Source organism: Tripterygium wilfordii, chromosome 16 (assembly GCF_013401445.1).
Source record: "Tripterygium wilfordii isolate XIE 37 chromosome 16, ASM1340144v1, whole genome shotgun sequence".
Lineage (NCBI taxonomy): Eukaryota > Viridiplantae > Streptophyta > Magnoliopsida > Celastrales > Celastraceae > Tripterygium > Tripterygium wilfordii.
Genome location: NC_052247.1, coordinates 5,982,149 through 6,054,237, shown reverse-complemented (window position 1 = coordinate 6,054,237; position 72,089 = coordinate 5,982,149). Strand labels below are relative to the sequence as shown.

Genomic DNA, 72,089 nt, shown 5'->3' with positions numbered 1-72,089 from the left:
GTATTTGCAAAGCTATTGAATAACACGCTCATAGGATGTCAAATGAATATCAATGAAGAGCATCACCCAAAACCCAATGTATATCAATGAAGAATGGTTCAAAAGAATGAGAAGGGTAAAAAGGTAATTTTCAGACAAAAGAATCCAAAAAACGCAGTCATACAAATGCTTCAATGCCAAGATGTCTGCTCAACTACACAATTCTATATCAAACTAGGTCTCAATCATTCCAAGAGAAATTGATTATAGTCATCCCACTCAATCACATGCATCGACTTCACAAAAGAAATCAAGAAACCTACTCTACACTTGCATGTTCGAACAAGAATAATAAATTAATGTTGAAATTGGTAGTGAATCTCAAAAGCATCTACCCTTCCCTTCCTAAAGTCCATCTAGCATGTATGAACAACAAAGCACAACACAGTAGGATAGAGGGTAGGAAATCATACCATACTCTTCAAAAGTGATCGGAATCATGAGAAACGAAGCATATCCTGAAAAAGTTAATACCAACCACACTATCCAAGCATGACACAACAAGAATTTTTTTTTTTTTTTAAAAATTTTTGATATTCACAAAAGCACACCAAAATAAAGCAAGTTTCACAATGAATTCACAATTCCCTCACCCCCCAACTTAAATGAGATATTGTCCCCAATGTCAAGAATGGAAAACAAGGCAAGAACAAATTGTGAAATGCATTGTGAACATATAAAAACACACCAAAATTAAAGGGTAAAAAAAATCAAAACATAACACACAACCATGTCACAATTCTCACCCCCCAACTTGAATAAGTGCACAAGGAGCAAAAATTGTGAAATGGATTTTGAGCATACGAGATACACAAAAATAAAAGTGATCTCTAAACCAATCCTAAACATATATGTACAAAAGTGGATCAACCATAACACAAGAGAGGGATGGGATCCTTGAGATCCCAAGAACATCCTCAAAATCACTACTCCCACTTTGAGGAACATGACGAACCACACATGATTCGGTCCCCTTTTCTCCAAACTCACCTAAAAAGAATTTTAATCGTGGTTTGGGATGCCACACTTTTCTAATTTTGGTAAATATTTTATGTGTGACATGATGTTTAGAGGATTCTTTAAATCCACTTGCAAAAGGTAACGTTGTCAATTCTTGAGGATGCACTTGGTATGCACCGACTTTGATTGGGAAGGTCTCTAATGCTCCTAAATGAAGGGGCAAATGTTCTACACTATAAATAGTCAAGAACTTCAAAACTTTTTTCATAATATCTCCCTCAATCAAAAGTCGACTACCTTTCTTAATCAAAACTAGCACACCCTCAAATGAATTCTTTGCAAGTGTCATCTCTAATTTATCCTCAACATAAGACTGAATATAAAGCTTAGGGATGTACTCAATTGCCCTCCCAAGGTGTAACTCATTCCCTTTTGGTCTCACTTTGTTCTCCTCTTTCTCTTCATTTCTCTTCTCTTCGCTCTTTTCCTCAACCTTTTGAACTTGATAATTATCCTTGTCTCGACATGATCTATCTCCAACTACAACATTTTTCACCTCACCACCCACTTCTTCCACTAATTTCTCATCCTCACTTACCTTAGGAGTCATGGTATTGTCAATTACTATCCCACTCCCTGAGGTAATGATGGGTTGTTCTTGTTCTTGCACATCCAACCCCTCACTTGAAGTTTCGAATTGAAATTCTAATGTTTGAGTGATCTTTGTCAATTGGCTTCTTAAATCTTCCAAGGCTCTATTGGTTTGCTCACGAAATTCAAATCTCCTTTGATTAACCTCCAATTGAGCTTCCATGAATATTTGAAGCGTATCCTCAAGTGATCTCTCTTGGGGTGGGGTGCATGGTTGGTAAGATGGTGGAGCTATACATTGGTGTGAAGATTGTGCTTGCCTAAAGGGTTGGTACTCATGTGCATGAATGTAGTCAAAAGGAGGAGGTGCATGTAAATTTTGTCCCAATGGAGCATATTGTGGCACTTGTGGCATTTGATAATACATAGGTGGGTGGACATTTTGTGGGGCAAATTGCGCCGCATTGTCTTGTTGAAGTGGTTGAGGTGCATTTTGCAAAGCATGCTCAACTTGAACATTTTGCAAATTTTGGGCATTGCCAATTTGGACATCTTGCCCTTGCACCGGATTCATCAACTCATCAATATTCACATGTTGCAAAAGACGACGCAATGCATCAAGATTCATATCACCCCCACGTACACTCCCCGCATCACTCACATTTATATCACCACTTATCCCATCTCTATTAGACCCATGCCCACTAACATTATCTCTAGGTTGAGACATGATGGCAAGGAACAATAGCAAGTAACACACAAAAGTAGCAATCAACCACGTCAAGTAACACAAGATTTTTTTTTTATTTATTATTATTTTTATTTTTTTTCAATTAATGAACAACCAATAACAATATCAAGCAAGAACAAGAGCAAAGATAGGAATAGAATGACAATCAACCTTAGGAACAATAACACACCAAGATGTAGCAAGTAGTGATAAAAATAAAAATGCACAAAGCTCTCTCAAACAACGTATCACTACCAAGCAGCAAACAAGGTGGCATCCATCGCCCACAGGAATCTAAGTTAGCCCCATCCGTCAAGTTCTCCTCACAAAATTTTTTTTTTTTTTTTTTTTTTCAGCAACTACACTAAATCGACTACACTACAAAGCAAGTAAAAGGGAGGAACGAAGTTACCCTTGAAGCGTGACCGTGCTCCTTCCTTATTTGATGGTGTTTAATAGCATAAAGCTAGCATCTACAAGCCACCCAACTCCGTCTTTGACACTCGCTTCCCCGGCAACGGCGCCAAAAACTTGACCGACACCAAAGTGTGTGTGTGTACTTACCCCAAGTGTAGGGTATCGTCAAGTAATAAACCGGTGAGTCCGGTATCGATCCACGAGGAAGCAATGCAAATTTGAAGTGAATGATATGCAAATGACTAGCTAACACTAATAAACACAATGAATATCAAATTAAAGCAAGTAAAAGAAATGGGCCGAATGACTCGGTAGCATGAGCGATTTTATAATCAAAGTAAGCACAAATTGGATTTAAAACAATTAATTAAAAACCTAGTCTCTAGTCCGTCCCGGTGGCTACTCGGTTCTCATACTCAAGGTATCATTGCAAACACACACAACCATACACAATGCATTGTGTGATACTATCAATCATGCATATGCAAAGAGAATTGGGTTATAAGACTTCAATTCATACATGTAGGCCATCGGGTCTCTTAATCTACGATGAACGCAAAGGGATAAGCACCTAATATTATGAATTAATATTCCCCCTTGGGGCTTGGCTTGGCTAACACCCTAGTTTCACACTCAAAGATCAATTAACCATAACTCTCCCATGCACATTCCTAATTTAACCCAAAACCCCATCATCAATACACATAATTAATAGCTATGCAATGAAAAACTCAATTAATTAAGGAAATCATGCAATGGGTTTAACAATTCTCAATCGAACACATTAGATGCAATCCCTAGACTAGACAATCCAAGAATACAAGCAAATATGTCATTCCCATAGATCCAATCACACAACTATCACGAAATTAAAAGAGAGAAATCGAAGCTACGATTCTTTGAGCATACCTTAAGTAATCGAAACCGAGCACCCACCGTTTGGGACTAGAAACTAGAAAGAGAACTTAGCCACTCATGATTGTTGCAATAAACATCCAATCTATTGTCATCTAAATCAGAGTTTATACAAAATCAAGAGAAAGCACCAAAAAAAAACAACAAAGAAAACTTAGAGAGAGAAACTAGATCTACACTACTCCTATGGTGGCTTCATCTTGGAGAAGTCAATGAATAATAATCGGAAGCCAGCCAAATCTTAGGGTTTTCTTCTCTTTTTACAATAGAAAATACCTAACTACCCTTATAAAATTGTTTCCCATTGGTTACATACATGATTTACCCCAAATGCCCTTGAAATTTCGGTGTAGAAAATTGCAGATTCGCCGTAGGTGTTTGGACGCTTCATGCCTCCAACTTTGTCCGAACAAGGTCTGATTCCAAGCTCTTGTGATTTCCACCATTGGATCTTTTTCCATCTTCAAATCTCGACCTTCAATTACATGTGCAAATCTTGGCCATTGAATGAATAGATCATTAAATCTCAACCTTGCAATATGTAGCCGTTGCACTTGCATTATTTTCCAAGTCTAGCTTTGCAAGATTTGAGTTGTCATGTGCACTTGCAGCCATCTTTGACCATTTGATTAAACTTGCACCAAATCTTGACCTTGGTATCTCCAACAATTTTGTCATCTTTGACCATTTGATCAAACTTGCACCAAATCTTGGCATTGGTATCTCCAACAATTTCCTTTTAAATGTGTAGCAACTTGCAGCCATCTTTGACTCCAAAAATCAAGTAAGATCTTCTTTTAAGTCAAAAATTGCAAGCAAGAATGTTATCTTATGCACAACCATTGGATTCACCTTTAAATGATCATCTTAAACCTTCAAGTCTTGTTGTAATCTAATCCATTCATAATTCAAAACAATTCAATCTCGGCCATAGATTAGTGTACCGTTGGAGCTTGTAGTCTTCAAGAATATCTTCATAATCTAAGTCCCGACACCTCACAGCAAAAAGTGCCCAATTCAGTCATTTAAGCCCGATTTCCTGCAGAACCAACGGGAAACATGTATAAGGGTAAAATTACTTTATTTGAACACAAATGAATTACTATAAGCACTAGAACCTCCTAATTAGATAGTATTAGGACCTCAAAATAGAGGTCCGGTCAACCAGCATACAAACCGACTATGGTTTGGAAAGATTATTACAGTTATCCAAAATATAGAAATAAATTGTTCATGCAGGGAAATCAAGGGATTTAACGGCTATCCACTGTGCAGAAAGAGTTGTTAATTGTTGTTGTATCTGTTGCTGTTGGGCACTTCCTTTTTGGATTGCAGCATAGAAAGACCAGATTTGATCAGCTACAAGCTTCAACCTTGTTGTATCCACTAGTCTTATAGCAGTCAAATCGTCGGTCTTTTCCTTCAAGTCAAAAGATTGCTTCAATTCTTCAATCTATTACTGCAATCCTACAATTGTTTCCTATTGGTTAAGAATGGTCTGGCACCAATTGGCATCCTTAATACGAGAAGCTTCAATTCCTGCTCTCAAGTCCTTAGCTTGCTTACTGAGTTTGGAAAACTAATCCAATCCTTCAGTCAAGCTGGAATTCTCTCTAGATAAGCACTAGAAAGAGGAGATCATGCCAGGCAGTTCATTGGTAAGGCGTAGTAGCTGGTCACTGAATGGAGCCCTTAGATTAGGATCATGAAGCAATACCCTTGCAGCGTTCAAGCAGGTGTCAAAAACTTCAGCTGTCATGGTCGACAGGTCAGTGGTCAAGTTTTCCTTCAAAAACATGGTCGCAGCTTGAACCTCTTCTTCGATTGGAGGGCCAACAGGAACTATTTCAGGGGTGAAGAAGCAAAAAGACATTCAAAGTCTAGACAACTTAACAGGTCCTCAAATTCCTCAAGGTTCACTGTCTTGATAATGCGAAGAGGGACATCATTTCCGAAAGCCTACAAATACAATATGCGGATTAATATCAAGAAATTCAGCATGGGTAAGGTTAGAGAATGGCTGCATGCCTGTGAGACAAGGCTGGCTCGAGGATGCACAGAGCAAAGAGGATCAGCTTGGAAGAGTGTTGGTAGGTCAATATTTTCTTTCTTAATAGGACGATTGAGACTGAATGGAGAGACAAATTGAGTAGCAAAGGCCTCGTTACCAGAATCCAACAGTACGTCTTTGGAGACATGAGGAGAGGAATCAGGGCTGACTCGAGGATGCACAAATTGCTTGCTTTTGCCACCAGAATTGAAAGGTTTTGCCTCTTGAAGGTCTATGTGGAGGTACTGTAAAGGAGAAGAAATTTGGCATTTGGTCATTCAGGATTTGGTGTTCAATGATGATATTCTTGGAAGTGATGGATACCCGTGGGTGACCAGGGGGTTGAAGAGCTTGGGAGGTAATTCGGGAATGCCTTGAGAAAAACCAAACTGACGGGCCCAGTATTGAGGAATGTACAGTTCCAGGCTACAAGTGGGATTTCGTGGATGAGATAAGGTAACTCTAAGGTGAAGATATCTGCATAGCAGGAAACTGGTCCAGACTGGTTTGATTGCAGCATGGTTTATGTTGGAGTCAACCACAGGAAAGTCAAGCCAGTCAGGGCCAATTCTTTGAGAGAATCAATAAAACAGATGGCTTGGCCGGTCAGCAGGCATGTTGTACAGAAAAGAAAAGACGAAGTCAAAGGAACGATCACAGGTGTAAGTGGCCATGAGTTCATCATAGGAAAAGCAGCTAGCAGGGGGACGTATGTCGCAGAAGGAAGTTCTGGGAAATAATGTAAAGCCTAGAGGGGTAACAATCATAAGGTGCCACTATTTGGAGGATTGAAACCTGGCAAAGGGTGAGTCAAATTGGCCATAGCAAGGTAGAAACGGGCTTGTAACATTGAGCCTAGGGCAATGTGTGTGCCTTGGGCAAGGGCTTGTACAATTGGAAGATATTCCTTGGTGGGTTGGTTGGCTGACCCACAGAAAACAAAACGGTAGAGGAAACACCATAGGAAAGCTACGTGTTCTTCAATACCTGGGTCATCAAAAAAGTAGGTTCTTGCTTTGTAGTAAGAATTACACTTTAGGACGAAATTGGAGAGTTGGAACTCTGGGTCAATTGGAGCAGCAATCAGGTGAAGAACATCTTGTCCAATGACTGGTAGAATAGTAAGTGCAGTGACATCTCGAAGAGTGACAGACATAGGACCGTAGTGAAATGGGATGGAGTTGCAGGACCTGGACCAAAAGCAGCTTAGGGCATTCAGTAGGTTTTCCTCAAAAGGGCCCTCTATCCTTGATAAAGCAATCAGGCGGTCGATCCCTTCTGAAGGCCAAAAATCAACAAAAGTGGGAGCCAGACGATCGATCCATTCTTCCCAGTTATCAAAGGGCTTGGACCAAGCGCGAGGTTTAATAATGGAAACCATAGAAGAATGACGAAAAGGGATTTCCTTTGTGTCTTTGAAGGCCAAGGGCGTGGAAGGGTTTGCGTTGCTCAAGGTTGTAGGGAGGTAAATGTCTTGGGAGACTGGTTCACGAGAAGAGGCGGCCATGGTTGAAATGAAGAGAGAAAGAGGAAATCTTGAAGTCTTAGGGTTTCGAGTGTGATAGGTTTTTCTAGAAGGGTTTTCTAGGTGGAAGAGTCTAGGGCTCAAGAGAAATCTTTAATGCTAGAGCATCTGAGTTGATCTAAAAAGCTGCAAACGGATGAGGTTGCAGTAAATATGATCAGTTTGAAATTTGAGTTGTCTACACCAATTCAGGATGAGATCTCAACCTGATTGGCGCGGGGGGCAAATGTTTACACCATATTTGTGCAGGCTTATGGGTCGGGCTAAGGTCAGAGTATGGGCTTGACAGACGCATTGGAGGTTAGGTTGTAGTCTGGTCGCACGGGCTGGACAGAGTGAGGTCTATTTGGACTGAGTTTAGTTGCAATATTTGGGCCATCAATTAAGTTGTTTATCTGGCCCAAATTAGGTGCAAAATCATGGAGATAAGATCAATTATTGGGTTGTTCATACAAACATGGGTTTGTTCCTATCTACAAGGTGATTGGTTGCTTAGTTGCCTATTTTCTACATGAATTCAACAGCATGGAGAGAGTTTCTGGATACATGGAGCTTCCAAAAGAGATGGTTGAAGAAGATGGAGCATAATGGAGTGAATTTTGGGCCACTGCAGCCATGACAATTATGACCATTTTTCTAGCTGATATGGGCGAAGTTCTAGCTTACATGGAGGTATTGATGCAGTATAAAAGCAAGAAGAGAAGAGGACAACACACATATCAAACAAATACAAATTTCAGCCCATCGGCTTAAACTCTCAAGTATTCAAACTTTCAAGCTCTCAAATGCTCAAGCTCTCAAGCATTCTTGTTGATATTCTTATTCTCAAGCTTTGTTCTTACCCGCTCTTGATTTCCAACCTCAATGTACATCTTTGTTCATCAATCAAGCGTTACATTCTGGCATTTCATTCATTTCTGAGCCAAGTTTCGAGCCAAGGAGATCAGGCTTAATGAGGATGGTAGGGTGATCGAAGATATTTGAAATATGGGTGGGTGCCTTCATGGGTTTCAAGTCATGTTTCGTCTGCGGAGATGTAATTTTGTTGCTCATTGCATTGCTAAATTCAATTCCATGTACTTGGAGTGCATCACATGAGCCTTATTGGCTTCAGGAAGTTGTATTGGCATACTTGCTGCCGCACATTTCTTAATAGTATACAGATTTTCTTTCAAAAAAAAAAAGAAATGTTGAATGAGTTTGGTCTAAGCTTGCTAGAAAAATTGTAGTTTCAAATATGATAGAATTGTTATAAATTGTTTTGGGAAATTTTATCGACACACCATAAAAACATTATATTTACATCACTTTTTAATTTTTTTTAGTTTACATAAATATCCTTGTATAAAATTATATATTAACGCTTAAACTAACAATTTAAAATAAATAATTTTTACATATTTAATTAGAAACTACTAAGTTTACACTAAAATTTTTCAGAGAAAATAAAACAACAATAGAATATCTTTTTTCTCAAAAAACAACACAGGCTGTTGAAGAAAAACAACAAGGCCCTGTCATTTTTCTGGAAGAAAAACAACACGTGCCTGTCATTTTTTTGGAAGAAAAATAACACGACCCAAACAATTTCTGGAGAGAAAATCAAACCTGGTTTGCTGATTTTCATTTTAACAATTTTCAACATAAAATCAGCAAATCGAGTACAATTATACATACTCACTAATGCTATGTAACAATTACTTTATGGATATTGTTTGATTTGAGAGATTTTTAGAAGTAATATACATATTATAGAGATTTATAAATCAATAGTCTTTCCTCGATCTACACAATTTCCGACTGTTTGACCTTGATATTGACTGTCTTCTAGCTCTGCCTTGTTGAATTCTGGAATGTTAGAATGAAAATACACCCAAACAAAGCCTCCTATAATTCGGGCTAGTTGTTGAACAAATAAATTTCCATCTCCATGAACGAAATGGCCTCCACTTATGTGACAGTGAACTTGGAGAGACATCTTTCCCTTCACTTTCTTCCACTCTGCCACCACTTCATCTCTGTATAGTTTGTTGTACCATCCATGCAAATCAATAATAACCCAAATGTTTGCTTCAGTTGATCAATTAAAATTTTTCATCAATAGATGGTGGGCCAGTTTCCCGCTGTTTCCTCTAGCACTCATATAGAAATTGAACCTTTAAATCATCATGCTTTTTTCAATTTAAAGAAACATAGGCTTGAAAAAACAAGATCTGGCATCTGGGTGTGTATTAATAATACCTGAGAATTGTTAATAGTATGTGAGAGTGCCAGAGTGAGCTTAGCAGTAATATCACTATGTGTAAGTGTATATGTCATTTGTATACAATGTGTGTGTAAACTTAACAATAGAATTTTTAATATTTTACACATCAAGGGTAAATTGGTCTTTTCTCTACAATTTTGTGTGTAGACTTATAATTTTTTGGTATAAACTTATCATGTTCAAAAAGTTGTGTAAAAATGGTACTTTTATGGTGTGTAGATAAACTTTCCTAGTGCTAAAATGATAGTAGTAGGGAACTTCCTAGTGCTAAAAGGAGTTGTATTGAGTATGACATTGATGCATAAAATCTTATAGTAATATAGTTCATCATGGATTACGCAAACCAATCAAAACATATCATCCCAACATACGAGAAGAAATTCGAAGAAGAGATTTGCAACAAGGTCCTTGTCAACCTCGGACACATGATTTTAAGCAAACTTTGCAAGGAAAGTAGCCAAGGCACGTCTACAATTGATGCGAGATGATGGGTGAAACAATTTGCTAGATGAAGTTTCATTTTTTTTTGTAGCAAGCATGCTATAGAAATGCTTAACGTGGATGATTTTTTTGTTGCTCGGGGATGGTCACGACGTAATGTTGAAAAAGTGACAAACATGCATCGTTATTGGGTTCATTTGTTTAATATTATCATTGATTTACAACTTCAAGAGCTTAACAATCGATTCAATGAAGTGAGTACTGAGTTGCTTTTATGTCTTGCTTGCTTGAGTCCGAATGATTTATTCTCAGATTTTGACATGGAGAAAATACTTTGTTTTGCTTAGTTTTATTCAAATGAGTTCTCAGAAATACAACTCGATGCTCTTGATAATCAGTTGGAGATATATACTATTGATGTGAAGTCGAAAGTGAGTTCTTGAACTTGATAGGAATAAGCAATCTTGCTGAAAAGATGATAAAGACAAAGAGTGATATTTTGTATCAATTGGTATATAGGCTCATTACTTTAGCCTTAATTTTATGTTGAGAGATCTTTTTCTGCTAAGAAGATTGTTAAGAATCGATTGCGTAATTAGATGGGAGATTAATGGATGACAGATAGTTTGATTACATATGTTGAGAAAGACATATTTAATGGCATTGATGATGAGGTGATCATGCAACATTAACAAAACATAAGAATGCGTAGAAAGAGTCTACCACTACCAACTTTCAATGTAAATAGGCATTAACTCATCTGATATGTTTCTAATTTATCATTTTTGAGCTTATGTTTTGATAATATTTTTTATTTATTTAATTTAAAATATTAATTTTTTTTGCCCCCCTTTGTCTAAAATCTTGGCTCCACCCCTATCCCTAACCAAACTAAGATTGATTTAAATCCAGACAAATAAATCATGCGATAATCTAATTTGGCTTAGGGTCCGGACAAGTAAATCAAACAAGGTTTTTGTATTTGGACTTGGACTCGATTTTAAACCGAACAAAAAATTTTATTTGGACCCAAATTTTGGACATATTTATGTTCAAACTTCCTTCAATTCGGATCAGACAAATTCGGCCGTCCAGACCGGACAGAATTTTACGATCCCTAATTTGCTGTATGCGTCAAACTTTTGGGGCCGGTCATGTGGCTTTGACCGATTGGTTGTTTGAATGGTATTTGTTATCGGCAGCCATTCCGTTTATTTTCTTTATTTTTTATATGAATTATTTTAAATCTAATAGGATATTTAATAGGAAAATCATCTCGGAAGAAATTTTTAAATACCAGTGGATAGATACCGATTAAATCGGGTACCAGAACCCTCACCCGCATGATTCAACTTAAAATATTAAGTTGAACCATGCCGGTCAAAATCGGTTAAACCTTCCGGTATTACCAATATTGAGCTAGTATTAAATCGGTTTTACACAAAAAATAATTTAAATTTTTAAATAACCTTTTTAAAATTAAAATTAACTATTTAGTTTAAAGATAATTATAAATCAAATTTTAGCTAATACTTGAAATCTCCAAAATGAGTCCCTAAGTGGATTTTTTTTAATAATAGTTTTTACGAGAACATAAAATCTTATTTATAAGAGTCATAGTTGTAAAAAAAAATTTCAATTTTTCGATGTGGGATGTTTGTTGTATGGGTTGAAAAAATATTAAAACCAAAATGATATATGTACATAATTTTCCCATCCATAAACTTACATAATCTATGTGGCAAGCCACATAGATTAATAAAAAAACAAACAAACTTTATTAAGAACCCATAGTAGATACGTTTCTCTCTCCTCTAATAGTTTTCATCTCTCTTTCTTCTCTATCCTTCTTCCTGGTTCTCTCTCCTCTAAAATTTAATCTATCTTTTTCTTCTCTCTCCATCATTCCAGCTCTTTCTTCCTATTTCAAACTGCATAAATATGTATTTCACAAGATCTAGAGTTTTCATCGTTGCAACAACCGAATCAACTTCATTCATATAGTCAAGTTGCGCTTGCTCAAAAAGAACCTAGAGCAGAGAAGGAGCTCTCTAATGAGGATGATGGTGAGAAGAAGTAATCGAGTAAGAGCAAAGCCATGAGAGTCATGAACAGATCTACATGACTAGCGTGAGGACTTATCATATCTACATCTTCAAGGTGGGGTTCGTGGGGATCATGAGCAAATGCGGTCCTATACTCTAGCATTGAGACTTATCATATCTAAATCTTCTGGGTGAACTCGTGAAGCATGATGTTTTTGAGTAGACCAAGGCAATAATCAAATTTTCTTAGACTTGATTATTACATTGACAGTGTAATTAATTACATTAAAAGTGTAATAAGACTCTGCCAAGCTTACTAAGACACCAATACCAAGTTTAATAACAAGTGTCTTATCACATTAACAGAGTAACATTTACATATAAAGTGTAATAAGCTTCTGCCAAAATACTTAAGTCAACACTGTCAAGTTTACTCACCAGAGGCTTATTATATTGATAGTGTAACTAATTATATTGACAGCATAATAAGAACCAACCAAGTTTAAACAAGCCACTGTTATATGTTTAATAACAAGTTTAATAAGCACTTGCCAAATTTAAATAGGTCTAATTTGTTATTTACATTACATTAACAATTAGTTATGAAGCAACAAGAAATTCAGGTCACAAGTTGTTCATCAAATGAGTTGCAAAACCTAATTACATTGTCCCACACCCTAATTACATTGTCCCACACCCTAATTACATTGCGCACTAACTATTTAACTCTGTGCAAACCCATGATCTGAACTAACGTCAATCCGCTAAACCCAGGGATTGAGGTATGCCCATGATAAGGGGGCAATTGCCCCCATAGTTTTTGAGAAATACCCTTACACTATCCATTTTTTCTATTTCCCCCCCTTAATTTGTTGAAAATATCATATATACTATCCATTTTTCAATCTTCTTCCTTTAAAAAATATTTTTTTCCAAATCCGTCCCATTCTTTTATTCTAAATCCTTCAAACCCTTGAAAACTCACTTTGACCTATCAACAAAATCCTCAAAAACCAATGTAGATTCGTAATTCGATTTGAGTATATGAATTAGCCATTGTTTTCGTTGTAAAGATTGATGATTTAATTGTCTTATTATTATCTCTACACTTTGAGTGGATCACATAGCGTATTTTTAACTACAAATTATGTTAAATCAACACTTAGTCCTAAAAAAAATTTTAGGGACGCTGCCCCCGAAGCCCGACAAATTTTTTTGCCCATTTCGTTTGAGATCCTGGCTCCGCCCCTGCCTAAACCACAGAAGAAACAAGCCCAAAACCCATAGTATACCCACAATATAGCCATTGACAACGACCAAATTAGCACCAACAAGCCCCAAACCCAGATTACCAGAAACCAATCCCTAACGCACATCAACAATGATAATAACCCAATACCTACAAATCATGAAATTTGAGAGGAGTTTCTTAGGCGATGGCCATCAGTTGAGAACTTGTAACTAGAACCTAAATCATGAAATTAGAGAGACGCTTACTCTGTGAATTTGTGGGATTTTTCTGGCAAATCTGGTGGCCGATGACGGTCGAGGGCATTTGGGGTTTGATCTAGGTGGTGCGGCAGTTCTTTTGGGAGTGACAGAAAGGACTCATATATATATATCTACACATACATATATACATATATATACATACATGAATTCTCTTATGCGAATACCCGTAAGTTATATTAACTTACGCACCTCAATCTCACCATTGATTTAAAACATGTGGGATCCAAAACAGTGCGTCCCACTTGTCATTTCACTTTTGAAAATACTTAAAAATGGAGTGCGCAAGTTATTAAGTTGCGGATGTCTGGACTCGAGAATTTCTCTTTATATATATATATACATATTTTACATCATATAGTTTATATAAACAAAATTAATATTAGTGCTCTGTAATTCTGCCACACTACTTGTAGTAGTCGAGTTATGAAAACTCTTTGATGAGAATAGAGATTAATGACAAAAACACCAATGTCAAAGTAGACCCTAGAAGCATTATGGCGTCGTTGGGCATGTCTGGCAAAAGGTGAGCACAAGAGCCTTTAGGCGTTGCTGATGAGGCAAGTGTGACGAGGCAAGTGTGATGAGCAAGACGCATGTCAGTAGGATGCGTGCCAGCTAGGGGCTGGCTTTACAAATCACTAGGTCACCCTAGATGGTATAAATAGCGAACTTGTATAATATGAATTAGGTATTATCTAGAGAGAAATAGTAGCGGCGCATCTGCCAAAGGAAAATCCAATAATAGGATCGAAACTTCATAGTATTCTTGCTTTGATTTTCTTGGGTTAGGCATGAACCCCGATCAATGTTCTTATTTAGATTTCAGCTCTTTGGGGTATTCTTGCCTCGATTTGCTTGGGCTAGGGCAAGGGTAAATTCTTTGACTAGTGCCTTAGAGCTTGGATTAGAGCTTATTTCTATAAGTTCTATTCAACCAAATCTATCCTTATTTTCATTGATTGTTCTTGTTTGGAGTTATTTGATACTCTGTATTGTTTGGATTTTGCTTGTTGATGGATCTGGAAATCGGGTCCTCTTCAATTTGGTGCTTTCATTGAGAGATTTACAGTATCTTCTTTCCACACTCGATTCGAAATCAATGGAGACGGGTATTAACCAGAGTTCAAATCGAGCAAGGTTTAAGGCCTTAAAGGAGGATGGAATGAAGACATCACGGTAGTGGCGCAGCTGACATAATCCTCAACGAGATGTGGAGAGAGAATAGTGATTTGAGGCAAGAGAATAGAGAAAGTGATATGTCAAATATATACATACACTTATGCATCTTTTACACATAAGTTTATCTCATTTTGAGTTGATTAAGAGTTGATATTGCCTAAGAAAGTTATATTTGCATATTGTAGGTGTCAAGGCAAGAAAGGAAGGAAAAGAGTGCAAAATGAAGATTTTTACTCCAGCACGCGCAGTTTCACGAAAAAGTTCTGAATTCACTTGTTTTTAAGCCAAAACGACCCCAACTTGTTTTGAAAACGACATAAGAGTTTGGGGAAGTATAAAAGGGCATAAAATAGGGTTTTGGGGGAGTTCTTGGAGGGGGTTTTCATTCTACCACCATTGGAGAGCTTGGAGCCACCATTGGAGCTTGGAGAAGAAGAGGGTCTACAAGGGGGTTTTCTCTCTCCTTTTCTATCCTAGTTTCTATGGTTGATTTCCTTTGTTTAATGAAGTATTTTGCTTCCATGAGTGGCTAGATTTCTTACTAGGGACTTAATGTAACCAAACCTTGAAGATTCAATAAACTTGGTCTCCTTATTTCTTGATTTCTCTCCCTCTCTTGATTGTCTATGGGTGTGATTAATGCTTTTGAATGTTTGGCCATCATGCAATTGATTTGTTGCCTAGATTGAGACCGGAAGGAGATATCTAGGGTTTGCCTCGAGCCATAGATGACATAGGGTGCATGAACCATAGGAATATAGGTTTGTGACTTATGCAATCGCTAAATGATTTCCATAGTTCTTAATGAGTTTTTGATATATTAATCCGATTGTTAGGAATAACAGGGATTTATGTTGAAAATATGTTTGATGTATCTAGGAATAGAACATTGAATAGGTTGGGAAATCGATTGTCATTATAGAGAGAGGAATTAGGGATTAGGGGACCAAGGGAATTGAATTGGATAGGTGAGGTGACGTTAAGTACCCTAGTGCTTTCCGTCCTTGGTTTCATACTTGTGTTTGATTTGTCTTTGTTCTTTTGCTTTAGTTTAGTTTAAAAACAAAATCAATCTCGAATCCGTTTCCTCAATTTGCATAGTTGTTACTAGTTTGACATTGATCTTGATTGCCAACACATCCCTAGTGGAAACGATAATTTACTCGCCTCTTTATTACTTGTGCGATTTGTGCGCTTGCAATTAAATCCATATCAAGTTTTTGGCACCGTTGTCGGGGATTGAGGCAATTGTTTTTTGTGTCAAATTAGGTTTTCAATTGTGTTAATTGGTTTTTATTTTTCTGCAGAAATTCTTTCTCTTGTATGAGCTTGGGAAAACGTTCTATTAATCCAGAATTAATTGCTATTGATTTGGAGATTGAAAGGACTCTTCACAATCTTAGACGGGAGCTTATTAATAATCAAATGGAAGGCATGGGAGACAATCAAGGAAGGGGGAATGTTGGTGATCTTGGTGGAGCTTTAATTGTGAATGATGGAGGTGCTAATGGAAGAAATGGTGATGAAGCGGTTGAAAACCCTCCTAGGCAATTTGATCCTCGCTCTCTTGAGGATTGTGCTAAGCCTACTTGGGACACAAATCCTTCAAGCATCCGCTATCCTCCTATCAATGCTACTAATTTTGAGATCAAGCCGGCTATCATCAACATTATCTCTAATTCGGTGGTTTTCTATGGTCTTCCTAATGAAGAGCCCACCGTCCATCTTCGCTTTTTCTTGCATGTGTGCACTATTTTTAGGATTAACGGAGCTTCTAAAGATGCTATCTTGTTGAGGTTATTCCCATTTTCTTTGAGGGACAAGGCTAAGGGGTGGTTGATGTCCTTGCCTCCAAATTCTATCACCACTTGGGATGAGATGGTGGAGCAATTCTTGGCAAAATTCTTTCCTCCGGGCAAGGCGGTGCAAATTAGGGCGGATATCATGTCCTTTGCCCAAAAGGATATTGAATCATTTTATGAGGCTTGGGAGCGCTTTAAAGGAATTATTCGAAGTTGCCCAAATCATGCTCTTCCGGAATGGGTGGTGTACCAAGCTTTCTATAATGGGTTGTGCGTGCATGCATACTAAAGAGACTATTGATGCGGTTGCGGGAGGTTCTTTTATGACCAAAAATCAAGAGGAGGCTCGGGAATTACTTGATAAAGTGGCCAAGACCACTAACTCTTGGTCCTCGGTGAGGGGGAATCCAAAGCAAGGGGGAAGTTGTAGAGATGGTGAAGTTATGTCTACCTTGGCTATTATGGCAAAGAAGATTGAGGCATTGATGCTAAATCAAGCTCAAGGGGTATATGCTATGCAAAACACACATTCTCATATGTCTTGTGCTTATTGTTGTGGACATCATCCTAAGGGAGAGTGCCTTATTGCTTCTTCCTCTAACTCTAGTGAGCAAGTGAATGCCATTGGTGGAGGCAACTTCAATCAACCCCGCAATAATCCTTATTCCAACTTCTACAATCCGGGATTTAGGAATCACCCCAACTTCTCTTGGAGCAATACTCAAAATGTGCAAAATCCTCAACATCTAGTGCAGCCCCAAGAGAAGAAGAGGGATATTGATGAGATGTTTTCAAAGCTAGCCGGAGGCCTAGATACACTTACAACTCATACCTCCCAATTTATGACAAGGACGGAGCAATACATGAGCAAAACCGATGCCACTCTACAAGCTCAAGCAAATTTGATGCAAAATTATGGAGCTTCAATTCAGAATCTTGAGGTACAAATGGGGCAAATAGCTAACACTTTGTCATATAGAGAAAGAGGTACATTGCCAAGCCAATCGGAGGAGAATCCAAAAGGGAAGGAGAAAGAGCAATGCATGGCAATCACTCTCCGGACTGGTAAGGTGGTTAAAAATGCTTCTGATCTAGATGCCGAAAAGGCGAAAATTTTTCAGGAGGAGGAGAAGTGCAGGAAAACAGGGGAGAACGAAGCTGAAAAATGTCCAGAGACAATTTTCGATCGATCGGAGGGGGTTCCCGATCGATCGAGCCTCTTTGATGAAACTTCACCCAAGGCTAATTCCTATCGATCGGAGCCCCAACCGATCGATCGGCCTGTTCCAGCTCCTGTGAAAGTGAAAGATGTGCAGCCACGATATGCAATTGAGCGCGATTGGCCCGATAGTTCTCTCCCTGCACCTCCAGTCAAACCTTATGTGCCTCCAATTCCATTTCCTCAAAGATTGAAGAGCACTAAGAAGAATGATAATCAATTCTCTAAATTTTTGGAGGTATTTAAGAAGCTTCAAGTGAACATCCCCTTTGCCGAAGCTTTAGAGCAAATTCCTTGCTATGCCAAATTCATGAAGGAGATCTTACCCAAGAAGCGGAGATTGAAGGAGCATGAAAAAATACAATTAACCGAAGAGTGTAGTGCCATTGTGCAAAGGAAGCTCCCAATTAAACAAGAAGATCCGGGAAGTTTCACAATCCCGTGCACTATAGGTAACACCTTGATTGAGAGATCCTTGTGTGATCTTGGAGCTAGTATCAATTTGATGCCATTATCGGTTGCGAAGCAAATTGGAGTGAAAGAGATTAGTCCAACCACGGTGTCCTTGCAAATGGTGGATAGATCTATAAAGTACCCTCTTGGCATAGTGGAGGATGTGTTAGTAAAGGTGGGTGAGCTCATGTTCCCGGTTGATTTTCTTATTTTGGATATGGAGGCTAACCCTACTACTCCCATAATCTTGGGAAGGCCATTCTTGAGCACCGAGAGAGCTTTGATAGATGTTGAAAAAGGGAGGCTTACTTTGAGAGGTGCGGGAGGTGATCAAATCACTTTTAAAGTATTTGGCAATAGAAGGCTAGAGGAGGTTTCTCAACAATGCCTCCAAGTGAAGCATATTGACATGGTCATCCCCGAGACTCTTGAGAAAGAAGCTCCATATATTCCGGTGGAAGTTCTTCAAGGCAAAAATTCCAAGGTTGAGCATGAAGTTCTCAAGGCAGCCTCCCAAGCTGAAATTGAAGTTCAAAAGTCTCAAGTTGAAGATCCCAAGGAGAAGAAAAAGAAGAGGAAGAAAAAAAAGAAGAGGAAGACCAAGAAAATGAAGAAAAATGCATATCCTAAGGAAATGGTGGTGATGAAAGCTTATGCTCCTTGCATGGCACCTAAGCAATCAAATGTCAATCCTAAGAAGCCATCAAGGGGAGTCTACACCACAACCCTCAAGGATCCCGGTTGAATTCACAAAGGGGAGTCGGGCCGAAGACTTTAAACCAAGCGCTTTTGGGAGGCAACCCAGGTTTTATTGTTCTATCTCTATCTTTTTATTTCTATTTTCACCTATTCCATGCATTGAGGACTTTGCATATTTTAAGTGTAGGGGTGAGAATTTAGGTTTCTAGTTTTTTTAAAAAAAATAAAATTTTTGACTTAAAATGCCTTATGTCATGTCATTCTTAAGTGTATTTGGATGAATTTTGTGATCTTTGAAGCATTGATGGATCTTGCTATGGACATTTTTTCCAATTGAATTTTCCTATCTTGAAATTTTTTTTGTCCATTGTGCTTTTGTAAATATGGAACACTTGATTGTGGGGTATGAAATACGACTTGACTTTGGCATTTGTGGTTGTTTGAGATCAATTTGATTCTAAATAGCACTACTTGAGCAATGAAAAATGAAAAAAAAATAGAAAAGAAAAAAAAATTGTGTTTATGAATAAATGGTTTCTTTCATAAATTTTCTGCTGAGTAACCGGGCCTCTTGCCTAGCAAGCAATGAGTTTCGCGTAAAAAGGTAGGAAATGAATGTTAGAGTACCTTGGTGACTAGTTTAACCTCGTAGCCTTTTTGACTAGGGTAATTAGATCCGTTGGGGTGTCTTAACACCTAGTGCCCTAAGCCAACTGGATTGGGAGTCATTGGTCGAAAGCTCGTTACATGTATCATTTAGAAAGCTTAAGGAGGTTGAACATTGCACAAGTCACCTTTGAGAAGAAAAAGAAAGAAAAAATGTGAATAAGAATGAAGTTTGAATAAATGCTCATTGTATTTGCTTTTTTATTCTTATTGTTCTTGGAAGACTTCATGGCCATTGTTTATGTCACTTTGAAGCCAAATATCAAGTGAAATCCATTATGTGCATCATTTCTTGAATTTTTAAGCAAATTGGATGAGATAAGATTCTTGAAGGAATGCTTCTATTGGTTTGAATGTCCTAATGTTTGGTTTGTTAGTGTGGATAGGGTTGCAATTGTGAGTTCATTTTATACTCTTGTTGATGGCATGAACTTTGGCATTGAAGTTGTTTAATGTTTGTGGGTATCATTCTGGTAAACCCTCAGGAGACACAACTCCTCCTACTAGGGGCACCTAGGGGTTTAAAGGCTTGTGACACATGCTAAGTGTTATCGTGAGCCCTACGAAAGTGGCACAGATTAGTTTCTTATTTAGAGTTAGTCTTAGTTATTTTATTTTTCATTTGAGCTTAATGGAAAATACTCTTTCCTTCTTTTACTCATTCTCAATTTGCTCGAGGACGAACAAAGGTTAAGTGTGGGGGTGTTTGATGTGTCAAATATATACATACACTTATGCATCTTTTATACATAAGTTCATCTCATTTTGAGTTGATTAAGAGTTGATATTGCCTAAGAAAGTTATATTTGCATATTGTAGGTGTCAAGGCAAGAAAGGAAGGAAAAGAGTGCAAAATGAAGATTTTTACTCCAGAACCGATTTTCGATCGATCGGAGCCATTCCCGATCGATCGGACCTGCCAAAACAGCCTTGAATTCATGGAGACAGAGGCTATTTCCGATCGATCGGAACAGTGTCCGATCGATCTAAGGTACTATTCGCAGCACGCGCAGTTTCGCGAAAAAGTTCCGAATTCACTTTTTTTAAGCCAAAACGACCCCAACTTGTTTTGAAAACGACATAAGAGTTTGGGGAAGTATAAAAGGGAATAAAATAGGATTTTGGGGGAGTTCTTGGAGGGGGTTTTCATTCTACCACCATTGGAGAGCTTGGAGCCACCATTGGAGCTTGGAGAAGAGGAGGGTCTACAAGGCAGTTTTCTCTCTCCTTTTCTATCCTAGTTTCTATGGTTGATTTCCTTTGTTTAATGATGTATTTTGCTTCCATGAGTGACTAGATTTCTTACTAGGGACTTAATGTAACCAAACCTTGAAGATTCAATAAACTTGATTTCCTTATTTATTGATTTCTCTCTCTCTCTTGATTGTCTATAGGTGTGATTAATGCTTTTGAATGTCTGGCCATCATTCAATTGATTTGTTGCCTAGATTGAGACCGAAAGGAGATATCTAGGGTTTGCCTCGAGCCATAGATGACATAGGGTGCATGAACCATAGGAATATAGGTTTGTGACTTATACAATCGCTAAATGATTTCCATAGTTCTTAATGGGTTTTTGATATATTAATCCGATTGTTAGGAATAACAGGGATTTATGTTGAAAATACGTTTGATGTATCTAGGAATAGAACATTGAATAGGTTGGGAAATCGATTGTCATTATAGAGAGAGGAATTAGGGATTAAGAGACCAAGGTAATTGAATTGGATAGGTGAGGTGACGTTAAGTACCCTAGTGCTTTCCGTCCTTGGTTTCATACTTGTGTTTGATTTGTCTTTGTTCTTTTGCTTTATTTTAGTTTAAAAACAAAATCAATCTCGAATCTATTTCCCCAATTTGCATAATTGTTATTAGTTTGACATTGATCTTGATTGCCAACACATCCCTAGTGGAAACGATAATTTACTCACCTCTTTATTACTTGTGCGCTTTGTGCGCTTGCAATTAAATCCATATCAGAAAGTCTCTAAAGGTTGGAATGAAGGGTGACCGAACAAAGACCAGAGATTTGAGGGATTTTCAAGGGGAAGGGTCAGATATGCTTATTTTGTATAACAGACGGAGAAAAGAAGATGGAGAGAGGCAACGAACTCATTGAAAAGGATCAATACAAGGATAAATAGAGAAGGAAGTAGGATGCTGAAATGATGGCTCGATGGAGAGGAACATAGGTCTCGAACTCGAAGTCAAAGGAGTATACCTAATCATCAATTCCATGAGGAGGAGAATGAAGAAGAGTTCTGGGAGGGACACGTAGGCGGGACCATGGGCGCTATGGTAAGCGATCATACTGCGACAGATGGAGAGTGACCTTATGGGGATGAAAAGTATGGGGAGAATAGACCATATTATACGGGACCCAAGAAGCCCAAGGGAGACTTTTCATGGTTTAGTGGTGGCGATCCACATGAGTGGCTAGACAAGTTAGAGCACTACTTCCATGTTTTTGAAGTGTTTGATTGGACCTCTAAATTGAGGCTTCAACGTTCTTTAATTAGTATTGTAGCATCTAGTAAATTTATTTTAGTGTGTTTTAGTTTAATTATCCATTTACAAGTGTTTCTCATTGGTTTTGAAGAACAGGACAAGGTGGACCATTATGGAGTATTCCTGTAGCTAATAAAAACGATAGACTGATATCTGTCTAGATAGGCATCCAAATTTTTCCAGACAATGAACTTTATTTTGCACTCCTGGGCCTTTAGTCACTTATGCAGAATAAAAGAGAATTATGGGACAAAAGGTTGAGTTGCCGCTCCCATGCCACCATCCAAAAAAAAAGTTTTCTGGAAAGATCAGATTCTAGAAGCAGAAATCAAGTCAAAAAACTTTATGTCCGGACACCTCCACTAGGCTATCCGAGCAGGGTGTCGCGACTGTAAATTCATAAACAGAGTTTTAAAAGGGGGTTTTTAAAAATTAACGTATGCAACCAACGAGATTCACTTTGTAAGGCTAGATAGGTATTTTAGAGAGTAGGAGAGAGGATAAAACCCTAATCTAAGGGTTTACTCTCATTCATTGATCATACTTTTCATTCATTCATAGTTTTGTTCTAAGTTTTCCTCTAGTTTTCTCTCTTTAGTTCTTCATTGTTTTCATAGTTTTTCTCAGTGATTTCTATGTAAACATTGGTTGTGATTAATAAAATTTGATGTTTATCGCAAAGATCATGAGTGGCTAAGTATCTTTTCTACTCTCTAATCCGTAAACGGTAGATGTCATGTTCGATTGTTCAAATAAGCTTTTTCGTTCCGAATGTCTTGATGCTTTCATGTGATTGATTGATAGTTTCGATTGGATAAATATAAACGAGCATGTTAATTAAGAAATTTGGAGTGTGAAACTTGTTTGATAAATAAGTCAAGCCTTGATTGAAACATTAATTCATAATATTTAGTGTGTTGTATTTTAAGCTTTCATCGATAGTCTTACAATACGATGTCTTAACATGTTTGTATTAAAGTTCTCAAAACCCAATTCTTAATTTCATTAATTGCATGATTGTCAATTGTATGAGTTGATAATTGGACTTTGTTTGGTTTTCATGAAATGGATATGGTAATGTTATCGTAAATCAGTTTTTGAGTGTGGACTAAGGTCGAGCCGTTGGGAACATTAATTCATAAGATTAGGTGAGCTATCCATAAAATTTCATAGTAAAACAATAAACCCGATGTCTTGTCATATTTGTATAAAAGTCTAAAAGTTACAATTTTCATTGCACTTATATGATTGTGTCTGACGTCTTGAACATGAGAACAGAGCATCTATTGGGAAGGATTAGTAACTACATAATTTTAATTAATAGTTTTTTCAACTTCTTTTTTTTAGTTTGGAATAAATTTGCATGATTACCAATCCTTTGGTTGCTTTACTTTATTGCACTTTATTCTTTGTTTTTTGTATTTGGGTCTATTGCTAGTTTCAGGCATTTCTTCCACTCAAAACTTGCATTGCTTCCTTGTGGTTTGACTCCAGACTTACCGGATTGATTACTCGATGACTGCCTTACCCTTGGACTAATTTTAATTGCACATTTGTGTGTTGGTCAGTGTCATGTGAGGAAACAGTAGCGACTACACGTTTTTATTTGGATGGTAAGGCGAACAAGTGGTGGCGATGGATCAAAGACCAGTATGACCAGGAGGAAAGGAGGCTAGGATGGATGATGCTTGAAAGTGACTTTTTGGCTCAGTGGGGACTATGACTAGTAGTCAACAATGACGACCAATTGGCGAAGTTGAAACAAGAAGGGCGAGTCCAAGACTACGTGAGTGAGTTTCGGTGGCTGCAAACTATGGTAAGGGGTTAGTCTTAGGAAGTGCTGTTGGGAGCGTTCATTAGCAGATGGAAACCTTGGTTGGCGAGGGAGCTCAAGCTCAAGTAACTAGTGCAACTACAGGAAGCAATGAGGATGGCTTAAATATATGAAGAGAGTTTCCACGTACAGAAAAACGACAAGGGGTTCAAGGCGACTAAGGAGTTGACTACTAAATCTTCATGGAAAGTCAAAGAGCTTGCCATAGACGCATGAAAAGACAAGTGTAAGGAGGTCAAGTAGCTGTCTAGGGAGGAAGTTCATGAGAGAATTCACAAGGGTTTGTGCTTCAAATGTGACGGCAAGTGGGATAGAGACTACCGATGTAAACCTGGACATATTTTTGTAGTTGCATACTCAAGTGGTGACGAAGAAGATGAGTTAGACAGCAAGGAAGAAGAACTCAGGAAGGAGGAGAGTGGTGAGAGAATGTCGAGGCCGAGTTATCACTCAACACCATGGCAAATGTACAAAAGTCATCCATAATAAGGTTAATGGCGTGGATAGGCAAACATGACGTAAGCTTACTGGTTTATAGTAAGTCATCTTATAATTTTATTAATGCTAATATCGTTAAGAAAGTCGGGTTGAGAGGAGTGCCTGTGGAGCAATTTTATGTTAAGGTGGTGTAGTAAACGGTTTTCGTCCGGCCAAAAATAATACAAAATTTTAAAAGCCCGTTTTTGGACCCACAAGCCTATAAAACTCATTTCCTTGGTCCATGAGCGCACAAATTCATTTCTTTGATCCATGAGCCCACAAATACCCAAAATTTTGGCCTAACCCATTAATGAATCAAAACCGTACTCCTATTTGGTTTGAATAAAAAAAAAACAACAAAAAAAAAAAGAAAGAGAGCAAGGATTTGCGGCACAATTCAAAAAGGGGTAAAATAAAAAAAAAGAGAAACAAAACAAAGTGGGTTTGGAGGGTTGTTGGTGGCAGAGATAGGCAGCTGTATACAACAGAGATAGGTAGCTGTACAACAGAGATGATAGCGTGTAAGAGAGAAAACGTGCAAGGGAGGAGAAGAAATCGTGATAAGAGAGAGTAAAAAGGGAGAGGAGGAAATCGGGAGAGAAAAAAGAAGAAAAAAGAAGAGAGAGCAGAGCCGCCGGAAGAGGAGAGAAACAGATAGAAAGGAGCCGCTGCACAAGGAATCTGGATAGAGAAACAGGGCTAGCAGAGGGAGCAGCACAATCAGAGCAAAAGAACATAGTGTAGAAGAAGAGCAAAATCAGGAGAAGGTAATCGGCATATTATTTCATTATCTCATTGGTTCCATTTCGGGGTTTTGCTCCCGATTTTGTTTCTTTGAATATTGTGTTGTCTGTTTCTGGTGTACTGCCGGCTTGAATTCTGAACTTTATGCTGTATATGGTTTAATTCCTCTGAAAGATACATGATTCCATCCTGCATATTTTCAGTTTTGAAATAAGCTTTGTTTGCTTTCACTTTCCATACTAGAATCGGTATTGAAATAGTTTGCATTCGGTTTTGAGTGCTATATTGAAATGCAGCTAATCTTGGTTTGTGGAATCCATCATATCCTTCTATATGCTTGACGTCTACTCTATTGCACAATGACTGTAGTTCACCTGCACGAGAATGTGTGCTTGTGGGGTATGACTTGGGTGAATAGATGTTGGATGTGGACTTTCTCTAAGATGATCTAGAACACCGTGTTAGTTATATTCTTGACACTAGTTAATTACATGCATGTTAAAAAAAAATGAAAAAAAAATAAATTTGATGATGATTAAAAGCATGTTCCGCTCTTGTGATCTTGCCGAGTAACCGGGGCTCTTGTCTAACCAACTTGAGTTTCGCGTAAAAAGGTAAGACAATCATGATGAACATACTAGGCTAGCTTAACTTCGAAGCCTTTTCAACTCGAGTGATTGATCCGAGACGTGCTTTATCACATAATGCCCTAAACCAACTGGTTGGGAGTCATTGGTTGAGAACTCGTTACATGGGTTGACTAGAAAGCTTAAAGGAGTGAGCATTGCACGGGCCTAGCAAAAAAAAAAATAAATAAATAAATAAAATAATAATAAGAAGAAGAGAAGTATGTATATAAATAAAAGTGCCTTGGTATTACTACTTGACTGTTCTTGGAATTCTTGGAATGTGACTATGTTTGGCGCCTATGAACTCTTGGAAGCCAAATAATTATACATTTCTTCTTTGCACGCACTTAATGTAGACGAAGTGATTGAGTAGACGGACAATCTTCATTGAGTATATGTTTGGATGAAGTGTGGGGTCTCCACATCTTTTTGATTGCATGACATTGATGTATATTGTTTCGATTCTAGTGATTTCCCTCCCATATGTTTGATTTGAGTTATCTTGAAACGTTTGTGGGTGTCGTTCTTGTAAGCCCTCAGGAGACAAAACTCCTCCACTAGGGACACCTAGGGGTTTAACGGCTTGTTGCATATGCTAAATGCAATCGCGATTCCTGCATTAGTGAGTTAGGATGTTAGTTGGTAGATGTACTTTGTTTAATTTTACTTGAGGACAAGTAAGGTTTAAGTGTGGGGTGTTCGATAGGTATGATAAAACCTATTGTTTTTTGGTAGAAATATCCCCCTCTTAAGCTTTCTTTTGATAAATAATGAGTGTATTTATGCGTTGATTTGTATTTTGATAGGTTGATTGCGGTTTGGATGAAAAGCGAAGGAAAAAGGGCTGAATTGAAGAAAATGTCCACCGACCTTCGTGTGTTCAAATAGTCATAACTTTCTGTCACGTTATTGGAATCGCGCGCAACAAAAGGCATTGGAAACTAGACATCTCAAGCTTTCCGTAGAATCTAAAATCATGCAAATCGGAGGTCATATGGAGAAGTTATGGTCATTTGAATCATGTGCCTAGGGGTAACGCGCCTAGGCGTGCGCCTAGGCGCACAAATTGTGCACGCCCAGGATCACTCCTGCACGCCCAGTCCAGAGAGTTGGACTTGAATTTGAAGTTGTGCACGCCTAGGATTGCGCCTAGGCGTGCGCCTAGGCGTGAAAACAATGCGCCTAGGCGCAAAAAGCAATTTTCTGGGGTGTTTTTAAGTCGCGATTTGTCCGAGCTGCGGGAGTTTTTAGACCTAGAATAGAATTTCTGGGGAGCGAAAGCAGAGGGGGAGGCGACTCTTGGAGCTAGGAGGAGAGATTCTTCAGCTCAACTTGGATCTACTCAACTAATTGGGTTTATTCATGATTTTCTCATCTCTCCTTTTGTGTTTTTCTCTCATTATGTGTAACTAAATCACTTGTGCCAAGGCTAGGATGAAGCCTTGGGTTTGATGACTTTGTTTATGACTTGATTTACATATATATGAGTTGATTTGGGTATAAATCTTGTGTTTCTATGTTTGATTGCAATTTCTTCATGCTTGTGGTGTTTGGCCAACACTTTAAGTTTTTGGATGAAATTGTTTGGAGAATTTGCTTAGACAATAATATGTCAAGTAGATTATGCTTCTTGAAACACTTGATTATGAATGTGTCTCCCTTTAATTAGGTGACAATTTGTATGAATCCTAATCTCCATAGAACTCCGTGAATTCCTATGCATGTTTAGACCAATAAGATGGCTAGAATGTATTTAGGAATATCCGACCTAGACCAATAAGATGGCTAGTAATCGATTGTAGGGAGATTTGGCTTAAGTGCGCTAAAACCGACTTAGGTTCGGATTCGTTATGCCCGAATTAGCAAATATGTGTGTGAATTTGTGTCATTGCAAATCATTTCCCAAGGGGGATGCCATATCCTTGTCATTCATATCATTTGCATTAGTTGCATCCTTATTCTAAGAAAATACCAAAAACATTTTGCTATTTGCTTGTCTTAGTTTAATTACCAACCCAAACAATCTTGAGTTGATCTTTACTTTGTTTGCATTGTATATACATACATACAAGTATAACTTTGGACTAGACATAACACCGTCCCTGTGGATTCGACCCTTGCTTATCATTGTGCTGTAGTCGCCGACTAGTACACTTGCTAGTAAGGTTAATTTAGACCCAACAAGTTTATGGCGCCGTTGCCGGGGACGGTTGCTTATATTTGATCCATTCTTGTTTATATACATAGATACTTACATACTTAGTTTAGTTCTTACTTACTAGACAATTAGTGGTCCTTATACTATTCCTTCTTGTTTGTAGTTCATGCAAGGAAGGCGTTCTCAAGATACAGAAATTCTTCATGTTGATCTAGACTTGGAACGTGCACGAAGGAACAAGAGAGACAAGGACCCCCTTGAGGAGCAATCTTCCACTCGGTCTATCTCTCCTACATCTAGCTCTAGTTCATCTAGTGACAATACTTTGGGAGAAAATTCTGAACAGGTGAGCATGGCTGAAAATCGTGAGGAAGTTGGCAATAATGCCAACAATGCAATTGCACCTGTTACCATCATGGACGACTCTATGGCACAATTCTCTACTAGACAATCTTGCATCGTATTACCAACCATTCCGCCAAATCTATCTTATGAGCTTAAATGTCATGTGATTAACATGCTCCCATCATTCTCAGGAGCGGAAAATCAAGATGCTAGTGATCACATTGATAATTTTCTGGAGATTTGTGGCACTCAAAAAATTCAAGGCATATCTGAAGAGTTCATACGGTTGAAGCTATTTCCTTTTTCTCTTAAGGAAAGTGCTAAGATCTGGTTCAAGACTTTGCCACCAAATTCTATCACTTCTTGGGATCAACTTTCTGCTAAGTTTATTCAGAAGTTCTATACTCAGTCAAGGACACAGAGGCTTAGAGATCAGATTTTCCATTTCAGGCAGAACAAGGGAGAACCACTTTTTAAGGCTTGGGAGCGATATAAAACTTTATTGATTGGTTGCCCACATCATCAATTCTTGCCATGGCAGATTATATCATACTTTTACCAACATCTGGCTGATGAATGCCGCCATAGGTTAGATGCAGCTGCTGGAGGAAATATTATGGCTAAGGAACCGACTGAAGCCAATGAAATTATTGAGACTGTGGTAGCAAATTCCTCACAATGGGATAATCGTGATCTTGATGCTCCTAGACACATGGTTTATGAGGCTAGTGCTTCAAATTCAGAGATGGCATCTGTGGCTAGGAAATTGGATGCGGTAGTAACTTTGCTGAGCAGAAATTTGGAGCCTTGTGGCATTTGTGGAGGCACCGATCATCCTACTCATGTATGTTCTAGAAGTGGGACATTTCCTGAAGCTGAAGTTAATGCAGTTCAACCTTTTCATAGGCAGCAGAATGATCCATTTTCTCACACATATAACCCAGGATGGAAGAATCACCCAAATTTCTCCTATGCTTCATCCCAAAATTTCAATCAAGGGCCCAGACCTTGGCAAGCTCCACGACAAGGACCACCTTCTCAAGATGCAAAGAAGTCTGCTATGGAGGACCTTATCACCCAACTTGCTCAATCACAAGTCACAATGCAGCATTCCCAAGCAGAGATGAGCAATTCAATGACTCAGTTGCAACAAACTGTTTCCAGTAATACTCAGTCAATCGCAAAGCTTGAAATGCAAGTAGGACAACTTGCTCATGCCTTGAGTGAAAGACAGCCAGGAAAGCTGCCGAGTCAACCTGAGGTAAATCCTAAGCAGTATGAGGATGCTAATGCTATTACTGTTTTGCGAAGTGGGAAAAATGTGGATAACAAGATTGAGTATAAAAAGCTTGAAAGTGAGAATCATGATGAGCCTATAGTGGTGGAGCAAAGTGTTTTCAAAATACCTCATGTTGAGAAGGAAAAGCCAGAAGTAGAAGAGTATGTTCCAAAAGTGCCTTTTCCATCTCGTCTTGCCCCGGCTAAGAAAAGCAAGTATAATCGGGATATTTTTGAAGTTTTGAAGAAAGTGGAGATTAATATTCCACTCATTGAGGCAATTAAGTCTATTCCCGCATATGCAAAATTTTTGAAGGAGTTGTGCACTAACAAAAGGAAGATAGGTGATCATGAAGAAGTATTTCTCTTCGAAGAAACGAGTGCTATTTTACAAAAGAAGCTCCCGCCCAAATTAAAAGATCCGGGTAGCTTTACCATTCCTTGTATTATTGGAGAGAAAGAAATTGAAAAGGCCTTGATGGATCTTGGTGCAAGTGTAAATATCATGCCTTATTCTGTTTACACTACTTTGAAGATAGGTGAGTTGAAACCAACTTCAGTCACTCTCCAACTAGCTGATCGCTCTTTAGTGCATCCTTTTGGGTTAGTTGAAGATGTTTTAGTAAAGGTGGGTGAGTTTGTTATTCCGGTGGATTTTCTGGTGCTTGATATGGAGGGTGAACCTAATCAGACAAGAGATGTACCACTCATTCTAGGCCGCGGTTTTATGGCTACCACAAAGACCATTATAGATGTGGAAAAGGGCATGCTCACAATGACAGTCTTTGACAAGACCATTGAGTTCAAAATTTTTAAGGCTATGAAGAGTCCGGATGTCATTAGAGAATGCCTTCATGTTGATATGGTAGGCCATGAGAGAGTGAATTTATTGACAAAAACGGCTTCAAGTGATGAGGTTGTTGAATATGTGGATGGTGATAGCAATGAAGGAAAAAAGACCCCATCATCACCAATATCCAACGAGCTCATGGCTACTTCCCTTGTTACTAGCAAGCTATCTCCAACTTTGAAAGGCATGCGGACAAGAGCAAGGAAGTTGAAAAAGGCACGGTCCAAAACAATGTTGAGAGGTAAAGCGTGTGCTCCTTTTGAGACATTGAAATTGTCTATCCATGGTACTTTCACGATAACGAATTCTAAGATAGAAAAAGGGTGGAAATTTGTGGCTCGCCAACTTGAATTCTGTGGGCCAAATGTTTCGGGGATTCTGAATGGAAAGTATCCTGTGCACCATCCTCCTTGATTTGTTTCCCAAGAATTGTTGTGAAGGTGTTGAGGCTTGTGGTGATTTCTCCAAATCAGGTTGTCTCTCTCCTTATCTAAAACAAGTGTTGTGTTTAAGCTTTCTCCCTCCCTTTATTTATTTGCATTGATGACCATGCATGTTCTTAAAGTTTGGGGTGAGAGTTTGCTTAAATTATTAAGTGTTGATGCATACATGGTTGATTTTGTAGGTACAACTACGTCTGGCTGAAGACATTAAACTTAGCGCTACTTGGGAGGCAACCCAATGAAGTATATCCTTTTGTGTATCCTTTTGTTCTTCATTATTCCATTTTTATTGACAAAATCTTGTGTGGATGTTAGTTTGAATGTGTTGGAATCTGGCTGCAGGAAAGTTTAAATTTCTGGGCATTATGTTTACAGCCAGACCACGCCTAGGCGCGTATTGTGCACGCCTAGGCGCACCTTATACACGCCTAGGCGTGTGTGTTTACAAAAAAAAAAAAAAAAAAAAAAAACAAAAGGGTCATATGCAAGAAAGGGTTCATGAAGACATTGAAGAATTGTGGCTAGGCCAGTACCCCAATCCACTCGATGCATGACTCCAACCCCCAGGTTGTATTGTTTCAACTTGTCCTCTTTTTAGTGCATTATTACATTGTTATGTTTTGCATTGAGGACAATGCATTCTTTAAAGTGTGGGGTGGTGGACTGCATATGGATTATCTTGTGCAAAATTTCACATGATTTTTGTAGTAGCTGAATTTAAAAAAAAAAACAAAGAAATTGAAAATTTTTTTAAAAAAATTTAGTGCTTGAATCTTGCATATTTATGGGAATTTTCTGTTGAATTGAGTGCTATATTGAAATGCAGCTAATCTTGGTTTGTGGAACCCATCATATCCTTCTATATGCTTGACGTCTACTCTATTGCACAATCACTGTAATTCACCTGCACGAGAATGTGTGCTTGTGGGGTATGACTTGGGTGAATAGATGTTGGATGTGGACTTTCTCTAAGATGATCTAGAACATCGTGTTAGTTATATTTTTGGCACTAGTTAATTACATGCATGTTAAAAAAAATGAAAAAAAAATAAATTTGATGATGATTAAAAGCATGTTCTGCTCTTGTGATCTTGCCGAGTAACCGGGGCTCTTGTCTAACCAACTCGAGTTTCGCGTAAAAAGGTAAGACAATCATGATGAACATACTAGGCTAGCTTAACTTCGAAGCCTTTTCAACTCGAGTGATTGATCCGAGGCGTGCTTTATCACATAATGCCCTAAACCAACTGGTTGGGAGTCATTGGTTGAGAACTCGTTACATGGGTTGACTAGAAAGCTTAAAGGAGTGAGCATTGCACGGGCCTAGTAAAAATAAATAAATAAATAAATAAATAAAAATAATAAGAAGAAGAAGAGAAGTATGTATATAAATAAAAGTGCCTTGGTATTACTACTTGACTGTTCTTGGAATTCTTGGAATGTGACTATGTTTGGCGCCTATGAACTCTTGGAAGCCAAATAATTATACATTTCTTCTTTGCACGCACTTAATGTAGACGAAGTGATTGAGTAGACGGCTAATCTTCATTGAGTATATGTTTGGATGAAGTGTGGGGTCTCCACATCTTTTTCATTGCATGGCATTGATGTATATTGTTTCGATTCTAGTGATTTCCCTCCCATATGTTTGATTTGAGTTATCTTGAAACGTTTGTGGGTGTCGTTCTTGTAAGCCCTCAGGAGACAAAACTCCTCCACTAGGGACACCTAGGGGTTTAACGGCTTGTTGCATATGCTAAATGCAATCGCGATTCCTGCGTTAGTGAGTTAGGATGTTAGTTGGTAGATGTACTTTGTTTAGTTTTACTTGAGGACAAGTAAGGTTTAAGTGTGGGGTGTTTGATAGGTATGATAATACCTATTGTTTTTTGGTAGAAATATCCCCCTCTTAAGCTTTCTTTTGATAAATAATGAGTGTATTTATGTGTTGATTTGTATTTTGATAGGTTGATTGCGGTTTGGATGAAAAGCGACGGAAAAAGGGCTGAATTGAAGAAAATGTCCACCGACCTTCGTGTGTTCAAATAGTCATAACTTTCTGTCACGTTATTGGAATCGAGCGCAACAAAAGGCATTGGAAACTAGACATCTCAAGCTTTCCGTAGAATCTAAAATCATGCAAATCGGAGGTCATATGGAGAAGTTATGGTCATTTGAATCATGTGCCTAGGGGTAACGAGCCTAGGCGTGCGCCTAGGCGCACCAATTGTGCACGCCCAGGATCACTCCTGCACGCCCAGTCCAGAGAGTTGGACTTGAATTTGAAGTTGTGCACACCTAGGATTGCGCCTAGGCGTGGTGCGCCAAGGCGTGAAAACAACGCGCCTAGGCGCAAAAAGCAATTTTCTGGGGTGCTTTAAGTCACGATTTGTCCGAGCTGCGGGAGTTTTTAGACCTAGAATAGAATTTCTGGGGAGCGAAAGCAGAGGGGGAGGCGTCTCTTGGAGCTAGGAGGAGAGATTCTTCAGCTCAACTTGGATCTACTCAACTAATTGGGTTTATTCATGATTTTCTCATCTCTCCTTTTGTGTTTTTCTCTCATTATGTGTAACTAAATCACTTGTGCCAAGGCTAGGATGAAGCCTTGGGTTTGATGACTTTGTTTATGACTTGATTTACATATATATGAGTTGATTTGGGTATAAATCTTGTGCTTCTATGTTTGATTGCAATTTCTTCATGCTTGTGGTGTTTGGCCAACACTTTAGGTTTTTGGATGAAATTGTTTGGAGAATTTGCTTAGACAATAATATGTCAAGTAGATTATGCTTCTTGAAACACTTGATTATGAATGTGTCTCCCTTTAATTAGGTGACATTTGTATGAATCCTAATCTCCATAGAACTCCATGAATTCCTATGCATGTTTAGACCAATAAGATGGCTAGAATGTATTTAGGAATATCCGACCTAGACCAATAAGATGGCTAGTAATCGATTGTAGGGAGATTTGGCTTAAGTGCGCTAAAACCGACTTAGGTTCGGATTCGTTATGCCCGAATTAGCAAATATGTGTGTGAATTTGTGTCATTGCAAATCATTTCCCAAGGGGGATTCCATATCCTTGTCATTCATATCATTTGCATTAGTTGCATCCTTATTCTAAGAAAATACCAAAAACATTTTGCTATTTGCTTGTCTTAGTTTAATTACCAACCCAAACAATCTTGAGTTGATCTTTACTTTGTTTGCATTGTATATACATACATACAAGTATAACTTTGGACTAGACATAACACCGTCCCTGTGGATTCGACCCTTGCTTATCATTATGCTGTAGTCGCCGACTAGTACACTTGCTAGTAAGGTTAATTTAGACCCAACACCAAGAAGAAAGGATAATTCAGCCGCACAGAGAAATAACTGAGGTTGTTAACTTGGGAACTGAAGATCATAAAAAGGAGGTTAGGATCGGTGCAGCTTTTGAAGGAAGAGATAGAGAAAGATTGATAGATTTGCTGCATGAATGCCAAGATGTTTTTGAATGGTCATATCAGGATATGCCAGGACTTGATACAAACGTAGTGGTCCATAAATTGCCATTAAAACCAGATTGTCTGCCAGTGAAGCAAAAGTTAAGGAGCTTGAAACCGGAGATGCTGTTGAAGATTAGAGATGAAGTAAAAAAGCAGTTTGATACATGATTCCTTAATGTGACAAAATACCCCGAATGGGTTGCAAATATCGTACCAGTCCCAAAGAAGGATGGTAGGGTTCGGATGTGCGTGGATTACAAGGATCTTAATCGGGCGAGCCTGAAGGATAACTTTCCGCTACCCCAAATTGACATACTGGTAGACAACACTGTTAAACATTTCGTGTTCTCCTTCATGGATGGATTCTCGGGCTATAATCAGATCAAGATGGCACCGGAAGATCAAGAGAAAACTACTTTCATCACTTTATGGGGTACCTTTTGTTACAAAGTCATGCCATTTGGTCTAAAAAATGCGGGAGCTACTTATCAGCGAGCCATGGTCACTCTGTTTCATGATATGATGCATAAAGAGATTGAGGTGTATGTGAATGACATGATTGCTAAGTCAAAGGAGGATGAAGATCACGTGATTAACCTGGAGAAGTTGTTCAAGAGGTTGAGAAGGCACCAATTGAAGTTGAACCCCTCGAAATGCACATTTGGGGCAACCTCAGGGAAGTTGTTGGGTTTCATTGTCAGCATAAATGATATTGAAGTAGATTCGGATAAAGTGAAGGCGATCATGGAGATGCCGCCTCCTCGCACTGAGAAAGAAGTCAGAGGTTTCTTAGGGAAACTCAATTATATTGCCAGGTTTATTTCACAGCTGACAATCACGTGTGAGCCAATTTTTAAGTTACTTCGGAAGAATAACCCGTCAGAATGGAATGATGATTGTCAAAATGCTTTTGAGAGAATCAAACAATATTTACAAAATCCACCGGTCTTGATGGCTCCGGTTGTTGAGAAGCCGCTTATTCTCTACTTGACTATATCGGACAATTCGATGGGGTGTATGTTAGGGCAACACGATTCATCGGGGAGGATAGAGCATGCTATCTACTACTTGAGCAAGAAATTCACTAGTTGTGAGACAAACTACTTCATGTTGGAGAAGACTTGTTGTTCATTGGCATGGGCTGCGCGTAGGCTCAGGCAATATATGTTGTATCACACTACTTGGTTGATCTCGAGGATGGACCCGATCAAGTATATTTTTGAAAAACCATTTCTTTTAGGGAGGATTGCAAAATGGCAGATGTTGTTGTCAGAATATGACATTTTGTATGTTACCAAGAAGGCAGTAAAGGGAAGTGCAATAGCGGATTATTTAGCAGAGCAGGCAATTGATGACTCAGCCTATGAATCCAGGGTTCCCAGATGGAGAAATCTTGTCCTTAGAGATGGAGAGTCGGAAATATATGGACAGATGGGTTATGTTGTTTGATGGCGCTTCTAATATCGTTGGTAATGGGATTGGGGCTGTGCTTATTTCTCCAGAAGGCAAAGTGACCCCGTTTACTGCTAAGCTTTATTTTGACTGTACTAACAATGTGTCTGAGTATGAGGCATGTGCCATGGGAATTCAAGCTGCTAATGATGTTGGGATTAAAAAACTTCAAGTTTATGGCGACTCTCAATTGGTGATCAGGCAATTGTGTGACGAATGGGAAACCAGGGATGCCAAGTTAGTCCCGTATTATCAGCATATCATGGAGTTGATTAAGTTTTTCGATTGTGTAGAATTTGATCATATTCCAAGAGAAGAAAACCAGATGGCAGATGCTTTGGCCACTCTGGCAGCCATGTTTGATTTGGACCCTCGAAGAGAGGTGGAGGTTATCAAGATTGAGAAGCGTGAAATTCAGGCACATTGTTTGAATGTAGTAGCAGAACCTGATGGTAAACCCTGGTATTATGATGTGAAGCAGTATTTGGAGAAAGGAGAATACCCTCCAGAGGCCTCAGATAATGACAAACGCACCATCCGAAGGCTCTCAAGCTCTTTTTCTTGGATAAAAAATGTGTTATATAAGAGAAGCTCGGGATTTGTACTCCTTAGATGCATGGATACTGATGAAGCCAAACAGATTATGGAAGAGATTCCTAAAGGAATATGTAGTACTCATTCAAGTGGGTATTCAATGGCAAGGAAGATATTGCGAGCAGGCTACTATTGGCTTACCATGGAAAGAGATTGTATTAGATATGCGATTAGATGCCATAAGTGCCAGATTTATGCTGATAAAACTCATGTGCCAGTAAACCCTCTACGGGTATTAGCAGCACCTTGGCCTTTTTCGATGTGGGGTATCGATGTTATTGGCCCTATTGAGCCCAAAGCTTCCAACGGACATCGCTTCATTCTGGTTGCAATTGATTATTTTACAAAGTGGGTGGAAGCAAATTCTTACGCTAAAGTGACAAGTAATGTTATCGCCCGATTCTTGAGAAAAGATATTGTATGTCATTATGGGGTTCCCGAAAGGATTATTACTGACAATGGCATGAATTTCAACAGCAAGATAGTGAATGATTTCTGCGAGCAGTTCAAGATCAAGCATCATAATTCATCTCCTTATTGTCTCAAGATGAACGAGGCTGTTGAGGCAGCTAACAAAAATATCAAGAAGATTATTCAGAAGATGACGGAGAATTACAAAGGTTGGCATGAAAAACTTCCTTTTGCTTTATATGGGTACCGGACTTCTGTGCGTACATCCACTGGTGAAAGTCCTTTTGCTTTAGTATACGGGACAGAGGCGGTTCTTCCCATTGAAGTAGAAATCCCCTCGCTAAGAGTAGTGGTGGAGGCCAATTTGGAGGAGACTGAGTGGGTCCGAACTCGGTATGAACATCTAAATTTTATTGAGGAGAGAAGATTGGGGGCACTTTGTAGAGGACAACTTTATCAAAGACGAATGATAAGAGCACATCACAAGAAAGTGCGTCCTCGTTGTTTCAAAGAAGGGGATTTAGTACTAAAGATGATTCAGCCACCTCAAAAAGATCACCGTGGAAAATGGACTCCCACCTATGAGGGACCATATGTGGTAAAGAAAGCATTCTCTGGTGGAGCCGTAATTTTGACAAAGATGGATGGTGATGATTTGCCTCACCCAGTAAATACCGATGTTCTCAGGCGATATTATGCGTAAAAAAAAAAGAAAAAAAATCCCGCTAGAGTGAAAACCCGAAAGGGCGCTCTAGGCAAAAATTAGGGACAAAAAAAAATCCCGCTAGAGTGAAAACCCGAAAGGGTGCTTTAGGCAAAAATTAGGGACAAATAAATCTTATTGAAGTGAAAACCCTCACGAGCACTTTAATTATGGCTGCAAGTTCTGGTTTCAGATTGTTTGAAGAAGGATGGTTGAAACATGAGTCTATTGGTTGTTAGCTTGTCTCACATTGACGTTGGTGGGGAACGTAGAATCAACTTCGTAAATGCCAGATTGGAGGACAGTTATTTGGGCACGCACCCAAAACTGGGGCAGTTTTTGGTGCGCTCTTTATGCTATCATATATTTCACCATGCGAAGGTGTTTAGTCCATTAAACAGAATGAGAAGTTTGTTGGTAGAAATGGAGGACTCAGAGACAGCCTCATACAAGTCAGATTTGATCATTGTTAAGTGGGTGCACACCAAAACTGGGGCAGTTTTTGTGGAATCTTTGAATTATCACATATTTCATCTTGGAGAAGCTTGGTTTGTCTTTTCTTCCTTTGACTTCTCTACATTTTCGCACATATCTTCGTCTAAGGGTTTTTCGATTGTCACCCATCCTTTTCAATAAAAATGGTGAAGAAATTCATTTCTGTAGTTTTGTCACTTGTGACATCTTTTTCCATATCCCAATTCGATTCTCATTCCATATTCCAAAAAGCTTATCATTTGCATTCAGTAATTGACATGCATGGCTATACTATTGAATTTATCACTGACAAAGTTTTGACAGAAAATAATGAAGAATGCATCAGGACATTACTCATGACAGGAATTTGATTGGATCTTGGCATCCTAAATTGGAAAAGATCTGAATGATGAACCTGTAGTCGAGGTAAGCATTAGCAAGAAAGAGAAGATCATATTCCTAAGGCGCATACAACACAATGAACAATGAAAACTTAGATGAATTAACAGTCTTGAGTTGGAAGTGTGCACACATGCAAATTTCGAAAAAGAGTTGAGTATGGGAAAAGCAAGGAAAGGGAAAGAGATAATTCAATAGTTTGGGTTCTGGAATGAGTGAGAGCCTTTACTAATCAGAATAGAGAAGATACATTGAAAATCCAAAGTCAGAAAATCAAACCCTACGATGAAGCAGATTTGGTCTAGCAATTCGCAACTGTACGCGTGCTTGAGGATGGCAAAGCCTTGAGAGAACAGGCATTCACTCATTAATGAGACATTCATATCTGAACGAAATAGGTCATTACATGCATCATTGTTGCATATGGTTTGTCCTTTTTGTATTATGGCAGGTTTATGCAGAAGATACAGCTTGGACATAGTCATTTTTCTCAAATCAAAGCATATCACTTGCTCGAAGCATCGTTCTGTTAAGGTGAGATTACAAACACTCCCGAATATCATCTTGAAAAAAATCATCATCATTTTCAGCCAAGCCGGGAATGGCTCCAGTGATCCCGAGCACCTTTTCTCAAAAAAATAAAAAAATCATCATCATTTTCAGCCAAGCCGGGAATGGCCCTATGATCCCGTGCACACCTTTTTTTTAAATTACCAAACCCACTCCAAGTGGGATTTCATCCAATCTTTGGCCAAGCCGGGAATGGCCCTATGATCCCGTGCACACCTTTTTTTTAAATTACCAAACCCACTCCAAGTGGGATTTCATCCAATCTTTGGCCAAGCCGGGAATGGCCCTATGATCCCGTGCACACCTTTTTTTCAAAATTACCAAACCCACTCCAAGTGGGATTTCATCCAATCTTTGGCCAAGCCGGGAATGGCCCTATGATCCCGTGCACACCTTTTTTTTTTAAATTACCAAACCCACTCCAAGTGGGATTTCATCCAATCTTAGGCCCAGCCGGGAATGGCCCTATGATCCCGTGCACACCTTTTTTTTTTTAAATTACCAAACCCACTCCAAGTGGGATTTCATCCAATCTTTGGCCAAGCCGGGAATGACCCTATGATCCCGTGCACACCTTTTTTAAATTATCAAACCCACTCCAAGTGGGATTTCATCCAATCTTTGGCCAAGCCGGGAATGGCCCTATGATCCCGTGCACACCTTTTTTTCAAATTACCAAACCCACTCCAAGTGGGATTTCATCCAATCTTTGGCCAAGCCGGGAATCACCCCAATGATCCCGAGCACAGACCATTAGCCTAGCCGGGAATGGCTCCAAATGATCCCGAGCACCATCAGCCAAGCCGGGAATGGCTCCAAATGATCCCGAGCAATTTTTCAGCCAAGCCGGGAATGGCTACAGTGATCCCGAGCACCATAGCCAAGCTGGGAATGGCTACAGTGATCTCAAGCACTTTTTTCAACCAAGCCGGGAATGGCTACAGTGATCCCGAGCATAGATTTTAGCCAAGCTGGGAATGGCTACAGTGATCCCAAGCACTTTTTTCAGCCAAACCGGGAATGACTACAGTGGTCCCGAGCACTTTTTCTCATCCTTCTCGTACGAAACTCGGTTAACTACACCTTTGTTTGCCTTTTATTCCATAAAAGACATACAAAGGCGGGCAGCTATAGTAACCGGTTTTCGTCCGGCCAAAAACAATACAAAATTTTAAAAGCCCGTTTTTGGACCCACAAACCTATAAAACTCATTTCCTTGGCCCATGAGCGCACAAATTCATTTCTTTGATCCATGAGCCCACAAGTACCCAAAATTTTGGCCTAACCCATTAATGAATCAAAACCGTACTCCTATTTGGTTTGAATAAAAAAAAACAACAAAAAAAAAAAAAGAAAGAGAGCAAGGATTTGCGGCACAATTCAAAAAGGGTAAAATAAAAAAAAGAGAAACAAAACAAAGTGGGTTTGGAGGGTTGTTGGTGGCAGAGATAGGCAGCTGTATACAACAGAGATAGGTAGTTGTACAACAGAGATGATAGCGTGTAAGAGAGAAAACGTGCAAGGGAGGAGAAGAAATCGTGATAAGAGAAAGTAAAAAGGGAGAGGAGGAAATCGGGAGAGAAAAAAGAAGAAGAAAGAAGAGAGAGCAAAGCCGCCGGAAGAGGAGAGAAACAGATAGAAAGGAGCCGCTGCACAAGGAATCTGGATAGAGAAACAGGGCTAGCAGAGGGAGCAGCACAATCAGAGCAAAAGAACATAGTGTAGAAGAAGAGCAAAATCAGGAGAAGGTAATCGGCATATTATTTCATTATCTCATTGGTTCCATTTCGGGGTTTTGTTCCCGATTTTGTTTCTTTGAATATTGTGTTGTCTGCTTCTGGTGTACTGCCAGCTTGAATTCTGAACTTTATGTTGTATATGGTTTAATTCCTCTGAAAGATACATGATTCCATCCTGCATATTTTCACTTTCCATACTAGAATCGGTATTGAAATAGTTTGCATTCGGTTTTGCTTGAATGGAGATGTTGGTTTTATTTGGATCCGTTTAGATCTTGTTTATTGCTTCGGTAAGTGACTGTATTCGGTTTGAAGGTTTGTGTGTTGCTATGAGTTATTGAAATGATTAAGAAGCTCCAAATGATTCACAAGTCTGAGTTGAAGCCAGTTTGTATTTGGTTTGGTTCACAAGTCTGAGGCTGTCTATGTTCTTGATGGTAACATTAATCTTGCATTTAGGATTGTACTCATGGTTTTGTGTTAATATGTTTACGGCTTGACGATTGTCCTTGGATTTATCTTACTTGGTGAATCAATTTAGGATCTGATTGTTTTTGACATTAATCTTGGCGTATTTTTATGGTTCTTTGCTTAATAATATTGTTCGTGCAAACTTGATATGGAAGTCCCTCTCCTTTCCTTAGCTAATTTTGTTTGGATAATTATCTTGAGACTTTGAAATAAATTATTATGAAATGTGTGTTTGATTTAATTTGAATCTTGATGTACATATGAGAATCCCATTTGACCATTCTTATGTTTGATTTGTTGGGTTTGGACCGGGATTGATCTCACTTGGGCCGAGGGGCAATTTAGAGGACTTAGGCCGAAGGGCAAACTTGAAGGAATTGGGGTGGATTTGAGCATTGGCCCCATGGGCTATATTTGTACATTATTTTTATTTGTATTTTTCATTTTTATTCTGTAAAGTGTAAGCATTGTAATAATGTAGAAAAATAGTGGATGTAAAGTAGAAAATGCATACATGATATCCTAGGATGCTAGAAGCATATAGAAACTAGGGATTGATTTTGTGAATGATTGTTGCATTAGAACGCATGCTTAGGGCTTTGATTTCTCACATTATGTCATGCCTTAGACGTATGCTAGGATTGTTTGAATGCTATGAAAACAAATGCAACGCGTCGGTCATTTGATTAATCCAAGCCGTCTCACATTAATAAATACACCAAGAATAAATTATGGAACCCTTATGTTTCTTTTAAATACCAAGGAGCTTTCAAGATATTGGGGTTCCATTGGCATTCATCCAAAACATTGGGATTTTGTGGACCCGGAAAGCAAATATGTTTTTAGGGATTAGGAGAATTTATTTAAGGACTCAAAGGTGGGTTTAAAGATATTTGACCCATTCAATGAGCCTTAAATGGATTCTTTCTTTTCTCGTGAAGAACATAATTGTGAGTAAGGCTTAAATTGAACCTTATTCCTTGATTGTGGACCCTTTTGGTACATCAACCAAGTCCTCAAGAGTACCCTTTTTTCCAAATATCCAAACCCACTCTAAGTGGTATTTTATTCATCTTTGGCCAAGCTGGGAATGGCCTCAATGATCCCGTGCACACTTTTTTTTCAAATCATCCAAATCCACTCCAAGTGGAATTTTTATTCATCTTTGGCCAAGCCGGGAATGACCCCAATGATCCCGTGCGCACCTCTTTTCAAATCATTCAAATCAACTCCAAGTGGAATTTTTATTCATCTTTGGTCAAGCCGGGAATGGCCCCAATGATCCCGTGCACACCCTTTTTTTCAAATTCCAAATCCACTCCAAGTGGAACTTTTATTCATCTTTGGCCAAGCCGGGAATGGCCGCAGTGATCCCATGCACCTTTTTTCTTTAAACCACTCCAAGTGGATTTTTCATCACATTCACAATGAGATTTACAAAAACAAATTAGAGCCAAATAGGAAAACATTCAAAGGTAACCATTTTCGGGAGTTGTGGAGTGCCTAACACCTTCCCCATGCTCAATAGACCCCCTTGCCCATTTTTCTTGTGGACCAGAACGGATGTCCAATTGCATCCTAAAAATCAATGGGTGGCGATTTCATTGTTTTTCATGCCGGTTGCTTCAGGTGGCTAATGGCGAGAGACTCAAGTGCGAGGAGATAATAATAGTTGTGAAGAATGAATGTACAAGGAGTGAGGATTAACCTTGACCTACATGTTCTGATTAGTTGGGTTGGATGTGGTGCTGGATAGTGCGTGGCTGAAGAGTATTAGAATGGTGTCTTGATGCTCAGGAGTGACACAAATAGCGAACCTCAATAGCTGCAAAAAAAATAATGGGCAGTCCTTCATGGCGCGAAGACACTCCGACGCTCAAGTCAGTGTCTTTCTCAAGAATCAATCTAATGTCAGTTGGGATTTTCGTATAACGATTGTTCAGTCTATTGACATCAAATATTGGTTTGATATCGTTGTTGAGATTGTTGAAATTTTTGTGATATGAGGATTTATCCTCATCTACCTTTCTATTTTGTACCAGCTCTGTACCTCCGTTTGAAATTTGCTCAATGGAATTTGATTTATATAATTTATGTTGTTCTTGCGAACTCTTATTTATACATATTTTCAGTGGAAATTAACAACTTCATGATTTAAGGAAATTTGTTATCATGCGATTAATTCCAATATACACAACAATAGTAAACAACATTCGTGTACAAAACTCCTATAATAAATGAAATCAGATATAACAAAAATGTATGTATACTGTATCTTCACATAATTTATGAAGAGATTGTGATACGTATAACTATACATCAACATTTTTTATTATCACGATAGAATAGCGGCAACTAATGCTCAAATAGACCGTTTAACTCCTTTGTCTTTTTTTGCGACGGGTGGAGACCGACAAAAAAAGCCTTGAGATTAGGATTAATTAAATTCACCGTTTAGTACTAAACAAAAATTTTTATGTGAAAGAAGCATAAACAAATTTCATTCGTACATGCCACACTAAGACCAGTAAAACCTTGAGATTAGGGATCAATATTTGAAAGTGTATGAAAATCATAAACTCATTGAGATATACCGAGGAGTTATTTGAAAGTGTATGAAAGTGTATGAAAATCATAACTCATTGAGATATTTGAAAGTGTTATGATGAGATATAGATCCAATGGATAATCAAGATGAAATTATTATGAGTAACAAAGAGAAAAAAAAAATCCAAATTGTTCCTTGATTTCTTGGACATCAAACTCACTTGAAAACAAACAAGCCGCATGAAACCATTGATAAAAGAACAAACAAAACAAGTACATTGTATTCGACAAATCAAAGAAGACTTCTTGGCCCCATTCATAACCTCGATGTCGTTTCTTTATTGGTGTTTTTTGGAGTTACGTAACTTTTATATCCTAAATATCTTGATTGGTTAGACCACATAGTTGATTCAAGTCAATGAGTTATGAATATCTATATATACACACACACACACAACCAGGCATCATCTCCTAGACGTAAACTTTGAACCACTAAATGGAGAGGAAAAAAAAATAAAAATGGAGAGGAAAAAAAAATCTTAATCTATTTGACTATTATGTTCTTACTTGCCACATCCCTAGGTCGCCAAACAAGTCAATAACAAGCACTATGGCCTAGACGTACTTGTTCTCCACTCATAATATTATAAAAACCATAACATTTGTAAAATACAACTTACAAGGCTACTGAAAGAGGGGTATATTATTGTGCTTAAGTTTGTTTTGTTAAAAATATTAGCGAACACTAATTGAATGAAGTTTTAACATCTGTGATGACATGAAAATCTGGCTTAGTTTACGAACGTCTCAGAATGATCCAAATTAGACTGATTGCGACGACACTGGTAAGGTTTCTGGCTTGAAAAGATGAACAACATAAGTTAAGAGGCCAAAATTAAGGTTTTATCCTTAGGAAAGGCTCTCCGATGCTTAACTCAGCAAAACAGGAATGTGAAAACTAAGAACTCCGGTGATCAACACTCTTAGCCAAAGAGTATGAAAACTGTGAGTGAATAAATTATCTTAAAAAAGTACCTTTCTATAGTGTTGGAGTAGAACTCCTGTTTCCCATATGACTTAAAGAGACGTATGTGATTGTTCTCATTGTTTGGGTTGGAGTCTTCCTGTAGAAGTTGCTTTGCTTCTCTAACCGCTAATGGGGTATACCGAGGAGTTGTTCATCTCGATTTTGAGATGACATAACCTCCTTCTGTTCAGTATTGCCACATGTTCTGTTCGGATTGGCAACCTAAATACGTTATCATCAATCTGAAAATCTTAGTTGTGTGCATTTGTTGTAATAAATTGAGATATTGCGGAAATAAAAATATGGAATAATTTTTTACAGAGATTAAGGACAACAGAAGTTGAGAGATTGTGATATTCTATTAATTTCAGTTACAAATACAATAGCTATGGAGACTCATAAAGAGGAAAATGTACAACGATAATAAATAGGAAAATATGCAACGATCATTGTCGGGTATTGCGGGATGTGATGTCATGCATCATCTTCCACTATATTCCAATATTTGTTAATAAAACTAGTTGGAAACTCCTGCGATTGGCAGAAAGTAACAATAAAAATTCAAATGTTAAGTTTAACAAATATTATACTATATGAAATTTTTTAATATGTATATCTATATGTCTGTGGATGAGAAAAATAAGCAATGCCTACTCAGGATATCATGTGTCAAAGGAACAAAGTCTACGTACTGTAGTAGATTCTTGGAAGTCGTGCTAAGAATAAAAGATGAGAGAGGATAACTCTCATCAGCTCGCAGGGAAATATTTCAACCTAACGTCCAGAGACGTCAGGAGATCAGGATGATGATATTTGATCCAACCATGACATTCCAGAGATGATAATATCAACATCAACAACCAGGAAAGGTTCTATATCATTACCAATTGATGTGCCAATTATATGCATATAATTGTACATCCTTTTACATGTAATCTTGATTTGCTTAGAATAGTTTTGGAATTAATTCTGCCTAAAGAGTGTTATTTGCTTATTTCAGGTGTAGGGGCATAAATGGATAGAAAAGAGCTAATTCTGGAGTCAAGAACAAATCCGATCGATCGGGCTTGGTGTCCGATCGATCGGCCAGTCCCAGTTCGCGATATTGAAGATGTTTAAATGCGAAATTATCCTAAAATCAAGGGGGTCCATCTCAAAACGACACAGACTTCTTAGAAAAATAACTTTAGAGTTTTTGGGAGTATAAAAGCATAGATTTTTAGGGTTTTAGGAACTTTTGGACTTTGGAAGCAAAATTAAGGGTTTTGGAGACTTGTCTACAACAGCCATTGAAGCTTGAGCAAGGGGATCCAGGGGTTTATCTTTATTTCTTCCTTGTTCTTGTATTTAATGACTGCTATTTTAGATTTTGATTTGCATTCCTTGGTTATGAGGAACTAATCCTCTAACTAGGGGTCCTAATGGAACCCCTCTTTGAAGATTGAATGGAATTGATTGATTGTTCTTAAATCTCTCTTGTATTGTTGATTCTCTGTGGATGTGAGTATTGCTTTCAAATGCTTGATCACCATTTGAACGATTTAGAGCCTAGGTTGAGACCGGAAGGATTTGCCTAGGGTTGCAAGAATCCATAGAGAACATAGGTTGCATGAACCATAGGAATATAGGTTTATGACTTATGCAATCGTTAAATGATTTCCATTGTTCTTAATGGGTTTTCAATATATTAATCCGAGTGTTAGGAAGAACAGGGATTTATAGTGAAAACACTTTCGGTGTATCTAGGAATAGAACATTGAATAGGTTGGGAAATCGATTGTCAACAATTAAATTGGGAATTGGGAATTAATGAATCAATGGAGTTCAATTGGATAAGAGGTGGTGATATTTGGAACCCTAGTGTTTATTTCTCTTGAGAACTCAATTCCTTGTTTGTTGTTTGGTTACTTACTCAAATTGTCATTTACTTAGTGATCTCTTATTTACTTGTTTAGCATTAGATAAAATACAACCAACAATTCGCATTGCCATCTTAGTGTGATAATTACTTGGATTGACATTGAATTGAAATTGTCAATATATCTTCGTGGGAACGATACTCTATTCACTCTTTATTACTTTTGCGACTTGTCCACTTGCGAATAATTCACATCAAGTTTTTGGCGCTTAACAAATTCAGCCCCAAGAGAAGAAGAGGGACATTGATGAAATGTTTGCTAAGATGGCCGGGAGTATGGAGGCATTAGCCAATAACACAAACAACTTCATTAGCAAGACCGAGTCCGCATCACAAACTCAAGCATCATTGATTCAGAATCAAGGGGCTTCCATTAGAAATCTTGAGATACAAGTGGGGCAACTAGCTAATGCTTTATCATCTAGAGAAAAAGGGGGACTCCCTAGCCAAATGGAAGTGAATCCGAAAGGGAAAGATCATTGTTATGCTATTACTCTACGAAATGGGAACCTAGTGAAAACTACTGCAGATCTAGATGCTAAAAAAGCGAAAAAATTGAAAAATGCAGAATTGCAGGAAAATGCAGAAAAGGAATCATAGAGCCCAGATCCGATCGATCGGACACCCTTCTCGATCGATCGGACCCTAATTCCAGCTGAAGTTGAAATAGAGACAGAGTCAAAATCCGATCGATCGGCCCAATTTTCGATCGATCAGACAACTGTAGATCAAGCCGAAATCTCTGAAAAGTTGAATCAAAGCAAGAACGTGCAACCCCGGTATGTAGTTGAGTTGGATTGGCCTGATAGTTCAGTGCCAACACCTCCAGTTAAGGCATATGTACGTCCAATTCTTTGCACAAAGGTTGAAAAACACCAAGAAGGAGTCTCAATTCTCAAAATTCCTTGAGGTGTTCAAGAAGTTGCAGATAAACATACCTTTTGCAGAGGCTTTGGAGCAAATGCCTAGCTATCCATAGTTTATGAAGGAAATTCTTTCTAAGAAGCGGAGGTTGAAGGACTATGAGAGTGTCCAATTGACGGAGGAGTGTACCGCGATAGTGCAGCAAAAACTTCCAATTAAGAAGAAAGATCCGGGAAGTTTCACCATTCCTTGTACTATTGGTAGTATGTTGATTGAAAGGGCGCTATGTGATTTGGGAGCGAGTATTAATTTAATGCCACTATCAATAGCCAAGCTCATTGGTTTGCATGAAATCAGCCCCACTACAATGTCTCTTATTATGACGGATCGATCTATTAAACATCCCCGTGGTATCATTAAGGATGTTCTTGTCAAGGTGGATAAATTGGTTTTTCCAGTGGATTTTGTGATTCTTGATATGGAGGAAGATTCTAATACTCCAATTATTTTGGGGAGACCTTTCTTGCGTACGGGAAGAACTCTCATTGATGTGGAAAAAGGCACTTTGGTGTTGAGAATTGCGGATGAACAAGTCACATTCAAAGTGTTTGAAACCACCAAATACCCGGAAGACAGAGACTCTTGTTTTCGTATAGACATGGTGGATCATATATTGACTCAAACTTATGCCATAACTTCTGGCCAAGACCCTCTAGAGACTTGCTTGGTGAATTAGGATGCTCTAGAGTGTGGTGATGATGATGTGGTGGAGTTCATGCATTGCTTAGAATCTATGAAAGAGTCTAAACCGAGAAGATTCCAGAAATTTGAACCTCTTGGTGTCTTGCCTTCTAGACCACAACCAAGTATTGTGGAAGCTCCTACACTTACATTGAAACCTCTCCCTTCCCACCTTCAATATGCCTGCTTGGGTAGTTCTAATACTCTACCGGTTATTATTTCTTCAAATTTAATTCCGGAGGAAGAGGACAAGCTTCTAAGGGTGTTGAAGGAGCACAAAATGGCTTTGGGGTGGACAATAGTGGATATTCGGGGAATTAGCCCCACTATGTGCATGCACCATATTTTATGGAGGAGGACTATAAGTCTTCGGTGGAACATCAACGCCGATTAAATCCCAATATGAAAGATGTGGTGAAAACTGAAATTTTAAAACTTCTTGATGCGGGAATTATTTACCCCCATTTCGGATAGTTCTTGGGTAAGTCCGGTGCAAGTTGTCCCCAAAAATGGTGGAATCACGGTGGTGAAAAAAGAGAAGAATGAATTGATTCCCACCCGGACTACTACCGGTTGGAGAGTTTGCATTGACTATAGGAAGCTAAACAATGCCACTAGGAAGGATCACTTTCCTTTGCCTTTTATTGATCAAATGCTAGAGAGGCTTACGGGGCACTCTTATTATTGGTTCTTGGATGGTTATTCGGGGTACAATCAAATCCCCATTACTCTGGAAGACCAAGAAAAGACTACCTCCACTTGTCCTTTTGGCACTTTTGCTTATAAAAGGATGCCCTTCGGCTTATGCAATGCACCAGCCACTTTTCAGCGGTATATGATGAGTATCTTCAGTGATATGGTGGAGCACACAATTGAGGTATTTATGGATGACTTTGCTGTTTTTGGCTCATCATTTGATTCTTGCTTGAAAAATCTATCTATGGTGCTTCAAAGATGTGAAGAGACTAATTTAATGCTTAATTGGGAGAAATGTCATTTCATGGTACAAGAAGGGATAGTCTTGGGACATTTCACAAAAAGGCATTGAAGTGGATAGAGCTAAAATTGAGACTATTGAGAAACTCCATCCACCAACTTCGGTTAAGGAGGTGAGAAGTTTTCTGGGGCATGCGGGTTTCTTTAGGTGCTTCATCAAGGATTTTTCCAAAATTACAAAGCCTTTGTGTGAACTATTGTTGAAAGATGTCAAGTTCCATTTCACCAAGGAGTGTTTGGAAGCTTATACCACTCTCAAGGAGAGACTTACTACAGCACCTATCATCACTTCTCCGGATTGGGACATTCCATTTGAGCTCATGTGTGATGCTAGTGATTATGCTATGGGAGTGGTTCTTGGCCAAAGGAAGAATAAAATTCTGCATGTAATCTACTATGCTAGCCGCACTCTCAATGATGCTCAACTTAACTACACAACAACAGAGAAAGAACTCTTGGCGGTTGTCTTTGCCCTTGACAAGTTTCGATCATACTTGATCGGTTCCAAAGTCATTATTTATACCGATCATGTAGCCTTGCGTTATTTATTGACGAAAAAGGAAGCCAAGCCAAGGTTGATTCGATGGATTCTTCTTTTATAAGAATTTGACTTGGAAATTCAGGACAAAAAGGGATCCGAGAATGTGGTGGCGGACCACTTATCTAGATTATTGGAAGGCCGGGAAGAAGCCAATATTCCTATCAAAGAAACATTCCCGGATGAACAATTGTTTGCTATTCATTCCTCTACAATTCCTTGGTATGCTGATTTTGTGAACTATTTGGCCAAGGAGATTCTTCCTCCGGATTTATCTCACCCTCAAAGAAAGAGATTCCTTCATATGGTTCGTTTCTATTATTGGGAAAAGCCTTTCTTGTGGAAGCAATGTGTGGACCAAGTTATTCGTAGGTGTGTCCCGGAGGAAGAGATGGTTAGTATCTTAAGACATTGTCACTCATTTCCATGTAGTGGTCATTTTGGAGGTAACAAGACCGCCGCCAAAGTCTTACAATCCGGGTTCTATTGGCCTACTTTGTTTAAGGATGCCCATTCATTCGTTCTAGCATGTGATGAATGTCAATGCACGGGGAACATTTCAAATAGAAATCAAATGCCCTCAACCAATATCCTTGAGGTGGAGCTTTTTCATGTGTGGGGTATAGATTTTATGGGGCCATTCCCTAACTCTTTGGGAAATTACTACATCCTTGTGGCGGTTGACTATGTTTCCAAATGGGTGGAAGCCATGGCGTCACCCACCAATGATTCAAAAGGGGTTTTGAAGTTCTTTAAGAAGAATATTTTTACAAGATTTGGTACCCCGAGGGCGATTATTAGTGATGGGGGTACCCATTTTTGCAACCGGCAATTCAATTCCTTTCTTGCCAAATATGGAATTACTCACAAGGTGGCAACTCCTTACCATCCTTAAACAAGTGGCCAAGTGGAGATTTCTAATACAGAGTTGAAGAAAATTCTTGAAAAAACGGTGAATGCGTCAAGGAAGGATTGGTCTTTGAAGCTAGATGATGCCTTGTGGGCTTACTGTATAGCTTTTAAAACTCCTATTGGCATGTCTCCTTTCCGCTTAGTATTTGGGAAAGCCTGTCATCTCCCGGTTGAGTTGGAGCACAAAGCCTTTTGGGCTATTAAATTTCTGAATTTTGACATGGCTAGTGCAGGAGAGCAACGTGTTTTGCAATTGAATGAGCTACATGAAATCCGCCTCGATGCTTATGAGAATGCAAAAATTTATAAGGTGTGGACCAAGAAATGGCATGATAGTCATATTGTTCGGAAGGAGTTTAAGGTGGGGCAACAAGTGTCGTTATTCAATTCAAGACTTCGTCTATTTTCGGGCAAGCTCAAATCAAGATGGTCGGGTAATTTTCTAGTTACCGCGGTGTTTCCTCACGGAGCCGTTGAGATTAAGCATGGAACAACGGGGACTTCATTCAAGGTGAACGGGCAGAGATTAAAGCCCTACTATGAAGTTGAATTTTCTGAAAGGAAGGTCACTCTTCCTCTCCAAGATCCACAACAATGAGCAAGCAAGAGTAGGGCCATTGACAATAAACTAGGCGCTTGTTGGGAGGCAACCCAACCGGGGTAACTTCGTTCCCTACTTTTTTTTTTAAATAAAATTGCTTTATTTTTATGTTTATATATGTTTTGCTTGTTTTGAAAACTGCCTGGGTTGGTCATGAAGTGTTTTGGTGCAGGATATGCAGCTGTGAGAAAATGAGACAGAGGCCAAGTCCGATCAATCGGACTAGGTGAGTTGAAAATGAGACCGAGGTGAAGACCGATCGATCGGATTTAATACCGATCGATTGTTCGGGCAAGCTCAAATCAAGATGGTCGGGTAATTTTCTAGTTACCGCGGTGTTTCCTCACGGAGCCGTTGAGATTAAGCATGGAACAACGGGGACTTCATTCAAGGTGAACGGGCAGAGATTAAAGCCCTACTATGAAGCTGAATTTTCTGGAAGGAAGGTCACTCTTCCTCTCCAAGATCCACAACAATGAGCAAGCAAGAGTAGGGCCATTGACTATAAACTAGGCTCTTGTTGGGAGGCAACCCAACCGGGGTAACTTCGTTCCCTACTTTTTTTTAAAATAAAATTGCTTTATTTTTATGTTTATATATGTTTTGCTTGTTTTGAAAACTGCCTGGGTTAGTCATGAAGTGTTTTGGTGCAGGATATGCAGCTGTGAGAAAATGACACAGAGGCCAAGTTCGATCGATCGGACCAGGTAAGTTGAAAACGAGACCGAGGCGAAGACCGATCGATCGGATTTAATATCGATCGATTGGACTCGTGGGCCAGGGTTTTAAAAGAACCCCAGCCTGCGCAACGCCCCACCCCCTTCTTTGTTCTTTCTCTCTTCTCTTCTCTCACGGCACCCAGTTCTCCCTCACCCATTTTCTACACTTTTCTTTCAATTCTCCCTACGCTCCTCACTCTCCTCACTTTGGCTAGCATACATATCAGGTAAATGGCTTTTACTCCTCTTGGGCTTTCAATTCGCGACTGTTTGCTACCTTGGATGCTTTATATGGAATTGGAAGGTGTGGGTTGGTATAATATTGTATAGAAGTGTGTGAATTTCTCTGTATGGTTTCTGGCATTTATTCTCTCTACAGTAAGTGAGCTACCATGGAAATTGTGTATTTAATTTCTTGAGTTGGGTTAAGTGTGCTCACCAAGTGTTCGATGAAATGTCACCCTCAAGCTTGAGTGCTTTGAACCATCACGTTATCTTTCTATTGTGCTCTGTTTACTTGTGTGATTGTTTTGTCATTTACTTGAGTTGTTATCTCATTGTCTTATATGCGAAGTATCCAATTCATCAAGTATGCGCCCAACATGTTTGATAAAATGCCTCACCCACTGTTGTTGGTTCGAAATTGCAATTCATGCACCTTTCTTTGTATGATCACCTCCATATTTCCATTCTATATATATCTTATTGGGTTGTGCATTGCGTGAATTTGGTGCTAATTTGCCACTTTTTGATTTTTTGCTCAAAATGCTATGGCGTGAGGCATAGGGCTGGGTTATGTGCTGAATACCTAGGTGATTTGGGTGCTTGTGGGGTCTTGCTTTTCAAGTGTTGATGGATGATGTTCCAATGCTAAATGTGTCGAAACTTGCTGTATTTGCTTTCTCTATATTTTTTAGTTATGCTCTCATTTGTCTTCGTCTTTGCAGCATGGGACTACTCCACCACCTTCACCCAAGCGAGCGCATGGCGCTAAAAAGAAAACTATGGCTCCTCCGTGATCACGGCCTTCTGAGGATAACTTTACTTCTACCCGCATCGAGAGTGATTGGAGGATACACCGTGACATAATGAACCAGCCGTTGAATGCTTAGGCTAAGGACTATTTACGTCGTGCCCGGTTAAATTTTCTGTGGAATTATCAATATTTCATGCTTGATGTGTATTCAGTCTTAATCCGCGCTTTCTACCGTACTTTGCATGAGATTGATCCAGTTACATGCGAGGACGGTCCTGTCGCTATAGTGTGAGGGTGCCAAAGGTCGATCGGGGAGCAGTCTCCTATACTTTCACCACTGTAGATATCTATGCTGCTTTTGACTATCCAGTTGCTTACTCTGAGGATCTTCTCTTAAGCCCTCCAGTAGAGGTGGACCACACTATCATGTTCCACACCTTGGACCCAGATCCGGCGGTCCTTCAGAAGAACAGGTATGCTGCTACACGCGGCTCTATTCCATCGCGCCTCTGGGTTATTGACAGCATGGTGAAGAAGAATTTATGGCCACATGGCCATAAATCTAAGCGACGGGGCCCAGCTTTGGAGTTGCTTTACAACTTCCACCAGGAGTGTTGGTTTGATGTGAGAGCCTACTTTGTCCAAGTCATGCTACAGTGCGCGACCGAGGTGCGTGAGGGGAAGAAGATGCGGTTATTCTTTCCCCGGTTGATCACTCGTTTACTCCGCTATTTGGGCCACCAGCTACCAGAGACCGGTGATGTTGATACTCTTGTTTCTGATCTTTCCCGAGCTGACTGGAATCTAAGAACTGGTCATCTTCCTCCAGTTAATGATACTGATGTTGAGCCGGTGGATCCCAGTGCCCCGTCTAGTTCTACTGATCCCCCTCCTACTCGTCCTATTGAGGAGCTGTTGGATGCTATTGAGTTGTGTCAGATATAGACCCATGACCAGCTGACTGCTATTCTTGCTCAGCAGTCTGAGATGATAGATCTTTTACGCCAATTGTCTATGCAGTCTACATCAGCACCAGCTGCTCCTGCTCCTGCACCTGCACCTGCTACTTTTGAGCCTACCATTGCTCCTCTTCCATCTAGACGGTGTTCTATTTGAGATCACCCAGGTTGTTTTGTTCCTCTCTTCCCTACTTTGTATTTACAGTTTGAAACACTGAGGATAGTGTTCACATCTAGTGTGGGGTTGGGAAGGAAACTTTTCCTTTTATTGTGTTTTCCTTTGGAACTCTTGAATTCTATCGTAGTGTAATTTTACTTTTAAAATTTTAGTGTTGCTTTCCGCTTCTATGATGCTTACTATTTATGTGTTCATTGCATTGGAGATGAATTGATGAATTGTGGCTTAGAAATTGATGTTGTTGCTTTTCAAAAACTTGTGGCCAAAGGATCAAATTGAAAACTTTTCAGTAGTTGCTCATCCATTACTTAGCAAATTGTGGAGACTTGAACCAATGTGCGTTTTTGAGCCATTCGTTTCTCAATGAGTAATGAAAATCAACTCTATTGTTTTTGTTCGGCTCACTATAATATTTGTTTGATCTCATTATCCTTCATTTTGGTTGCTTGCTAAGTACTCATTACATGACATTAGATCCTAATCACTTTCTTATGAGAAATTCAATAGTGTTCTTGAAAGATGAGAGTAAGGCCATTTTTGGATCGATAAATACATTTCTCACCCTATCTTATATATGTTATCCATTGCACCCTCATTTGAAGCCAAACACTAGCCTTTTGTTCATAACCATTTTCCTTCTTATTATGATTGTGGAAAAAGAGTTGTTTATCTTACATGAGAAGTTGGAATGGTATATGCTGAATTTATTGGACATTGAGGAAGTGTGGATGCATGTTGTGGTTCTCTTTTGGAAGGAATGTGGGATGTTGATTGGGGGGAAATTGAAAATATTGTAAGGAGTATGCAATTGTTCTTGAAAAAAAAAAGAAAAAAAAATATTCTGATGAGAATGGAATTAAAATGCATGTGCATTTGGTCTTACATTGTATATTTGATTGTGAACAAAAGGGAATGATGGAGGAATGAAAAGATAGTGAAGTAGTGGAAAAGCTTGAATGATATTTCTAAATTTAATGTTTCTCCACTTATTCAAAATTTTGTACCCTTTGCCCTTCTCATCTAACCTTCACCCTACATTACAAGCTTAAAAAACCCCACATGATTTTGAGAATACCTTGGATTTGAACACAAGTTTGTGAATAAGGATATAGGTCAATTGCTTGGTTAAATGACATCCATTCATGAGATCATTTAATTTGTTCCTTAAGTTTCCATTGAATTATTGCATGTGGGAATTCTGATTTCTTGTTTACATTATTCAGCCCACATGCACTTGAGAGAAACACTTAGCCACTTCAGTGTATTTTGCTTGTGAGTGAATATCTGTGAGGCTTGAAGTTGAAGCTAAGAGCTTTGTAATGTGCTATGTTTTCTGTTTGAGATTGGTATATGATCCTAAGGCTACTTGGCATTTGAGTAAAAATTACTAAGCTACAGTTTTGTTGACGATTCTCTTTTGTCTTTGAACTACTTTCAGTCCTGAGATTGTGGGAAAGTTGTAAAATTCCTTTTCTTTTTGATTCTAGAGTTACTCGAGGACGAGCAAAGATTAAGTGTGGGGGTTTTTGATGTGCCAATTATATGCATTTAATTGTACATCCTTTTACATGTAATCTTGCTTTGTTTAGAGTAGTTTTGGAATTAATTCTGCCTAAAGAGTGTTATTTGCTTATTTCAGGTGTAGGGGCATAAATGGATAGAAAAGAGCTAATTCTGGAGTTAGAGAAGAAATCCGATCGATCGGCCCATAGACCGATCGATCGGACTGCTTTGAAGTTGGAAATGACCCGAGAGAAATTCCGATCGATCGGGCTTGGTGTCCGATCGATCGGCCAGTCCCAGTTCGCGATATTGAAGATGTTTAAATGCGAAATTACCCTAAAATCAAGGGGGTCCATCTCAAAACGACACAGACTTGTTAGAAAAAAGACTTTAGGGTTTTTGGGAGTATAAAAGCATAGATTTTTAGGGTTTCAAGAACTTTTGGACTTTGGAAGCAAAATCAAGGGTTTTGGAGACTTGTCTACAACAGCCATTGAAGCTTGAGCAAGGGGATTCAAGGGTTTATCTTTATTTCTTCCTTGTTCTTGTATTTAATGACTGCTATTTTGGATTTTGATTTGTATTCCTTGGTTATGAGGAACTAATCCTCTAACTAGGGTTCCTAATGGAACCCCTCTTTGAAGATTGAATGGAATTGATTTATTGTTCTTAAATCTCTCTTGTATTGTTGATTCTCTGTGGATGTGAGTATTGCTTTCAAATGCTTGATCACCATTTGAATGATTTAGAGCCTAGGTTGAGACCAGAAGGATATGCCTAGGGTTGCAAGAATCCATAAAGAACATAGGTTGCATGAACCATAAGAATATAGGTTTATGACTTATGCAATTGTTAAATGATTTCCATTGTTCTTAATGGGTTTTCAATATATTAATCCAAGTGTTAGGAATAACAGGGATTTATAGTGAAAACATTTTCGATGTATCTAGGAATAGAACATTGAATAGGTTGGAAAATCGATGGGCAACAATTAAATTGGGAATTGGGAATTAATGAATAAATGAAGTTCAATTGGATAAGAGGTGGTGATATTAGGAACCCTTGTGTTTATTTCTCTTGAGAACTCAATTTCTTGTTTGTTGTTTGGTTACTTACTCAAATTGTCATTTTCTTAGTGATCTCTTATTTACTTGTTTAGCATTAGATAAATTACAACCAACAATTCGCATTGCCATCTTAGTGTGATAATTACTTGGATTGACATTGAATTGAAATTGTCAATATATCTTCGTGGGAACGATACTCTATTCACTCTTTATTACTTGTGCGACTTGTCCGCTTGCGAAGAATTCATATCACCTATCAACCCCTACCCCTATATAAAGGAAGTTGAGGTTGAGTCACGATACGCTACACACATCCTCTGATTCATGCAATACAATTTGCAATCACTTAAATTATTAGAACTCCTTGAGTTTGACACTGACTTGAGCATCAGAGTGTCCCCGGGCCATGAAGTGTCGCCTTCTCTCTTATTCTTGCAGAATTTCTAAGAGGCTTGCCGCTGTGTCAGCCGTGTCAATAGCTAACATGTGGATCTTATAGAAAATTACATCCATAATTGGAATCATCTGTAGGAATGAGTTTATTGGTGAGTCTCAGATATCATTCCAAGAACACGAGAGAGAGGCAGAAAAATACGCTAGAGTAAAAACAGGACATTCCCCAAGAGCCTAACCCCAAGAAGGAGGGCCCCACCCCAAGAAAGAGGCGAGGACGAGTCTCACCCCTAGAAGAAGGCGAGGACAAGCCTCACCCTAAGAAGAAGGTGAGGATGAGCCTCACCCCCAGAAGAAGGCAACGACATTCACCCAGGAGCCTCACCCCAAAAAGGAGGTGAGGATGAGCCTTACCCCAAGAAGGAGGCGAGGACGAGCCTCACCTTAAGAGGGAGGCGAGAAGGAACCTCACTCTAGTAAGAAGGCGAGGACATTCCCCCAGAAACCTCACCCCAAGATAGAGGCAAGGACATTCACCCATAAGCCTCACCCCAAGAAGGAGGTGAGGAAGAGCCTTACCCCAAGAAGGATGCGAGGAGGAGCCTCAAGCCAAGAAGGAGGCGAGGACATTCCCCATGAGTCTAACACCCAGGATGAGGCAAGGACATTCCCCAGGGCTAGGAGGGAGCGACTTTGCTTCACATCCTCGAGGAGGCGATAAGGAAGGTCACCGAACATAGGCCTTTCAACGCACCGGTCTAGGTCTCAAAGCTTGGAGAAGTCTCGGAACCGATGAAAAGTTAGGGAGATAAGCTAGGGGCAAGCTCTCTCCATGCATCTGACCAAGCCTGCTCTATGCGGCAGACCATGCCCGCTTCATGCGAAAGGCTTACCATGACTTGAGAAAGCTGGAATCTAGACTCAACCCAAGGAGGGAAGACTTCACTCAGAAAGTTCCTAAACATCAAATCTAGGGAGCATTCAAATTCAAACCAAGTAAGATAAGAGAAACCACTACAATTCAAATTTCAAATTTCAAACAATGCTATAAAAAGAGGAATCTGGGATAAGAAAATTTCAAATGATATACTCAGCACCACTATAAAAAGAGGCATAAACATGAACCAAAGATAAAATCTTACCTCGCATTAGGGGTGTACATTGGGTTGGTCCCGGATTATCGGACCGGGTTTGACTCGACCCTATAATTTTGTAGAGATGAAGACCCAGTCTAATAACCCTGTTAAAAACATCTATGTTATTGGGTTTCGGGTCACCGGTACTAGTTTTGGACACGGTAGCACCTGATAGCCTGGTTGATCTTTCTTGTTAAAATAAAAGTTGGTGATTGTTGTGGGTTTGTTTGTCTTTTAAAAGCAATTTTCTGTACTTCTCTTTAGGTCTTACAATGTGGGAGACCTAAATACTATCTGCTTTTCATTTGTGGTCTCAAGTGATCTGTTGCATACATTCACTAATGTTTTTCTTCTTGGTTGATGACATCATAGTAATATTCATTTTGTCTACTTCTTTATTTTTTATTTTATTTTGATGTGAAACATGACATGGAGAGGAGAGAGGATAGACATACCGTCTAAATCTGATGTAGAAAGGAGAAGACAGAGTAAAGGCAACACAACCTACTCAAGACATGGGAAGAACCCCAGGTAGCAACAAACTCAACATTCATCTCTCCTTTTCTAGGAAATCAAAAGATAGTAAAGGTTAGGGGCATTTGTTGATGAGAAAAATAAGCAATGCCTAGTCAACATGCCATATGTCACAGGAACAAAGTCTACGTACTGCAACAACTTCCTAAAAATCGTGCAAAGAATAAAAGCTGGGAGAGGATAGCTCTCAACTCCCACGAAATATCTCAACCTAACATCTAGAGATGTCAGGAGATCAAGATAATGATATTTGATCCTAGCATGACACTCCAGAGACGATAATATCAACATCAACAGTAAGGAAAAGCTCTATCTCATCACCTATCAATCCCTAACCTTATATAGAAGAGGCTGAGGTTGAGCCAATGTACGCTACACACATTCTCTAATTCACGCATTATAATTTTCAACTACTAAGATTACTAGAACTCCCTGAGTTCGACACCGACTTGAGCATCGGAGGGTTCTAGTGCAATGAAGGCTTATTGCTTTGTCTGCTGTCTCAGTGCTTGATGTATGGATCGTCCAAAAAATTACATCCACAATAACTATACGTTATAATACAAGAACTATAATCAAGTAAGTACTGTTTGTAGAGTCCAAATACAATTGTCGTACAAAATAGATACATTTTATTGTCTAATAAAAATATTTTCTTATTAGCTACCATCTAGCACGACATATAAGCTCTAAATGTTTCAATGTTTAGGTATTATATATAGATTCTCAAACTCGAAAATGCTGAGGAACTCTTACACATGTTCTTAAATAAAATTATTTGTGAGTCAAGTTACCAAATTTAGGTATCAATTTTCATGATGGGAATGAGAATGGGAACAGAATGAAAATAGTACTACAAATACTAAAATATTCTCCATCAGATTATATCCAATGGTTCATATTAATTATCATAGGTGTTTTATTCATTGGCTAAAGTTGACCATTTCGACCGGATTGGTATCGTATTCCCTTGCTCAATTGCTACTGGCTAAACCCATCAATTTCAAATCCCCTATAATGCTTAACGAAAATAACAGTAGCCCATCAGTTTGGTAAGCTCATGGGAGCCTAACAAGTTTATTTCATTGATTAAATCAATGAAATAATTTTATTTCACTTTTTTATCCCAGAATTCATTGTCTATAACTTATTATTTTAATATAGATTTCATTGTTTTTTAAAGTACAGTCTAGAATTCATTATTTTAGTTTTGAATTCATTATTTTTGAAATTCCATTGAAAAAAACAATGGAATTAAAATCCACCCGATAAACTTCATCGACAATGGATCTTGTTAGAAAGAACTTTATGATATGATTCCGAATATGTAATTTTTTTTAAAAAAAATGTAGCATGTATTTTGATAGTTAAAATGTTTCAAAATTTCTTTTAAGATACTTGAGCTCCCATGGGCTACCTAGCACTACTGATTTATTAATATTTGAATGAATTCTTCCCCTCCATTGTTCAAAATTCAAAATTGCGTGATGTTTAGGTTTAGTCAAAAATCCACACTTCGTACATGCCAACTATATTATTTGCTTTAGCTTTACTGGTCTCTGTGAATATGTCGGGCAGGCACAACTTTGTTTCTCCTTGGACCGTTTCACTTAATGATACTTGAACCCAAGGTAAAAGGCCTAATTGACATGTAAGGAGTGGAATTTGCCCATTTAAACCATTTGGTTGGGACTTACTCAACCGATGTTGTATATATTTGTTCTTAACGCAGATTTTAATATTGGAACGAACTAGAAATAATATGAATTGGATGGATGCTAATCCAACACCATCACTTCCAACATCATCATGTAAATGCAACTTTAACAACCTGGGCCTCTCACCAGTCCAATTATAGCCTAAAAGGATTGCTGGTCCAAACCCAAATTCGGGCTAAAGTGGGCATTTCATAAAGTACAAATGTTAATGCTCTCCAGTCGAGACATTCAATGGCAGATGTTTAAGTGAAAGAATAAATTACACTATAATTTTTGTCTCGCTTGAAATATATATCTCCTTTTCCAAGAAAGAAAAAGAAAAATGTATCTCCAACCAACTTATCAACTCAAGACACTTATTATGAGTCGCCCATGCCAAGTTCGCAAAACATGGAATCATGAATTTGAATTTTTATTCAAAACCTTAAGCTAAATTTAGAAGAAGAGTTCATGGTAATTAGAGGGCACTAACAATTTTCCTTCAAATAGGGAAGCCATGTCACCAAAACACATGATTATTAGAGGGCACTAATACTTCATGGGAGAAGTTAGGAATATCAACAACACGGGGACCTCTTTGCCTATCCCCGTACCCGCTAGATAAACCCTTACGGCCTTACCCATCCCTACTAGAATATCCGTTGGTATTTGAATCTTCACCCCATCCCCATATCCGTCAGTGTAGAGAATACCCGTCTCCATCAACTGTAATCTTGAGAAGTCCATTAATTGTAAAAACATCGCCAACTGTAATTGTAGAAACTCCAGTAATTATGAAAATGAATAAACGAAAAGCAAAACATGAATATATGAGTGATACTAATATCTATTTATATAAAAGTAATATATCAAAGTCAAACTAATAAGTAGACTATGAGTAGTATAAATAATAACATATACGGGTACGGGGCGGGTTGGATTTCAACAAACTCATCCTCTTACCCATTATTTTACCCATAAAAATTCTCATACCCATTCTTGCGGTTACCCATCGAGGATGTATATTTTTGACATCCCTAGGAGAAGTTTTGAAATGACCCCTTAACTTTAGTGAATGGATCAATTTACACTCTGAACTTCATTTTGGATCAATTTTGCTCGTCAACTTCTAAGACTGTAGTCCGTTAGCCCATTCATCAAATTTCCCTCTATTTTTAGCTGATGTGGCATGTTTTTCCGTTAGTTAGATGACATGTAATAAATTTTGGTTTTTTTTGGTGACAATTTACCCCCTGTAGTTATTAAACTCATTAATTCAAACCCCTATAAATTGTTATAATATATCAAATTACCCCTTATATTATTTTATGTCATTTGCACAAGGGCTAATGAACTACAATCTTGAAAGTTGAGGGGCTAAAAGATCCTAAATGAACTTCAGGGGGTAAATTGATCCATTCACTAAAGTTCAAGGGTCATTTCAAAACTTGTCCCAATAATTCATATTATCTCTAGTTCCTTCCAATATTCTGGTAGGTTGCCATGATGAATGACCATTACAACACTATTTATAATGACTATTACGATTACAATGACCAATTTTATTGCTAAACATTTGCATTGTGATAAATCATTGTAATACATTCCCATTCCTTCTTCAAATGGCATATATGTTGGACCAAAAGTTCTACATTTTAATTTTGATGATCTAATATCATTGTGCTATTTGATTAAATGTTTGACTGATAAATTTATATACAACATCATAAAATAAATGATAAATCTAAATCGTCATGCATTTAAAAAAAATTATTGCATTTATGTTGACTAACATGCTTCAAAGCATGATGCTCCTTTGATCTTACAAGTATAATGTGGTGTAGTACACCATTTACATTTTTCTAGTTAAGTCAAAAGACTGTCAAAATTGCCCAAAATATATGGTAGCTGAAGAATGACCTAAGAAAGGTCTAGGACTAGCCAAAATCCCGGTAGCACCTACATGAATCTACTAAGAGCAAACTGAGTTGAAATCGACAATTGCTTACATGGGAAGTGACATGGCAAGGCCTCATCTCCTTTCTAAGTTGTGCGCTTGTTATCAACATATATCGATAATTTCAGTTGTTAACCATAAACAATGTGTTTACTTGGAGGAAAATATTCCGTAGTAACTCCGTAGTTAAGCGTGCTTTTGTGAAACACTATTTGGATGTGTGACTTCTTGAAAAGGTAAAGCAGTGCGGGTGCAATGCATCCATGGGAACCAGACAACCCAAAGTGGATAATATTATTGATTTGTGTTGGACTGAAAATTCTAATAACATGGAGCCAAATTATGGGATTTGACAAAGGAGATTTTGAAATTGATCAAATCTTAAGGAAGTCAAATTTGCAACATTAATGAAGAGATCATAGTCACTTGATTACCATATTCAACCTCTTGAGGATCCCACCAAAATGAATTTTGACACTTAACACAAGGACATAGTATATTTCCATTACTATCACTACCATTCATTGAAGCAAATTCAAGAAAAAATTTTATCCCTTGCAACTATTCAGGACTCGCCCTATTCTTTGTAATCCAACTCTTATCCATATTAAATAGCTGCTGATTAAACAAAACAAAAAAAAACATCTGCTAATCTTCATTATCAACTACAACAAAACGCACAAAAAATAAACTAAGCACCTCAAACATAGGAAAACTACAAAAAAAAATCAGCTACAAAACTAGATATCCTAGCAGACATATTAACAAGGCAGAAACAACAAAACGCACCCACAAGACAACATAGCATTAACAATTGATGCAAGCAGCACAATGAACAAATTGACAACACCAGCCATGCCAACCAACCAAACCAGTCCAGTAGAGAAGAAAATCACATGAAACATCACTAAATAAACCTAATAACCAGGTCATTACACAGTAGCTCAAGTTTGACTTTGAATGGTTCATGCACTTTAAATAATACAATAAAGATGAATCTTTCACATTTTCTAAACATCAAATTTTCCTAGCAAACATATTAACAAGGCAGAACTAATATATGCAGTCATCACCAAGAAATGAACCTAAAAATTAAGATTAACATACCTGGATAGAAGAAGCCAAAATGCACAAAGAGAAACACAGATTGAAGTCAAAATCTGGATAAGTAAAATAAGCCCAGTTTATGCACCATTCTCATGAATCCCGAACACTAACAAACATTTTTCTAAAAATTCATTTTCAATTTAATAAGAATACTTACATAGCAGTATTCCCCTGAATCCCCAAGCTCAAATAACTTCCGTGAAAGCACTGTGGATCACTCACCGAGCTACAACATTCCTTCGTTGTCGTGTTTGATTTCCCCGTCGCAAAGTTTGAGACAAGCGTGTTTCTAAAAACAAAAACCTAAATATTGTTACCAAAACTAGAGATTGTTACCAAAAACCAAAATATTGTTAACAAAACCCTAAATATTGTTACAAAAACCTACACGAAAACTAGAGATTGACACGAACCTGTATCGTGGGAGCCGTTGTTGATAGGCACTCAAAGATTGTTCAAGTCTCGTCCATCGTTTAGCCGTCGTCGCGGAGCAGGGCCTTGCGGGATTTAAGAAGAGAAAGGCGACAGCTTGTCTTTGTGTGGATTTGGAGATGAGTGACGATTTGTCTATGTGCGGGATACGGAGAGGAGCGATTGCAGCCTAGAGTCTATGCGAGATTTGGAGAGGAACGATGGTGCCTTGAGTTTGTGCGGAATTTGGTTTCTAAGTTAGTCAAACGATATCGTTTAGTTTATATGTATTTCTGCGGTCAATGTAAGCGTAGCAAAAAAAATTCTATAGCTGCCGTCACCATAAACCGCAGCTATAGGTGTGAAAATTAGCTGCGGTTTATAAAAACCGCGGGTGACGATAATTTTTATCTGCTGTTTTTACAGACCGCAACTATAATTTCGCGGCTATAGGCACATTTTCTTGTAGTGAAAGTCAAATTTGATAATTATATTTCCGACTACATGAAGACAAATAAGGAGCTTATTATGTGGAGGTACATCAAGACATTATGTCACATATCAGAGCTGATTTCTATGATCCAAAAGACAAGAAATGTTAGCTGGTTGTTGAAACAAAATGGAAGATTTTTATTGCCTGTTTAGAAGAGATTTTCATATGACGTTATTGAGCTTCATTACATCAAGAAAATTTCCAAAGTTTAAAGCTGAATTATAGGACTTCATTGTCAAAATTGCATGAGGTGATCAAAGCATTAAAGGGGCATTTGGTTGCTAATCCAATGAGTGTGAGTATGAGGCGAGTGTGAAGTAAGAATGAGATGAGTGTGAGATGAACATTACCATGTTTGGTATCAAATGAAGAGTGAGCATGAGTGTTCGAATTTTAATTGTACAATTTTCATACTACCCATTTTTTTGTACATAAAAATTAAAATAAGAATTGATTAATTTAATGGTTATGATTACTTCTTAATAAGGGCATAATAGTCTTTTGAGTATCAAACTCATTCTCCCTTGTGGAGATTAGCCAATCTTATCATTTTAGTGAGCTTGGATAATCTCCATAAGGAGGGAATGAGGGTGGGAAGAGTTTGAAATTCCACCCTCCCAAACTCAATCAAACGAGGGAATGAGTGATTTTCACTCTCGACTCGTCTCATTTCCCCCTCAAAATATTAACCAAATGCCCCGTAAAAGCTGTTTTCATGAAAGCAAAGCCTTATTCCCTCTCTTTCCATGAGCATTGATAATCTTTCTTGTTGTTTCTTATTTTCTCTAAAACCTCATACACTTCATAATACCTATCCTACCTGTGAGTTACAAAGAAAAAAATTGAGAGTTTCATTACACTATCTTGTAGCTATATACTTGAACAGAACCTTTGAGCCTAAAATTGTAACCCTATTCGCGTAACATCCTTTGTGCACAAGTTCGTGGTGAGCTTGGAAAGTCATGTGATATAGTGGATTTGAAAACCTATACAGGTGTTGTTCAGATAGTGGATGTAGAACTTGGAGAAGTCTTTGAATCACTCTAAATTGTTTGCATCTCTCTTTCCTTCACCCTTTTATAGCTTTACATATTTGTTTTGATTTTCTTATTGTTTGGTTGAATCTGTCCATGTATACGTATATTTATTGATTGCATCACATCTGATTCATTGTGTTCAAAATTGATCTAATTGTGAAATTCGTCTAACAGTTTGATTCATTGACTTATATGTTATTGTGTACATTGTCTATTTAAGAAAATTGTCTTAAAAAGTATACGGGTTCTATTTGGTTGCTACATAACAATCTGTCCAGTTTGCTTGATTCAATTTTTGTCAACAATTGTGAATTTTTTTTATACATTGCATTCCTAGTGTTCGTGTGTATACATTTTATAAGTCTAATTGTCTCTTGTTTAAATAAGAGACCACACCATAACTGAATTTGTTAGGGCAACTAAATTAGTAAGATCTAATTTGAGTAATTTGTGTTTGATTGTGATAAGGGGATTTCTATTTGAAATTTAGGGACACAAATCAACCGTCTTGTGTAGCCTTGGTCTATCAATACATACGAAACATACTATGAGGGTTTAGAAAATATCAATACAAATATAGTGTTCCACCAAGGTTGGAATGCGTGCTACTACTTGTTAGTTTTTTAATGGGTTAGTTACTTATATCAAACTTCAAACAATCACATACATGATCGGTTTGTACCACGTATTGAGCAATTACCAATACCAAAGGTCCTGGTGGTGATTCTAGAAAAATTAAGGCTAAATTTGAGACGAGTTGGCAGTATTTGGTGCCAATATGATAAAGATTACAATGATAATTATCCCAAAATTATTCCAGCATTTCATTCATTGGGTGTAATTTTCAATGGGTTCATTTTCATGATGTCACCACATCCAATAAATAGTGACACACATTGTTGGGATATTTTTGGGATGGTTATCACTTGAATCCCTAACATTGTTATATTTGATGAGGGCATGTTTAACGAGAATTTGCATAAAAAAAGGTTAATTCATATTGAAACTCTTGAGAATTCTCCCATTTTTGACTACCATAAATTCTTTTTCTAAACTTAGCTTAAGTTTTGATAAAAATTCAAATTCATGATTTTAGGTTATGCAAAAACTTGTCATGGGCGACTAAGAAGTGTCTTTAGTTAACCAATTGGTTGGCAAGTTGGGGGCTACAATTATCGTAGCAACAATTTATCTCAAAATCATCTCCAAATGACGGTATTTTTGTTAAATAGTATTTTATTGATCATAATATTAAAATATAATTGATTTTGAAAAAAATGATAATAAATCTTAAATCTCAAACACTAAATCATAAATTCTAAATTCTAAAAATACTTTTATATCTTAAACATTAAATTCGAACTCTTAAATCGTAATATGCCATTTTTCGGAAGAAAAATCATGATTTGGGGATGATTTTGGAAGGAATTGTAGTTAATTGTAGAAGAGAGAAAAATTATAGTTTAATTTATTTTTCACTTAAATTGAATGTTTTGAATGGAGAGCATTACATTTCTACATTATGAAATGCCCACTTCAGCCCCTCCCCAAATTCTAAGTTCTCTGAAGGGTTTGAAGTTTGCAAAATTTCAACATTAATAGTATCCCACCAAGTTTGGAATTTGTGCTACCCCTTGTCTAGCATTTTTTAATGGGTTCATTCAAACGAGGTGGGAGTGGCACCAATTTTGACTACAATTGTAATAACCTGAGTAAAATAAAATAAAATAAAAATAAAAATAATACTTGAATTGACATGTTTATTGGGTCATGGTGTACTGGAACTTACCGCCAAGTAAGTAGAATGTAGCTTATGGGAATTTGAGGACAAAGTGGTCTTTTAACAAATGATACACTTAAAATGAAATAAAATTAGAACCATAAAATTATTAAGTTAGAAGTGGCTTTCGGTGGAAGCCACAAATCACATCTAAGGAAGAATCTATGGAGAGTGAGTGCAAACGTGAGAACAGAGAGAGGAAAGAAAAAGTCTTGAGGTAGTCCGATGAGAAGCCTCCTTAGATAGCAAGATCAAACACTTATGGTGTCAAATTGGAGCTTTTCTACGCTCGGATTCATCTAGGTATGTTATGACTTGTGTTGGTTATTGTTGAATTTGACTAGGTGGGGTCTAGCTGAAAATTGATCTTAAATTTTGACTTTGGGGGAAAGATTGAAACTGATTTGGGAACTTGCATGCCACCTTGTACAAATTGGTGAAATGTTTGTGAATTAATGATATATAGTCACTATATTTGTAGGATCATGTGGTTATACGGTTTCATGAGTTAACACGAGGTTTGATTGGCATGGTGTTGGTACAAGTAAATATAAGCGGAAAGTGACAAGTAGGAATGGTAATTTGACTATCAAATGTAGCTAATGGTAATACACGGCTTAGAACAGAATTGGGGGTTTTGATCGGAGTTGATCAGACTTTATAGTTGATGTTGAATTCTGGAATATGTTTTAGGTGATTAAGCATTCGGTGGGTTACGACACTCGAGGGCGAGAGCGTAAGTTTTGTTTTAGCAACGAATCAGGTGAGTGGATAATGCCTTCAATAATACATTGTTTGACTCGATAAATGTTTTGGCAGTAAATTTCCTATATCTTGTGAAATTCAATATCCTTGTTAACATCAGTTTTGAAACCCCATGTTATGATAGTAATTTTGTTCAGGCGTCTGCTTCCGTTATTCTTAAGTCAAGTCAGATATTTGGGACAAGCATCTGAATTGTATCTTGATTCCTGCGGTTGGTTTGTACACTATTCTGTAATTGAGATATTGTCAGTATTCATGGTTTTATGAACCTTTTCTTCATGTTCAAGTTTGTCAATTGTTGCGGCACTTGTGTGCTGAGGTTTGAGGCGACACTTGTGTGCTGAGGTTTGATTTACGGCACTTGATGTGCTGAGGATTGATACGACACTTGATGTGTTGAGGTTTGCTTTTGCTTAAGAGTCCTCTCCTCAGTTTTGATTTCCAGGTTATCCATGTTATTTTGGTATGCCATGTTTAAGTCTAATCTAAGGTTTTCAGGTTGTGTTTTTTTTGGAAAATGTATGGTATGATTCATACAGGGCATACGTGTTGACAGATGTTCGACCATGGTTTTGATCATCAGACCTTATTTAGTTTTGTTGTTACTCTGTTGTTGGACCTTTTCAGTTTGGCTTGTCCTCTTCGAATTATTTGAGTCATTATTCATTCACTGAGTCTTGTGACTCACGCTTCTTCGTTGACATTTTTATTTTAGATAGAGTAGATTCGGCAGATCGAGGACCATCTTCAACTTCTTAGAGTTCTGTCCGATTCTGGTGAGCCCGACACTTGCTGTCTGGGTAGATTCTCTAACATTTTGTATCCTGCTATTCTGTATAAATTTATGATCTTAGAAGCTCCGTTGACTACAGATAGGATATTTTGATATGTATGGTCGATAGGCCCTAACGTTATGTTGGATTTATCGATATTATGTAAATTATGATTTCCTGTTTGATTTGAATGGTCTGCTCTCTACTTTGAGGCTTGCTTGGCCTCATTGGGGTCATGCGCCGGTCACATGCCCTATTTTTGGGTCGTGACAACAATTCCCTCTAAAAAATCATGTTAAATCATGAATTTTCTTTTGAAAATGCAATATTAGAGTTTAGGAATTAGAAATTAGTGTTTAGAGTTTAGGGTTTAAGATTTAGGTGCGAATTCTCATTTGGTGACTTTTTTTTCTCTCTCTAGCAAAGAGCATCTCACTCTAAAACCTTGTTTGATGAAGCTCACGCCGATGCGTGGGAGCACCTAACTGGTCATCAGTGCAGCATGAGCTACGATCATCACTTACTTCCTCCACTGTTTATTCGTAAAACCTAGCTATTTTCTCGGTTCTTCGTAAAGGTACTTCAAGCATGAACATCTTTACCTTGAGTCATACAAATGGCTGTAATACCCTCCTCTGAGGATGTGCTGGATGTGTGCAATAGATTGACATTGGGCCCTACGAAGCTTTGGAGATACTTAAGGCCTCTAAGAGGGCAGAATCAGCTCAGAATCAACGGGAGCTTACTGGAAGGGGGTTCTAGTGCCCAAAGAGGCAGAGCCAGTGATTGTGGTTGGCCAAAAGGTGGCCGATGGTTAGGGTAGTAGCAACTCATTGGCTGAAAAGAAATGGAAGATGAAAGGAAAACATAAAATGGATGCCGCTGCGATGGAGGGAAACCAACCTAGATTTATTCTATCGGTGCCTAGATCTAGTACCTCACATGGGGTAGAGGCTAAAAGTGCTCCAGGTGATTCCGTTGCTTAGGGTATTGTGGATAGATCTAAGAGTACTACAAGCCCTAGGAGTTGTGCTAAAGCTTTGGATTATGGATTTTCTACCTGGGCTAGCCTTTTTGGCTGTCGTGGTGAAACTGAATCTTTGAAGTTGCACTACATTCCACCCTCCTTTAAGAATGGAGTTTTCCATGTTCAACCAACTCGTGAGATGGTTGCTGATGGCTTAGAGAAAAGGGAGAGGTATCTTGTTGGCTACTTTGTTGGCTCATATATGCCTTTCAAAATAGTAGCTGAACACTCCTGGCAACATTTGGGATTGGAAGATGTGATGTTCATGGATGGATTTTACTTCTTCAGATGTGATAGTGTTGGTAAGGTCCAGGGCATATTGGAGAAGGGGACATGGCTACTCAGGGGAAAGCCAGTAGTGTTTCAGAAATGGAGGCCAGATCAGGTATTTGAAAAGAATAAAATTACCAAAGTCCCCGTTTGGGTTCGTCACCATCGTCTCCTGTTGCATCTGTGGAACGCTCAAGGGCTTAGTGTCGTTGCTTGTGCTGTTGGAAGACCTATTACTTGCGATAAGATCACAATGCAAGGTACTAGGACATCATATGCTCGGATTTGTGTCATGTTGAAGGCTAAGGTTGAACCCCCAAGCTCCTGAATGCTGGAAAGTATATATAAGGGGGAGAATCCCATTGAAATTCATGTTGAATACGAGTGGAAGCCAAAATGTTATAATAAGTGTTGTTTCTTTGGGCACCATTGTCAGCCCTCTGCTGCTAGAAAGCAAGATGTCAAAAGGGCTGATACTTAAAAATAGCGTTCGGTGAAGAAGGATTCTCATAAGGAGATGGATTGTGATCCTGGAGAAGCTTTGGGTAAACCTAGACCAGGTACTCCTACAGAAAGCCCTAATATGATAGAGCAATGTACTCTCGGCCCCTATCCAAAGGCTATCATCATTTATTACGATAAACCTTATTTGCACCATAGCTTTTGCTAAGTACACCTCAAAAAACATAAAAAAAAAACCCTGATCTATACACATTCCCTCCTGACCCTACCATTTTCTTCCTCATTCTATCATTCTCCTTTTCCACCATCATCTCCTTCCCAACCCTTCTCCCCCATTCCTTCTCCTCCACCATCATATCCTTCTCCCTCCATCATCATGCCTATCATGTCTCCTCATCCTCCAACTAACAACATTGAAGCCAAAACCACCAACTCTCCATCCACGCCAAAACCATCTCAAGCACAAACCACCAACATTGAAGCTCACAGTCCACGCCAACTCTCCGTCGACTACTACACAAAGTCATGCCCTCAAGTTGAGCAACTCATTGGTTCAGCCACCTCCCAATAATCCAAAGAAGCACCTATGTCTGTGCCAGAGATTTTGTCCATTTGGTTAGTCTCATTCTTCGCCTTCTATAAGTTGTTGCCCTGCTTAGCTAATAAAACGAAATTAAGCGACTGTCCAGTTGAGCAACTTATCGATTCAGTGATGTTTATATATTTGGAGGAGGGCTTCAGTGATGTTCAAAACCCTCCATTTCTCTCTAGGGTTTGATGAAGAAGATGAAGATAATTTTTTTTTATTTTTTAATTTTCTTTAATCTCAATCGTTGGTGAGATCTTTATAATTCCTTGCAATTCAATTACCCATAGGTGGATGAGCCCTGCAGTTCAATTACTCCTTCCAGATCAACCACTAACAATCACCTTGTGTCATGTTGCAGGCTGAGGTTGAACCCCCAAGCTGCTCAATGTTGGAAAGTAAATATAAGGGGGAGAATCCCATTGAAATCCATGTTGAATACGAGTGGAAGCCAAAATGTTAAGATATGTGTTGTTTCTTTGGGCACTGTTGTCAACCGTCTACTGCAAGAAAGCAAGATATCAAAAGGGCTGATACTTAAGAATGGCATTCGGTGAAGAAGGATTCTCATAAGGAGATGGATTGTCATCCTGGAGAAGCTTTGGGTAAACCTAGACCAGGTACTCCTATAGAAAGCCCTAATATGATAGAGCAATGTACTCTCGGCCTCTATTCCAAGGCTATCATCATTTATTATGATAAACCTTATTTGCACCCTAGCTTTTGCTAAGTACAACAAAAAACACAAAAAAACCCTGATCTATACACACTCCCTCCTGACCCTACCATTTTCTTCCTCATTCTATCATTCTCCTTTTCACCATCATCTCCTTCTCAACCCTTCTCCCCCATTCCTTCTCCTCCACCATCATCTCATTCTCCCTCCATCATCGTGCCTATCTTGTCTCTTCATCCTCCAACTAACAACATTGAAGCCAAAACCACCAACTCTCCATCCATGCCAAAACCATGTCACGCCAAAACCACCAACATCGAAGCTCACAGTCCACGCCAACTCTCCGTCGACT

General features: G+C 38.5%; 1 protein-coding gene, 2 long non-coding RNA genes and 2 other non-coding genes across 6 annotated transcripts; 1 reads left to right on the top strand and 4 right to left on the bottom strand.

Annotated features, from left to right (window-relative positions):
• Positions 1 to 8,986: 8,986 nt before the first annotated feature.
• On the bottom strand, positions 8,987 to 9,546 carry LOC119980726 (magnesium dechelatase SGR1, chloroplastic-like). The gene is made up of 2 exons (XM_038823521.1): positions 9,469 to 9,546; positions 8,987 to 9,274 (listed from the first exon to the last, which is right to left on the bottom strand). Exons 1-2 carry the CDS (start codon positions 9,544 to 9,546, stop codon positions 8,987 to 8,989), a joined length of 366 nt encoding a protein of 121 aa, XP_038679449.1.
• A 7,051-nt stretch (positions 9,547 to 16,597) lies between these two features.
• LOC119981584 lies at positions 16,598 to 16,703 on the bottom strand. Its single transcript, XR_005464190.1, has one exon. It is a non-coding gene; the product is annotated as a small nucleolar RNA R71 (small nucleolar RNA).
• An 11,925-nt stretch (positions 16,704 to 28,628) lies between these two features.
• Positions 28,629 to 28,735, bottom strand: LOC119981572. The gene has a single exon (XR_005464182.1). It is a non-coding gene; the product is annotated as a small nucleolar RNA R71 (small nucleolar RNA).
• Positions 28,736 to 60,649: 31,914 nt separating this feature from the next.
• On the bottom strand, positions 60,650 to 64,137 carry LOC119981223. 2 transcript variants are annotated; one of them, XR_005464082.1, is made up of 4 exons: positions 63,846 to 64,137; positions 63,615 to 63,746; positions 63,458 to 63,510; positions 60,650 to 61,161 (listed from the first exon to the last, which is right to left on the bottom strand). It is a non-coding gene; the product is annotated as an uncharacterized LOC119981223 (long non-coding RNA). The 2 variants fall into 2 exon arrangements; XR_005464081.1 differs by lacking the exon at positions 60,650 to 61,161 and having other exon boundaries at positions 62,493 to 63,510; positions 63,846 to 64,131.
• A 3,180-nt stretch (positions 64,138 to 67,317) lies between these two features.
• Positions 67,318 to 68,842, top strand: LOC119980248. The gene is made up of 3 exons (XR_005463830.1): positions 67,318 to 67,481; positions 67,872 to 67,941; positions 68,659 to 68,842. It is a non-coding gene; the product is annotated as an uncharacterized LOC119980248 (long non-coding RNA).
• Positions 68,843 to 72,089: the final 3,247 nt, after the last annotated feature.

Coding starts and splice junctions, on each gene's coding strand:
- LOC119980726 (XM_038823521.1), bottom strand. CDS start 9,546: ATGACATATACACTTACACATAGTGATATTACTGCTAAGCTCACTCTG. Junction 9,275..9,468: donor ATACTATTAACAATTCTCAG/GTATTATTAATA, acceptor GTTATTATTGAT/TTGCATGGATGGTACAACAA.